At 45.8% G+C, this 72089-nt stretch overlaps 1 protein-coding gene and 1 long non-coding RNA gene across 2 annotated transcripts; one reads left to right on the top strand and one right to left on the bottom strand.

The window, feature by feature from the left end:
* Positions 1 to 18921: 18921 nt before the first annotated feature.
* On the top strand, positions 18922 to 22603 carry LOC140203959 (uncharacterized). Its single transcript, XR_011887465.1, has 3 exons — positions 18922 to 19081; positions 20893 to 20954; positions 21084 to 22603. It is a non-coding gene; the product is annotated as an uncharacterized lncRNA (long non-coding RNA).
* Positions 22604 to 23696: 1093 nt separating this feature from the next.
* LOC140203638 (uncharacterized) lies at positions 23697 to 46783 on the bottom strand. Its single transcript, XM_072269685.1, has 6 exons — positions 46618 to 46783; positions 39875 to 40042; positions 37336 to 37509; positions 30651 to 31127; positions 26308 to 26737; positions 23697 to 23950 (listed from the first exon to the last, which is right to left on the bottom strand). The coding sequence occupies exons 2-6, from the start codon at positions 39974 to 39976 to the stop codon at positions 23697 to 23699; spliced, it is 1437 nt and encodes a 478-aa protein (XP_072125786.1). The 5' UTR covers positions 39977 to 40042; positions 46618 to 46783.
* Positions 46784 to 72089: the final 25306 nt, after the last annotated feature.

Raw genomic sequence — 72089 nt, 5'->3', positions numbered from 1 at the left:
GGAAGGGGATTGCCGAGGTCAGTTCATTGAGCAATATAACAGATAAAGGCCCTTCAGCCCACCAATTCCATGCTGACCCAGATCGTCCCAATTTCAGCCCGTATCCTCAAGGCCCTGCCCTCTACGAATCTGTCCAAGTGCTGTTTAATTATATCTTTGTACCTGCCTCAACCACTTCTGGTAGACTGATCACCCTCTGCTTGTCCAAGTTCCATCGGGTCCTTTTTAAATCATTCTCCTGTCCATAAAGACCATAAGACATAGGAGCAGAATTTGGCCATTTGATGCCCTGATCGTTCAGGAAACGGATCAACTTCCGCTTTAAATACACGCCTGGACTTGGCCTCTACCACAGTCTGTGGCAGAGCATCCCACAGATTCGCTCCGCGCTGGCTAAAAAAAGTGCCCCTTACCTCTGTTCTGAAAGACAGACCCTCAATTTTGAGGCTGTTCCCTCGGGTTCTGGATACTCCTACCATAGGAAACAGACTCTCTATATCCACCCTATCCAGTCCTTTCATCATCCGGTACGTGTCAATGATATCCCCCCCCACCCCGCATTCTTCCAAACTCCAGTGAGTACGGGCCCAAAGCTGCCAAACGTCCCTCGTATGTTAACCCCTTCATTCCCGGAATCATCCTCGCGCACCTCCTCTGGACTCTCTCCACCTAAGTCTCTGCCCGCTAGCTTTGGACCCCCTGCCTGTTACTGGCCACCTTATCCGCGCCCCCTTAGAACTTCAAGCTTTTCTATAAGGTCGTCCCTCATTCTACGTTCCGAGGAATAACGACCGATCCGTCAGGCCCTCTCGTCCTGGCAACAGTCTCCTCAATGTTTTCTGTACTCTTTCTAGTTTAATCACATCTCTCCCAAACACGATGACCAAAACTGTACCAAATTTTCCAAGTGCAGCCTGACCAACAACTACAACTGTCCCAGTTCCTCTGTTCAGTGCCCTGATTTTTAAATTTGTTTTTGTACTACTTATTTAATTTAACCATTTATTGTAATTCACCATTCTGTTTCTACACTACCATTGTACCGCCGCTGCAAAGTTAACAGCTTTCACGACTCGTGCCGGTGGTATTAAACCTGATTCCGATGAAGGCTGGCGTGCTGAATGCCTTCACCACCCTGGTTACCTGTGACAAGCTCCAGATTTTTTTGCCATTCAAACGTGGATATGCATACTACCAAACGGAATGGCATTCCTCTGGGCCAAAGTGCACAATGCGGTGTATATAACTCACACACAACACATAAGGTAACATTACCAGAAATAAATTAACTAATAGCAAGGTGCATTTACGACACAAGTGAAAAAGTAAACCGTATAACGCTACTGGGGCTGCGTATGTGATGAGACCTGAATGGTGGCAGGGAGTTCAGTCAACCTGTGTAGCACCTTTGAGTGTCCTATGGACTCGGACCCCAAGATCCTTCTGATCCTCCACACTGCCAAGTGTCTTACCATTAATGCTATATTCTACCATCATATTTGACCTACCAAAATGAACCACCTCACACTTATCTGGGTTGAACGCTATCTGCCACTTCTCAGCCCAGTTTTGCATCCTATCAACTTTCTGGTGTAACCTCTGACAGCCCTCCACACCATCTACAACACCTCCAACCTTTGTGTCATCAGTAAATTTACTAACCCATCCCTCCACTTCCTCATCCAGATCATTTATAAAAATCACAAAGAGTTGGGGTCCCAGAACAGATCCCTGAGGCACATCACTGGTCACCGGCCTCCATGCAGAATAGGACCCATCTACAACCACTCTGCTTCTGCGGGCAAGCCAGTTCTGGATCCACAAAGCAATGTCCCCTTGGATCCCATACCTCCTTACTTTGCTGGTGACCCTGGTGTTCTGCAGGGGTTGGTGTTGGGAGCACTTCTTTTTAGTTTTATGTCAATGATTTGGATGATGGAATTGATGGCTTTGTGGACAAGTTTGTGAGTGATACAAAGATAGGTGGAGAGGCAGGTAGTGTTGAGGAAGCAGGGAGTCAACAGAAGAACTGAGACAGATTTGGAGTATGGGCAAAGAAGTGGCAGATGGGATATTGTGCAGGGAAGTGTTTGGTCATTCACTTTTGTAGAAAGAACAAAAGCATAGACTATTTTCTAAAAGGACAGAAAGTTCAAAATCTCAGGTGCAAATGCACTTGGCAGTCCTTAAGGTGGGTGGGGGGGTATATGGGAGGCGGGGTTTGAGGGTCGGCACAACATTGTGGGCAGAAGGGCCTGTACTGTGCTGTACTATTCTATGTTCTCAAGGCACTTGCCAGTCCTTCTACAGGATTCTCTAAGGTTAACTTGCAGGTTGATTTGATTGGTGAGGAAGGGAACTGCAATCTTGTCATTCATTTCGACAGCACTAGAATATAAAAACACGGATGTAATGTTAAGACTTTATTTGGTGCTGGTGAGGCCTCACTTGGAGTATTGCGAACAGTTTTGGTCCCTTATCTAAGAAAGGATGCGTTGACATTGGAGAGGGATTGGAAGAGGTTCACAAGAATGATTCCGGGAATGAAAGGGTTATTTTATGTGGTGGAAATGGTTAAAGCTGGTGTATGCTGGGATACTTGACCATTCTGGAGCAGCTGGACTTAAGGCTACTGATGCGAGTCGAGAACAACCTTGGATGATTAGCGTCGCGCCAGGAATTAAAATGAACAGCATATTAAACCCCTGGAACCAGGAGGGAGGATGCGTCCGGGGGTAAGTTATGAGTTCTGATGACAGGAAAACAAAGATTCGCTCTCAGAAGTAAATCATGAGCCCTGATAACAGGGAACAAAGAGGACTGTTAGACTCGCGCTGAGAGATAATTGACGTGTCTTTTAAACGATTGATCATGTACTGACCGTGGGATGCTTAACAAAGTTATGTGAAGTTGTTTGTCTTGCAGTATAAATATGATCTATGTATAACCTAAAAATCAGAGTTCTGGTGGCGGTGGAGACTCCCCACGGTATCATGATCATAAACTCTTAAAACGAATGAAAAAAAGGGACTGATTTAGCTGAAGGGGTGGGGTGGGGGAGTGGCGTCCGCATTAAATTAAGGGCCTGCCCGAGTTGAAGGGGGTGGGGAGATTTCCAGGTTCGTAGATGGAGATTCAGTGAGCGCTCATTGTGTTCATAGTGCGTATAAAGAGACTTTGTGCTGTTTTAACTGAAATTAAAATCCTAAACAGGAAAAATGGGAACTGCCGGCAGTCGATCACCCCCCCAGCGCGGATCCTGCCAGTAAACCGAAGAGGTCCGGAGGTAAAACGAGGGCTTTCAATACTCAACTGCAGGTAGGAAAAAAGACGCCAAAACTACTAAACAGGTAAAACGGCACCGCCAGCAGTTAGGAGACCCCCTGGTTCCGCCTGGACCCCGGCCGATACGGTAATTAGAGAGACCGGGTATGATGGTTATGCGGTAACGTTCAGTAGTGATTTGTATGAGCGGTCACATGGGGGATCGGCCGTATGGGGGAAGTTTTCATTTGAGTCTAATCCAACACTGGGAGGACACCACCCGAAATGGGGACGGCGACCCCAATTGGGATGTTGATTACATGTTAAAATGTTTTAAACGATGGAAGTAGGTGGCTAAAAGACGCCAACCTCCAAAGAAACAGGAGAGTAAGCAGCCTGAAACAGAGAAGGCTGGGGCTGAGAAGAAAACTGCCCCGGGACTTTATCCCGGACCCCTCGTACCGGCCAGTGCCGCATCGGCACCCTATAGTGAAACAGACGATTTAATGATGACGGCCGCATTGGGACGACCGGCTCCCCCTCCATACAACTCCCCAATGTCAGAGGTTCAGACACCGGCGCGAAGGACCTGCACCCTAGCCAGTCCACGGTCGATCGCCTGCTTCAGGGACCACGCAGACGTTGCTAAATATACTCGGCGGTGTCGACCACTAGGGGTTGCTTAAGTTAGCCCTACCTATTAGTGGTCGTCGCCTCCGGGAGCCCTATTCGACCCAAAAGAACGTATGGAGCCAGTCAGCTCGTCCAGGGTCAGAGGCTGATCCAGACTCTCCCGCTTGCCGTCGTCTAAGACCTGCGTGATAGACGACTGGAAGTTGCAGGAAGCTGTGGCCTTTTCGTAGTACAAACCGGCATAGAAGGACGTGCAGATCCTCAATATGTCTGTCTGCGAGGACGCGACTGAGCCGTCCTCTTCCTTAAGGCTGTGGATCACAGAGCTTCCCCTGTGCACCTTCTGGAAGAAGAAGCGTCAGCACGTCTCGTCCTGCTCCACGGTTTGGACCCTTGATCGGAAGATGATCTTGGAGGATTCGGCGGCGAAGTATCGGGCTTATCGGCCCTTCACCTCTCGCAAATCTTCCCTGACATCCACCACAGCCCCTTGGACTGCAGAAGGAGAAGTTGCCGCAACGGAGTTCCCTCTGCTCCCGCCTCGCTTTCTGGAAATCCTTGCGAATGAAGAATCTCTTCATGTTCTCCTTGGTGGCTTCCCACCAGAGAACCGAGGAATCAAAGAAGGCTTTCAAGGTTCTCCAACCTGTGTACTCCTTGTCGAGTTCCCTAATATTCTCTCTCGTCGGCAGCTTAACGTTCAGCTTCCTGCCTTCCTAAGTGACAGGTGGCTCGCAGAAGACAGTTGTCAGAGAGGAACAGCGGCTTGACGTCGGTGGACCTGACCGTGAGGGACTCTGAGGGGAAGCGGAAGTCGATCCAGGAGTGGGCTGAGCCGTCCGATCGTGTCCAGGTGGCTTTGTGGCTGTGTTCCACCTGTGGGGGTGCCAAAGGCGTCTCGCAGCTGGGCTGTCTTCACTGTTCCCATCAGGAGTCTGGGGGTACTGTCCAGCCGCATCAATGGCGCAGTTGATGTCTCCGGCTGGGACGTCAGCAGCAGCGAGGCGAGCCGTGAGCCCTCCCCACAGTCGCAGTTTCCGTTTCACCTTGGCAGTGCAGTCAGCTCTAGCCAGTTGTTCCCGCACGCCTCGGCCCCTCTGAACCAGATCCCCAACACCTTCAACCCCTCACGGTGACGGGGACAGTGGATCCGTCAGCGCTCTTATGCCTTGATCAGAGCTCCCGATCACGGTCCCGCCACTGGCAGGTTTGATTTGTTTCTCGCCTGGCCTGGGTGTCCGTTCTGACACGCGATGGCCGGGCCGAAGAAGAGAACCCGAACAGTGATCACGAAGAACGGAGGGAGCCAAGCCTCAGGAAATGAAGCGGTAGGAGACAATGAATGACCATCTGCCGGCAGTCCACCAGCGGAGCGCCTGTCCGAACGTGCGAGCGCTTCCGCTTCCATGGCGCTTTTTTCTCCAAAAATACTTCATTCAGAAATATTACAAAATAAAGTTGTTTACTTAAAAAAACATTCGTTGACTCTGAGTCCTTATTCAATAAATAGTTATTTACAATAAAATTATGCGTTGACTCTCAGTCCATATTCAAATGAAAGATGTTTACAATAAATCGTTCGTTTACTCTCAAACCTTAGTCAAGAATTATGATTATTTACAATAAAATTATTAACAATAAAAACCAGTTTCGGGCCGACCAGAGCGTCGTTCACTGAACTGATGATCTGCCAGCAGCACCGGATGTTTGTCTCAGTGTGTGTCCCCGGAACAGCCCGTAGATGACGGTGTCCTCGGTAACGCAGCTGCTGGGCATGAATGTTAACACCGCCCCTCCCTTCCATTCTCCTGCACACCTTCTTCGCGAACCCACAAGGTGAGCCACCGACTGCAGCCCATCACAGTCCTCCCGTGGGCAACGGGGTGCGGAGGCGCCGTTCCAGGCGTACAGGAGCGATCTGACTGGGAAGGCCCCTCTCACCGCCAGCCAGGCGACGTCAAGGTGCCTGTTGGTGAGGTGTGGCGATGAGGCAATTTGCCAGATATACTGGACAGTCTGCTGAGGGAACCACCTGCGCCAAGTACAGCAGCCCTAATGACCAGGTTCTTGCCCGTTATGGATAAGGAGCGCCCTCCCCACAGTCCCAGTTTCTGTTTCACCCTGGCAGTCCACTCCTGCCGGTTCTCGTTGCACGCCTCGCCCCCCCCCGCCCCCCGAACCAGATCCCCAACACCCTCATGTGGTCAGACCTGATACTGAAGGCGACACTGGATCGGTCGGGCCAGTTTTTTTTTATATTTCAAAATGTACTTTATTCAAAAATAAAATTATATACAATAAACCATTCAATAACTTTTCATCCTTTACATACGTTTCCATTATAGTCTGTACATATCCATACTTATGGCCACTCACGTGGCACTCCAGTTGTTCACCTCACCACATCATTGTTGAGCTCCGTGTGCGTCCCCGGGAACAGCCCGCAGATCAGAGAGTCCTCTGTTACGCAGCTGCTGGGCATGAAACGTGACACTAGCCCGTCCATTCTCCTCCACACCCTCTCTGCGAACTGGCAGTGTGCAAAGAGGTGGGTCACAGACTCCTCCTCACTGCAGTCCTCCCGGGGGCAGTTGGGTGCGGAGACGACGTTCCGGGCGTACAAGAGGTATCTGACTGGGAGGGCCCCTCTCACCGCCAGCCAGGCGAGGTCTTGGTGCCTATTGGTGAGATCTGGTGATGAGGCATTTTGCCAGATGAACTGGACGGTCTGCTCAGGGAACCACACCACTGTGTCCATCCCGTCCTTCTCCTGCAGTGCCTGCAGGACATTACGTGCCGACCATTGCCTGATGGCCCTGTGGTCAAAGGCGTTCTGCTGGAAAAACTTTTCTACGTAGGACAGGTATGCCAGCAACGACCAGCTGACTGGGGCGTTGCGCGGGTGTGGGGCCAACCCATCCTTCGTAGCCAGGGCGACAGGTAGAACCTGGACACATAGTGGTACTTGGTGCCCACATACCTGGGTTCTACACACAACCTGATGCAGCCACATACGAAGCTGGCCATCAGGGTGAGGGCGACATTGGAGACGTTCTTGCCCCCATTGTTCAGGGACTTGTGCATGACAGTCCGTCTCACCCGCTCCATCTTGGATCCCCAGACGAATCTGAAGACAGCTCAGGTGATTTCCGAGCTGCAGGAGCGGGGGACGGGCCACACCTGCGCCAAGTACAGCAGCGCTGAGAGCACCTCACACCTGATGACCAGGTTCTTGCCCGTTATCGACAGGGAGCGCCCTCCCCACAGTCCCAGTTTCCGTTTCACCTTGGCAGTCCGCTCCTGCCAGTTCTTGTTGCACGCCTCGGCCCCTCCGAGCCAGATCCCCAACACCCTCACGTGGTCAGACCTGATGGTGAATCGGTCGGGCCAGTTGCCGAAGAACATGGCTTCGCTCTTCGTGCGGTTGACCCTGGCCCTCGACGCTAGCTCGAACTGTTCGCAGATGCCAATCAACCTGCGAACTGACCTCGGATCAGAGCAGAAGACGGTGACGTCGTCCATGTACAGGGGGGTTTTTACTTGGGTCCCTCCACTGCCTGGCAGTGTCACCCCTCTTATGCCCTCATCCCTCCCGATGGCTTCCGCAAAGAGTTTTTTTTTCCAAAAATACTTTATTCAGAATTATTACAAAATAAAGTTATTTGCATATAAGAAAAAAAATTCGTTGACTCTGAGTCCGTATTCAATAAAATTATTTTCAATAAAATTATGCGTTGACTCTCTGTTCATATACCAATGAAAGATGTTTACAATAAACCGTTCATTTACTCTCAACCCTTGGTCGAGAGTTAAGACTTATTAACAATAAAATTATCAACAATAAAGGCAGGCGTTGGCTCTAATGCTTTTTCCAAATTAACAATTCCATCCACTCCTGGGGCACCATGTTGATTATCTGTCCGCCAGAGAAAGCAGGATCTCCCAATGGCCACACATTTTAATTCCACATCCCATTCCCATTCTGATATGTCTATCCACGGCCTCCTCTACTGTAAATATGAAGCCACACTCAGGTTAGAGGAACAACGCCTTATATTCCGTCTGGGTAGCCTCCAGCCTGATGGCATGAACATTGACTTCTCTAACTTCTGCTAATGCCCCACCTCCCCCTCGTATCCCATCCATTATTTATTTATATACACACATTCTTTCTCTCTCTCTCTCTCCTTTTGCTCCCTTTGTCCCTCTGATTATATCCCTTGCCCATCCTCTGGGTTTCTCCCCCTCCCCCCTTTCCTTCTCCCTGGGCCTCCTGTCCCATGATCCTCTCATATCCCTTTTGCCAATCAACTGTCCAGCTCTTGGCTGCATCCCTCCCCCTCCTGTCTTTTCCTATTATTTTGGATCTCCCCCTCTCCCTGTGAGGCAACTTTCTGGGATCTGTGGGCATGTACCCCCAGATCCCTCTGCTCCTCCACACTACCAAGTATCCTGCCATTTACTTTGTACTCTGTCTTCGAGTTTGTCCTTCCAAAGTGTACTACTCACACTTTTCCGGGTTGAACTCCATCTGCCACTTCTCAGCCCACTTCTGCATTCTATCAATGTCTCTCTGCAATCTTCGACAATCCTCTACACTATCTACAACACCACCAACCTTTGTGTCATCTGCAAACTTGCCAACCCACCCTTCTACCCCCACATCTAGGTCGTTAATAAAAATCACGAAAAGTAGAGGTCCCAGAACAGATCCTTGTGGGACACCACTAGTCACAATCCTCCAATCTGAATGTACTCCCTCCACCACGACCCTCTGCCTTCTGCAGGCAAGCCAATTCTGAATCCACCTGGCCAATCCTGGATCCCATACCTTCTGACTTTCTGAATAAGCCTACCATGTGGAACTTTGTCAAATACCTTACTAAGATTCATATAGATCACATCTGCTGCACTACCCTCATCTATATGCCTGGTCACCTCCTCAAATAACTCTATCAGTCTTGTTAGACACGATCTGCCCTTCACAAAGCCATGCTGACTGTCCCTGATCAGACCATGATTCTCTAAATGCCTATAGATCCTATCTCTAAGAATCTTTTCCAACAGCTTTCCCACCACAGACGTAAGGCTCACTGGCCTATAATTACCCAGACTATCCCTACTACCTTTTCTGAACAAGGGGACAACATTCGCCTCCCTCCAATCCTCCGGTACCATTCCCGTGGACAACAAGGACATAAAGATCCTAGCCAGAGGCTCAGCAATCTCTTCTCTCGCCTCGTGGAGCAGCCTGGGGAAAATTCTATCAGGCCCCGGGGACTTATCCATCCTAATGTATTTTAACAACTCCAACACCTCCTCTCCCTTAATATCAACATGCTCCAGAACATCAACCTCACTCATATTGTCTTCACCATCATCAAGTTCCCTCTCATTGGTGAATACCGAAGAGAAGTATTCATTGAGGACCTCACTCACTTCCACAGCCTCCAGGCACATCTTCCCACCTTTATCTCTAATTGATCCTACCTTCACTCCTGTCATCCTTTTTTTCTTCACATAATTGAAGAATGCCTTGGGGTTTTCCTTTACCCTACTCACCAAGGCCTTCTCATGCCCCCTTCTTGCTCTTCTCAGCCCCTTCTTAAGCTCCTTTCTTGCTTCCCTATATTCCTCAATAGACCCATCTGATCCTTGCTTCCTAAACCTCATGTATGCTACCTTCTTCCACCTGACTAGATTTTCCACCTCACTCGTCACCCATGGTTCCTTCACCCTACCATTCTTTATCTTCCTCACCGGGACAAATTTATCCCTAACATCCTGCAAGAGATCTCTAAACATCGACCAGATGTCCATAGTATATTTCCCCACAAAAACATCATCCCAAATCACACCCACAAGTTCTAGCCTTATAGCCTCATAATTTGCCCTTCCCCAATTAAAAATTTTCCTGTCCTCTCTGATTCTATCCTTTTCCATGATAATGCTAAAGGCCAGGGAGTTACTTGAAGGTGTGCGAGTGATTGAAGGAGCAGCAAGAACAAGTCTAAACCAATAAAAGAAGCAATTCCCAAATCAAAATCCAGGGAGGTAGAGGAGCATACAGAGCAGGCTGAACCGAAGAGAGGGTGGCTTACAACAAATACTGAGAGCTCCACAGGGGGAAGAACTGGTCCAACGAGAAACCGAAGACATTGCCATTGTGTAGACTGTTCTAAGTCAGGGGCTCCCAATCTTTCTTATGCTATGGAGGCTTCCCATTGAGAGGTCCGTGGACCCCAGGTTGGGAACTGCTGTTCTAAGTGAAGACTTGACATCTACCTTTGCAGAAGTTAATGCTAATACCAACACCACCCTATCTCTATCTCCCACAATTTTATATACCTTAGTCACCTTCCCTCTTAGGTCCTAAATCCCCCACCATCAGGTTCAAGAACAACTACTTTCCTTAAAATATTCAGTTATCGACCCAACTAGTTAAAACCCTAATCACTTTGGTTTAGCAACACTATGAGCACTTTGCTCTCAATCTGAGCTTTATTTTGTTCTAGTTGTGCTTCCTTGTAAAAAACTGTATGATTGATGTTTTTCTTGTGAATACAGCTCATCTGATGCCACGTGTCTGTGATGCTGCAGCAAGCGTTTCATTGCTCCTGTGTTCATACATGTACTTGTGTGTGTGAGACAGTGAGCTCGACTTTGACTTTGATGCTCTATCTGAATGTTCTGGGCATACGCAGGATGTTCTGCTATGGTGGAGTGCAGCCCTGTCCTCTCGTTCCAGGTGGAGAAAGTCCTGAGTAGGGGCCCCATTGAGCAGAGATCCATTAGGCAATGGTTGGCCAGAATGTGTTTGGAGTCCTGAGAAGAGGAAGGTAATGTTCCAGCTGGGATGTAGCCTGAATGGTGGTGAAGCAGCTGATCTTTGTGCCACTTCAACACTCTTACTCAAGAATTGATTTTTTTTTATTGACTCTCGTCTTATTTCTTCAGTAGTTAAATGCGAATATGACTCTATAACCATTTTGGACCATACTCCACTTAAGCTTTCTATTAAATTATTGGCCAAAGCTCATAACAATAGACAATGGCTTTTTAATTCGCTCTTGCTTCAGGACTTGGATTTTGTTAACTTCATGAATGAACAAATTGATCTTTTTTTCCACAATTAACAGTACAGAGGATATGTCCGTGAACACCCTTTGGGATTCCTTCAAAGCTTATATTCGTGGCCAGATTATTTCGTACTCTGCTGCTTTGAGGAAAAGGTTGAAGAAGGAAGAGCTTGCTCTTGTGGACAAGATTAAGGAAATAGATAAGAAATATGCTACAGCTCCTTCTGAGAAGCTGTATAAACAAAGAACTGAACTTCAAATGGAACACAGTTTATTACTTTCGTCCTCTATTGCAAACCAATTAATGAAGACAAGAAGTGAATTTTATATACATAGTGACAAAGTTGGTAAACTGTTGGCTAATCAGTTGAAGACTAACTCTATTAAACTTCAAATTAATCAGATTTATAATCAAAAAGATCAACTGACGTTTGATCAAGCTGAGATTAATCAATTCTTCTTTGATTTTTATTCCTCTTAATATCAATCAGAATCTCCATGAGATTCTAAACATATGTGTGACTTTTTAGATAACCTAGACTTCCCTAAGATATCACACGATATATGTTCTATGTTAGAAACTTCCTTCACTACTGATAAGATTAAGAATGCTATTTTTTCTATGAACTCGGGGATAGCTCCTGGCCCTGACGGGTTTACCCTAGAATTTTTTAAATCTTTTGCACCCTCATTAGTCCCCTGGTTATCCAGGGTTCTGGAGGCCTCATTAAAACTTGGTAAACTACCAGAATCCTTTTATAGAGCATTGATCTCTTTAATATTAAAGAAGGATAAAGACCCCGCTCAATGCGCATCTTATAGACCAATATCCTTGTTAAATGTTGACTCCAAGATTTTTTCTAAATTATTAGCAAATAGACTAGAAAAAAGCACTTCTTTATATTATTTCAGAAGATCAAACGGGTTTTATTAAGAATCGCTATTCTTTTTATAATATTCGTACACTTCTAAATATTGCCTATACCCCGTCACAAACCGATCCTGAATGTGTCACTTCCCTAGACGCTGAAAAAGCCTTTGACAGGGTTGAATGGCCCTACTTATTTAAGGTGCTTGAAATGTTTAACTTCAGCCCGAAATTTATAACCTGGATTAAATTGTTATACCATTCTCCATCTGCAGGCATTCTGACCTCTGCAAGGGACTGGCAGCTGTTGGTGGACCTCGAAGGGCAGCTGAAGTTCCCCAACCATATCGCAGCCACCATCCTGCGACCTGACATTGTCCTAGTGTCTGAGTTGACTAAACAAGTGGTGCTGCTGGAGCTGACCGTCCCATGGGAAGATAGCTTAGAAGAGGCCTTTGAAAGGAAGCTCTCCAAGTACGCAGGACTGGTCAGCAACTGTCAGCAGGCCGGATGGAGAGCGAGGTGTCTCCCAGTGGAGGTTGGTTGTAGGGGATTCGTAGCCCATTCTTTAGTTAGAGCCTTCAGCATTTTGGGCATGGAGGGAGAGAGGAAGAGGAGAGCCATCCGCAGTACCACGGATACGGCAGAGAGGGCCTCAAGATGGCTGTGGCTCAAAAGAGGGGAGCCATGGAGTCATAAGTAGCTAGCCATCTGGACACAAGCTGGGGTCTGATCAGCCCCGGCTGGGTCACCTGGAGGAGGTTGTATGATGTTGAAAGACCCGAAACACCGGATGATTTCAGGAACATCACTGAAGATGTGTCCAGAAGCATCAATAGATGTATGTACACAGCTATGGCGTCAGTTCGTACTAATACTCAAAACTCACCTTTTTTCCCTCTATTTCGAGGTACCAGACAAGGGTGTCCTCTTAGCCCTTTGTTAGCTGATACAGCATTAGAACCACTAGCAATTGCTATTCGAGAATCTCCTAACATTATTGATATAAGTCGTGGGTTAAAGTCTCATAAAGTATCACTTTACGCTGATGATATATTTCCAATCCTCAAAAATCTATCCCAGCAGCTCTAGATTTATTAGCCCAATTTAGTCTTTTTTCAGGATACAAATTAAATCTTAATAAGAGTGAATTTTTCCCTATTAATAAGCAAGTTCCCTTATATCAGAACCTGCCGTTTAGATTGGTTAATAATCATTTTTCATATCTTGGGATTAAAATTACCTGTAAACGTAAGGATTTATTTAAGGCTAATTATTTACCCTCAATTGACAATATCACACAACTTTCCTTTAAATGGTGTCCACTTTATTTAACTTTGACTGGTCGTATTAATGCTGTTAAGATGTTTATTCTGCCAAAATTTTTATATATATTTCAGACATTACCAATTTTTGTTCCAAAATCCTTTTTTGATAAAGTAGACTCTAAAATCTCTTCATTTATTCGGCAAAATAAAAACCCGAGGTTGGGTAGAATACATCTACAGAAAGCTAAGAGAGATGAAGGCTTGGCACTACCTAACCTTAGATTTTATTACTGGGCAATTAATATTCGACACATGAAATTTTGGTTACTTGACCAAGATACACCATCCATTCCTAAATGGGTAGTATTGGAATTACATTCTGTTCAAGGCTATGCACTTGGTTTCTCTTCCCTCCGATTTGAAACGATATAAGCAGGTTTGCAACCCAATAGTTAAACATACCTTACGTATCTGGTTCCAATTCCGAAAATTTTTTGATCTTAATCAATTTGTGCTAGCGATTCCTATTATTGGCAATATATTTTTCTCCCCTCCTCTACAGACCGTGCCTTTCAAATTTGGAAGACTAATGGTATATCATGGTTTTCTGACTTATAGAATAGTACAGCACAGTACAGGCCCTTCAGCCCACAATGTTGTGCCAACCCTCAAACCCTGCTTCCTATATAAGCCCCCACCTTAAATTCCTCCATATACCTGTCTGGTAGTCTCTTAAACTTCACTAGTGTATCTGCCTCCACCACTGACTCAGGCAGTGCATTCCACGCACCGACCACTCTCTGAGTAAAAAAACCTTCCTCTAATATCCCCCTTGAACTTCCCACACCTTAACTTAAAGCCATGTCCTCTTGTATTGAGCAGTGGTGCCCTGGGGAAGTGGCGCTGGCTATCCACTCTATCTATTCCTCTTATTATCTTGTACACCTCTATCATGTCTCCTCTCATCCTCCTTCTCTCCAAAGAGTAAAGCCCTAGCTCCCTTAATCTCTGATCATAATGCATACTTTCTAAACCAGGCAGCATCCTGGTAAAACTCCTCTGTACCCTTTCCAATGCTTCCACATCCTTGCTATAGTGAGGCGACCAGAACTGGACACAATACTCCAAGTGAGGCCTAACCAGAGTTTATAGAGCTGCATCATCACATCGCGACTCTTAAACTCTATCCCTCGACTTATGAAAGCTAACACCCCATAAGCTTTCTTAACTATCCTATCCACCTGTGAGGCAACTTTCAAGGATCTGTGGACATGTACTCCGAGATTCCTCTGCTCCTCCACACTACCAAGTATCCTGCCATTTACTTTGTACTCTGCCTTGGAGTTTGTCCTTCCAAAGTGTACCACCTCACACTTCTCCGGGTTGAACTCCATCTGCCACTTCTCAGCCCACTTCTGCATCCTATCAATGTCTCTCTGCAATCTTTGACAATCCTCTACACTATCTACAACACCACCAACCTTTGTGCCGTCTGCAAACTTGCCAACCCACCCTTCTACCCCCACATCCAGGTCGTTAATAAAAATCACGAAAAGTAGAGGTCCCAGAACAGATCCTTGTGGGACACCACTAGTCACAATCCTCCAATCTGAAAGTACTCCCTCCACCACCACCCTCCGCCTTCTGCAGGCAAGCCAATTCTGAATCCACCTGGCCAAACTTCCTTGGATCCCATGCCTTCTAACTTTCCGAATAAGCCTACCATGTGGAACCTTGTCAAATGCCTTACTAAAATCCATATAGATCACATCCACTGCACTACCCTCATCTATATGCCTGGTCACCTCCTCAAAGAACTCTATCAGGCTTGTTAGACACGATCTGCCCTTCACAAAGCCGTGCTGACTGTCCCTGATCAGACCATGATTCTCTAAATGCCTATAGATCCTATCTCTAAGAATCTTTTCCAACAGCTTTCCCACCACAGACGTAAGGCTCACTGGTCTATAATTACCCAGACTATCCCTACTACCTTTTCTGAACAAGGGGACAACATTCGCCTCCCTCCAATCCTCCGGTACCATTCCCATGGACAACGAGGACATAAAGATCCTAGCCAGAGGCTCAGCAATCTCTTCTCTTGCCTCGTGGAGCAGCCTGGGGAATATTCCATCAGGCCCCGGGGACTTACCTGTCCTAATGTATTTTAACAACTCCACACCTCCTGTCCCTTAATATCAGCATGCTCCAGAACATCAACCTCACTCATATTGTCTTCACCATCATCAAGTTCCCTCTCATTGGTGAATACCGAAGAGAAGTATTCATTGAGGACCTCGCTCACTTCCACAGCCTCCAGGCACATCTTCCCACCTTTATCTCTAATCAGTCCTAACTTCACTCCTGTCATCCTTTTTTTCTTCACATAATTGAAGAATGCCTTGGGGTTTTCCTTTACCCTACTCGCCAAGGCCTTCTCATGCCCCCTTCTTGCTCTTCTCAGCCCCTTCTTAAGCTCCTTTCTTGCTTCCCTATATTCCTCAATAGACCCATCTGATCCTTGCTTCCTAAACCTCATGTATGCTGCCTTCTTCCTCCTGACTAGATTTTCCACCTCACTTGTCACCCATAGTTCCTTCACCCTACCATTCTTTATCTTCCTCACCGGGACAAATTTATCCCCTACATCCCGCAAGAGATCTCTAAACATCGACCACATGTCCATAGTACATTTCCCTGCAAAAACGTCATCCCAATTCACACCCGCAAGTTCTAGCCTTGTAGCCTCATAATTTGCCTTTCCCCAATTAAAATTTTTCCTGTCCTCTTTGATTCTATCCTTTTCCATGATAATTATAAAGGCCAGGGAGCGGTGGTCACTGCCCCCCAGATGCTCACCCACTGAGAGATCTGTGATCTGACCCGGTTCATTACCTAGTACTAGATCTAGCATGGCATTCCCCCTGGTCGGCCTGTCCACATAGTGTGACAGGAATCCATCCTGGACACACTTAACAAACTCTGCCCCATCTAAACCCTTGGAACTAATCAGGTGCCAATCAATATTAGGGAAGTTAAAGTCACCCATGATAACAACCCTGTTATTTTTGCACCTTTCCAAAATCTGCCTACCAATCTGCTCCTCTGTATCTCTGCTGCTACCAGGGGGCCTATAGAATACCCCCAGTAGAGTAACTGCTCCCTTCCTGTTCCTGACTTCCACCCACATTGACTCAAAAGAGGATCCTGCTACATTACCCACCATTTCTGTAGCTGTAATAGTATCCCTGACCAGTAATGCCACCCCTCCTCCCCTTTTTCCGTCCTCTCTATTCCTTTTAAAGCACTGAAATTGAGGAATATTGAGAATCCATTCCTGCCCTGGTGCCAGCCAAGTCTCTGTAACGGCCACTACATCATAATTCCATGTATGTATCCAAGCTCTCAGTTCATCACCTTTGTTCCTGATGCTTCTTGCATTGAGGTATACACATTTCAGCCCTTCTACCTTACTGTCTTTACACTGTTTATTCTGCTTCTCTTTCCTCACCGGGACAAATTTATCCCTTACATCCCTTACATATTTTCAGATGGCTCCCTTATATCTTTTGAACAATTATCTAATAAATACAATTTACCAAGAACACATTTTTTTTAGATATTTGCAAGTTAGAAATTTCCTAAATACCATACTCTCTTCCTTTCCGGCCTTACCCCCACCCCCCAGAAATATTTTAGACGTTATCATCAACCTTAACCCGTTTCAGAAAGGTGTAACGGCTACTATTTATAATACTATCATGAAATTTAGGAAAGCTCCACTCGACAAGATTAGGACTGACTGGGAAAGGGAATTGGGTCTTACTATCCTGGCTGAGGACTGGAACTATATTTTACAACTTGTTAACACCTCCTCTATCTGTTCCAAACACTCTTTAATTCAATTTAAAGTTGTCCATAGAGCACATATCTCTAAAGATAAATTAGCTCGTTATTACCCTCATATTAACCCTCTTTGCGATAGATGTCATGGGGAGATAGCCTCCTTTACCCACATGTTTTGGTCTTGTCCTACTCTGGAAACTTTTTGGAAAGACATTTTTAATATTATCTCAAAGGTTCTGAATAGTGATATTTCTCCCCATCCTATTACTGCTATCTTTGGATTACCTAAACCTTCTAATAATTTACCCCCCTCAGCGCGTAGAATGACTGCATTTCTTACTTTAATGGCAAAAAGATGTATTCTACAACATTGGAAGGAGATTAATGCCCCAACTACGTTTTTTTGGTTCTCTCAAACGATACTGTGTCTAAATTTGGAAAGAATCAGAAGTAATCTTTATGATACTTCAGTTAAATTTGAACAGACCTGGAGATCATTTATTCAATATTTTCATTTAATGTAACTATTTTTTTTCTCTCTGACCACGTATACATTCCCTTCGTGGATTTTATCTGCCGGGTTTGAGGACGCGATTGTTTAATTGTTTAAAGTCCAGTATATACCCAGTTAGCCTATTGCTTTGCTTTGTTAGGTTAGTTGCACGGTAGGTTTTCTTTCTGTTTTTTTTCGTTTTGTTGGTATCTATGAAAAATTAGTATGCAATTATATTACCTTGTTATTCTATAATTAACATACGTTGTGTTGTTTTCTTTTGTATTAATATTACTTTTATATTTATATCCTAACAATGTATTGGTTGCTATATATTTTACTCTTTGTGTACTAATTCAATAAAAAGATTTAAAAAGAAAGAAAGATCTTTGTGCCTCTTCCTCATCCCGGGCCTTTCCGATGTTATCATCTCTCCCGGCCACCTGTGCGTAGGAGCCCGCCCGTTTCGGTCAGGCCCTGTACAGGTGGTCCGCCTGCCCGCAGAGGTGGCAGGACTTGGCCTCCGTGTCCCTCCACCTTGCAGTTTCTGCACAGCACAGCCTTACACTGGGCTGCGATGTGCTCCGCCTTACCGCAGTTCCGGCACACCTTGGGTTGCCCGGCATAAACCAGGAAGCCCCGGTTCCCTCCTGTTGCGAACACTGAGGATGGATGGATGACACAGCCGCTGGTGTCCACCCTCAGCTTCACCCTGACCTGCCCTTTACTTGTCCATACTCCCAGACTGTCGTTGACGTTCTCACACTTGCCCACGCTCTCCACATATCGCGCTGGGAATGTGAGGATGCCAACGACCGGTACATAGGGGTTGAACATTTGTACCAGAACCGTTCTCTCTTGCTGCGTTACGTCGGCGTAGAGGGGCTGCGCTTTTAGTAGCGACAGCGGCGCCTCGCTCCCCTTCTCACTGAAGCAGTCACGTAACTTCTGCCACCCTGGGGCATGCCCGAAGGTGACGTCGTAGTAACCGGCGAAATCCCGGACGCTGTAAAGATCGTCCACCTTGAAGCCACGGCAATCCGGTAGCACCCTGCAAATGAAGGTCTCCCTACTGAAACCGTTGCCTTCTTTCAAATCTCGAACGCTCAGTCTGACCGTCTTCTTGACCCCAGCCCCACGAATCGAAGCGCTGGTCTCTCCAGCCTTCCTCTTCTCCGATGCGTTCGTCTCTCCAGCCATCCTTCCCTCCATCGCCGCTGCACAGGGGGAAAGGGCCAGATTTCGGAGCCGATTCCCTCCACATTCCACCCCGTGTCAGCCCGAGGCCGCTCCCCTGCCAACGCTCTCTGTGTGCTGAAATGACCACCGGCGATCAGAGCGTTCCGGTAAAGAACGTTTGATCTTAGCTCTTCATCACCGTCTCTCCCCTGCCAGGTTAGCTCCTGGAAGTTTTCCTCTCGGCGCCGGACATCACGTGTCAGAACGGATATCCAGAAAAAAACTACCCAGAGCGATGTGACAGGGAACCAGTCTCCATCATCAGGGACAACAACCCCCGCCCCCCGCCTTAGATTACATCTACACATGTTGGGAGACCGCCGGACGTGGAGCGAGAGTCCGAAGGGCAGCGACGGTCGGAGGAAGTCGCAGTTGAACGATCGACTTATCAGTGAGTTCCAACTTTGCGCAACAGTCTGTTTGATAAGATTGGGCCCTTGTTTTTATTTCGTTTCTTTACTGACCATATAGTCTTGGCGGAAAAGGATCTTGGCGATTGTAGGGATGACTTGCAGTGGACTGAAAAGCTTGAGAATGTAGATATTAAGAAAGAGGATGTGCTGGAGCTTTAGGAAAGCATCAAGTTGAATAAGTCACCGGGACCAGACGGGATGTACCCCAGGCTACTGTGGGAAGCAAGTGAGGAGATTGCTGAACCTCTGGCAATTATCTTTGCATCATCAATGAGGCCAGGAGAGGCTCCGGAGGATTGGAGAGTAGCGGATGTTGTTCCCTTATTCAAGAAAGGGAGTAGAGATATCCCAGGAAATTATAGGCCAGTGAGTCTTACTTCAGTGGTTGGTAAGTTGATGGAGAAGACCCTGAGAGGCAGGATTTGTGAACATTTGGAGAGGCATAACATGGTTAGAAATAGTCAGCATGGCTTTGTCAAAGGCAGGTCGTGCCCTACATCCTGATTGAATTTTTTGAGGATGTGACTAAGCACATTGAAGAAGGTAGAGCCATAGTTGTAGTGTACATGGATCTTAGCAAGCCATTTGATAAGATACCCCATGCAAGGCTTATTGAGAAAGTAAGGAGGCATGGGATCCAAGGGGACGTTGCTTTGTGGATCTAGAACTGGCTTTCCCACAGAAGGCAAAGACTGGTTGTAGATGGGTCATACTCTGCATGAAGGCCGGTGACCAGCGGTGTCCCTCAGGGATCTGTTCTGGGACCCCTACTCTTTGTGATTTTTTTATAAATGACCTGGATGAGGAAGTGAGGAAGTGGAGGGGTGGGTTAGTAAATTTGCTGATGACATAAAGGTTGGGTGTGTTGTGGACAGTGCAGATGGCTGTCAGAGGTTAAAGTGGGACATTGATAGGATGCAAAACTGGGCTGAGAAACGGTAGATGGCGTTCAACCCAGATAAGTGTGAGGTGGTTCATTTTGGTAGGTCAAATATGTTGGCAGAAAATAGTATTAATGATGACTCTTGGCGGTGTGGAGGATCAGAGGGGTCTTGGGGTCTGAGTCCACAGGACACTCAAAGCTGCTACGCAGGTTGACTCTATGGTTACAAACGCATACAGTGCATTGGCCTTCATCAATTGTGGGATTGAGTTTAAGAGCCGAGATGTAATGTTGCAGCTCCTTAGGACCCTGGTCAGACCCCACTTGGAGTACTGCGCTCAATTCTGGTCGCCTCACTATAGGAAGGATGTGGAAACCATAGAAAGGGTGCAGAGGAGATTTACAAGGATGTTGCCTGGATTGGAGGGCATGCCTTGTGAGAATAGATTGAGTGAATTCAGCCCTTTCTCCTTGGAGCGACGGAGGATGAGAGGTGGCTGATAGAGGTGTACAAGATAATCAGAAGCATTGATTGTGTGGATAGTCAGAGGCTTTTTCCCAGGGCTGAACTGGCTAGCACGAGAGGACATAGTTTTAAGGTGCTTGGAAGTAGGTACAGAGGAGATGTCAGGGGTAAGTTTTTCTATGCAGAGAGTGGTGAGTGCATGGAATGGGCTGCCAGCGGTGGTGGTGGAGGCGGAAACAAAACGGTCTCTTAAGAGACTCCTGGGTAGGAACATGGAGCTTAGAAAAATAGAGGGCTATGGGTAACCCTAGGTAATTTCTAAGGTAGGGACATGTTCGGTACAGCTTTGTGGGCCAAAGGGCCTGTATTGTGCTGTAAATTTTCTTTGTTTCTATGTGTCAATGTTCCCACCGCTATCTCTCCCTCTCTCAACCATACAGGTAAAATATCATCAACACGTTATCTACTGGGGAGGCAAAAGAACTGATGCAACATTACAGTGGTTTGCAAGCTTTAAATATATTTAATACGTTTTGGAAACAGATACATTTACAAAAAGTAGGAAGTTAAAGACTAAAATTTCCACACAGTAGATTAGTAAGTTATAAAATGATTTCTTCTCAAATTTAAGCGGCGTCGTATCACGTCCAAGACGGAAGAGGCTGGAGCGTAAGTGGACAGGGGCATCAGTGCACTGTAGAGGCGTTGAATCTCCTAGAAACGGCTGAAGCGGTTTTTCTGCAGATCATTGCCAACGTGGACTGTTACCGCCTGCAAGATGAAAAGTGAAAGTTTACTTTGAACTTGGAACTTTGAAAAATTTTCTATCAAAGTATGTACAGTACTGTGCCAAATTCTTAGGGACAGACACACACACACACACAAACATATATATAAATAGCGTGCCAAAGACTTTTGCACAGTGCTGTAGTGATTTTATGGATTACACTGTACTGCTGCAAAAAAAAAAATACAAATTTCATTACGTATGTGAGTGATGATCAACCTGATTCTGATGTGGGTCTCTATTGTGGACTGGGAGAGGGGGGATCATGGTTGGGAATAGGGGAAGGGAGAGGCAGTGAGTGGGAAGCACCAGAGAGACATCTGTAATGACCAATAAACCAATTGTTTGGAATCAAATGGCCTTGCCTGGTGTCTCAGGGCTGGGTGTGTCTGCAACCATGCCATCCAAGTGCACTGGCACTCCTCCTCTGCCACTTGTCCCACACCCCTCCTGCGGTGCTCCATCCTCGCCATTCCCAACATTCTTTGCTCCTGCCAGATTTACAAGCTCGCTCTCCGCTCCATGTTGACAAATACAGCGGTGTGTGCAAAAGTCTCAGGCACCCCAGCTAGATAGATATGTAACGCTCGGCTCGATCAACTCACGTCCGTCTAGGGGAACTGCCGTAGGCCCTACCAAACTGTGTACTCACGTTTGCGTAGACGCTACGTAATGCACCCCGATACAAGCCCACACTGTAAAATATCAGACAATACACAATGTACAGTTAAGTTACACTTTATAACTCTTTTTGGTGGTGTGGTTAGTGGACACAAAAAAAAAAACAAAGGTGCCACTCAGTAAATTTGTCAGTTTTGTGCACCAAATTAAGTCGTTGGAGCTCACACCTCCCCGATCCGTCCACAAACGACCTCCGAACCTCCAACAACCTCCGAACCGTCGAATTCCGGTATCCGCCATCCCGGAACCGCCGACCGCTCCCGCACTCGTCCGTCCTCTTCACTCGCCTTGAGCAGGTACACAAATTGGGTGTGACATATATATGTGAATAGGGCTTCTTATAATGTCAGGCACTGAACCAAGATGAAAGAAATACATGAATTCCCAAGCTCCACAGAAATATAGTGATAGTTACGACATTAACAAGATTATAGCCTATCACTACACTTCAGTGTATAACTGGTACAATAAAACATATAATACTTAATTTAATAATATGACAAAGTATTACTAATTATCATAAAATATAATTATCAAGCAAGTAAGGTAACGTTGTTTGCTTAGAAGCCATAGGGTTGTTAGTGAGAAAAATTTACTTTTGTATTGGCGACCACCACAGATGTAGGCTTACTTCTACGGCTGATTCAGAGCAGACAGCAGGGCCCGCAGTGCTGAGCAGTGTTCCTAAGCAGGTATAAAAATAACAGAAACAAAGCAAATAAGTTTTTTACACTTTCAGCCACATAAACTGGAACCAAGTAATCAAGTATGAAACAAGAACGCCTGAAGAACGATTGGTAAAGCCACGAATATTGGTGAATATTAGTATCAAAAGCGGTAGGTTGGCAACTCTGCCTCGTACCGTTTCTCTCGCAGAAATGGTTGGACAGGAAGTGTACCTGTGTGTCTGGATATTCACAATATCCTCACACATCGGGTATTACATGGTTAGACCAATACAGATCCTGTTTAGTCTTTAAGTATGTAAAAAGTGAAAGAAGCTTGAATCTTTACAGAAATTATAATTGTATCTGTACGAATAGAAAATATCGTATTTTGTAAGTGAGAAATGTTAACAGGGGAGGAGAGCAGCCATTTGGGAGATTTGGAAATGTATTTCGTCTCGTTCATTGCTCACTACTCTTTTTCCTATCAACACAAAGAGAAAAAGAGCCTCTTTCCAATCAACTATAGCGGCCGCTGTTAAATTCCCCGCTTGTATATTTTGACATTTTTTTACAGAGGTGCCGGAGTGGCACTCCGGTGAGATCCAGCAGCACTGCACCCCTGGCTGAGGGGTAATAACTGTTCCTGACCCTGATGGTGTGGGTCCTGAGGCTCCTGTACGTCCTTCCCGATGGCTGAGGGGTAATAACTGTTCCTGAACCGGTGGTGTGGGTCCTGAGGTTCCTGTACCTTCACCCTGATGGTTGAGTGGTAATAACTGTTCCTGAACCTGGTGGCACTGAAGGCATTACGCTGACTGTGGTGCTTTACAGACACTTAGATAGGCTGACGGATGATGGAAAATGGCAGGCTATGCGGGAGGGGAGGGTTAGGTTGGTTGATTCATTGATTGAGAGAAGGCACAGAATTGACCCTTCCGGCCCTTCGAGCCTCACCGCCCAGCGATCTCCCGATTTAACACCAGCCTAATCATGGGGCAATTTACAATGACCAATTAAACTACTGACCGGTATGTCTTTGGACAGTGGGAGGAAACCGGAGCACCCAGAGGAAACCCTAGAGAAAACTTCTGGCGTTCACCTTTTTTTTTTACCTGCCATGACTGTTGAGGTCCCTTTGTCTAATCCTGGGTTTTGTGGAACAGGTAGAGCCACGGAGGTGCAAAGTTGGGGGCTCGGAGGACACGCACAGCTTCCCTCTGCTCCTGTCCTCGGTCACCCTCTCGGGATAGGCAGACGCGTTGGGAAACCTCTCGGCAACTTGATTCTGCTGGTGCTCGGGCGGGTTCCTGCAGTCGCGTTCCACGGCACTGTCCCGTAACCAGCTCCTGCAGCAGATCCTGTCTGGGGTATGAACTGAATACTTTAGCTAACGAAAAACATTCAAGATTGTTTAGTGTCATTTTCAGTACACAAGTGTCAAGGAGAACGAAATAATCGTAACTCTGGATGGGATGCAGGAGATAAATAAAGCACACCAAGCCAAACACAAGAAGATCTGCAGATGCTGGAAATCCAAGGCAACACACACAAAGTGCCAGAAAAACCCAGTAGGTCAGGCAGCATTTACGGAAACGTGTAAACAGTCGAGGCTTTAGGCTGAGGCCCTTCATCAGGACTGGAAAGGAAGGGAGAAGACGTTGAGGGTGGGGGAGGAGAGGAAGAAGTACGAGGTGGTAGGTGATAGGTGAGACCGGAAGAGGGGGTGGGGTGAAGTAAAGAGCTGGGAAGTCGATTGGTGGAGGTGATGAAGGGCTGGGGAAGGGGGAATCTGATCGGAGAGGACAGAAGGCCATGGAAGAAGGGGACGATGGTGGAGCACCAGAGGGAGGTGATGGGCAGGTAAGGAGATAAGGTGAGAGAGAGAAATGAGAATGGGGAATGGTGAAGAAGAAAACTAGAAGTTCGACAAATCGATGCTTAACTCACTACTAAGATAAACTCCATAAGATAAAGAACACAATAATAATAATAATAAAAACACAATAAATATAAATACATAAGATAGCTTATATACATGGATTGACTGTACGTGCATAAAGTGACTCTAGGCACAGGAGTGTCTCAAAATCACAATCAATCAGTATATACCATGAAATTTGTCGTTGTGCGGCAGCAGTACCTTGCAATTGAAAATAAAAGCTGTAAATTACAGTAAATATATAAAAAATTAAAAAATTAAACAATTAAACACGTCGTGCAAAAAGACAAAAAGAAAATAGTGAGTTAGTGTTCACAGGTTCGATGTCCATTCAGAAATCTGATGACGGGGGAGAGGCTGTTCCTGAATCACTCAGTGTCTGTACAGAAGGTGACTCTGACAGGAAATGATCAGGTGGTGGTGGTTGGGGTGTGGGTTAGTGTTGGGGAAAGTCACTGTTTCTGAGTCTGGTGGTCCAGGCGTGGATGCTATGCAGCCTCGTCCCCGATGGGAGAGGGACAAACAGTCCGTGAGCAGGGTGGGTGGGATCCTCCCTGACGTTACTGGCCCTTTCCCGGCCCTTGATGGTGGGTAAGCTCCTGGACCGGCTTCACTCACCCCCCGGTGGCTCGTGGGTGTGGACCCACTTCTGGGGATCCTGCGTTCTGATGTTTGATGTTCTGAGCGTTACTCGTTTGTTGTTTCTGTTGTTTGCGTGACTTTGCACGTCTGATGGTCTTGTTTCGTGGGGTGCTTTCTTTAAGTGGGTTCTCTGACATTTCTTTGTTTGTGGCTGCCTGCAAGAAGATGAACCTCGAGGCTGTGCACCGTAAGCATACTTTGATAATTACTGTACTTTGTACTTTGAACTTGGAATACATCCTTGATGGCTGGTAGTCTGGTGCTGGTGACACGTTGGGCACTTAATTGTTTCCTGAAACACTTAATTCAACAACTAATAATTCAGTTTTGCTCAGTCCACAAGGCTGTAATAAAATCTAGCACACATTCAGCAATCCCCCGATTTAATCCCAGCCCAATCACAGGACAGTTTTACAACCACCAATCAACCTACCAACTGGTAGGTCTTTGGGCTGTGGGAGGAAACCAGAGCACCTGGAGGAAACACTCGTGGTCATGGGGAGAACATACAAATTCTTTACGGGCAACGGCTGAAATTGAACTGGGGTCACCGGTACCGTAAAGTATTGCGCTAACCACTACGCTACGGTGTTGCCCCACGGAATCCTCATGCAAATCCAGCAGAGTTTGAGCAGTTTTGTAAAGAAGGAAGGGGAAGGGGAAAAATTGCAGTGTCCAGATGTGCAAAGCTGATGGAGACCAGTCCACACAGACTCAAGGCTATAATTGCTGCCAAAGGTGCATCTATTAAATAGTGACTTGAAGGGGAAAAATACTTATGTAGTCAATTGTTTTGTGTTTAATAATTGTAATTAATTTAGAGCACTTTGTAGAGATCTGTTTTCACTTGGTCACAAAAGAGGTTTTCTCTGTTGATCAGTGTCAAAACAGCCAAATTAAATCCACTATGATTCGGTGTTGTAAAACAACAAAACATGAAAACCTCCAAGGGGGACAAATGCTTTTTTGGAGGCACTGTACATACAATCGCTGACAAGCAACCAATGTGCAACAGAAGACAAACTGTGCAAATACAAAGACTAAACAAGTAATACTGAGAACACAAACTGTGGAGTCCCTGCAAGTGAGGAAACCCAGATTTCGAGTTTAGAAGGCTAAAAGGTTGTATTTCACTTACTGTAACCCCAGCAGTTGCAACAGGAATCACGCTGATCCCGAGGTGCATTTGAAATCTCCTCAGTGACATTAGCGTGCCCTGCAGCATCAGTCTGTCTGGAACAATTCACATTGCTTGCCAGGCCCACTTGGCTGCGATTGCGTTTCAGGACCTTAGACAACTTCTTGATGGCCTTCGAGGTGGCATGCGGGTTGCCCGTTGCGCTCAGCGTCTCTCTTGCGGCCTTTTGCCCCTCTTGGGGGAACGCCTGGGCCTCGAGGCCACCTTGGCTCCTGGGCTGACTCTGGACCTCAGGGAGGAATTGCCTCGAGCTCCCATTCTGCTCTGTGCTTTCGGCTGGCAGCGTGCTGCACGCATCCGCTGGTTCGGTTTCCTCCGCAACAATTGTACTCTTCTGGTCAAGCTCCTCAAAGATCTCCGACTGGGTATTCTGAAGAAAACAGAAATATAGATGAAAGGCTTAGAACACATAATTTTGCAGGCCATTCAGCCCACGATGTTGTGCTGACCTCATAACCTATTCGTAGACCGACCATAAATCTTAGCAACAGAATTAGGCCACTTGGCCCTCCGAGTCTGCTCCATCATTCCTTCATGGCTGATTTATTGTCCATCTCAACCCCAGCCTTCTGCCTTCTCCCCGTAACCTCTGACACCCTTACTAATCAAGAGCCTCTTAACCTTCATTTTAAGTACACCTCCACAGCCGTCTGTGGCGATGAATTCCACAGATTCACCACCCTTCGGCTAAAGAAATTCCTTCTCATCTCCGTTCTAAAGGGACGTCCTTCTATTCCATCATGGCTGATTTATAACTTCAACCACATTCTCCTGCCTTCTTGCCATAACCTTTGATGCCCTGACTAATCAAGAGCCTATCAAACTCTGGTTTTAAATATCCCCAATGACTTGGCCTCCACAGCCGCCTGTGACGATGAATTCCAGATTCACCACCCTCTGGCTGAAGAAATTCTTCCCCATCTCTATTCTAAAGTGACGAACCTCATTTCTGAGGCTGCACTGTCTGGTACTCCACTCTCCCACTTTCAGAAACATCCTCTCCACGTCCGCTCTGTCTAGACATTCCAGTCTAACCTGACTGAGATATTTTAAAGAAAAGGCACGGTGTTGGATCAGTTTAATGTTCTCGGGAAATAATTGCAAGGGACCCATTAGTATCTGTTCAAAACTCGGACAGTTTCTTTCAGGATGGGCAAAGCAGTAACTGCATTTGCCACCTGGAAACATGAGGGGAAACATTTTCACTCAGAGGGTGGGGACAGCTTGGAACAAGCTGCCAGCATAAGTGGTGCATGCGAGCTCGGTTTCCACGTTTAAGAGAAGTTTGGATAGGTACACGGATGGTAGGGATATGGATGGCAATGGTCCTGGTGCAGGTCGATGGGAATAGACGGTTTAAAATGGCTCGGCATGGACTAGATGGGCTGAAGGGCCTGCTTCTCTGCCGTATTTTTCTATGACTCTCCGACGCCGCAGGAATCTTCTACCTTGTGGGAATGGAGCTTTCCCAACTGCTTTCACTCCCACCAACCCTCCCACCTGGGCATGGGGTTAAAAACCCAGAGCTACAGAAACCCCAACAGAAGCTCCATCCCTGGGAGAGGAAGGATATGCCAAGAAGATGGGCCACACCTGGAAACAGGTTGAAAGACTCCCAGGATGGAGGACTCTGGTGAGCTGCTGTCAAAGGCCTGTGCCCCAGATGGCGTTGGTGATTCTGTAAATTGGTGTTCACTCCCCACACTGCATTCTCGATCCAGCCAAGCCACTACAATCAGGGGGCCGGTTCAGGCCGAGCAGTGATGGGACCACTGAACAGACTCTCTATACACTGACTGGCCTGATCTCAAATAATAACAAGGCAGCCCACAGAGAAGTGGTCATCACCCTGACACAGTGGTGTCAAGAAAACAACCTCTCCCTCAATGTTGCAAAAACAAAGGAGCTGGTTGTGGATTACAGGAGGAATGGAGACATCAATGGATCTGGGGTTGAGAGGGTGAACAGCTTCAAGTTCCTCGGTATACACGTCACCGAGGATCTCACGTGGTCTGTACATATCAGCTGTGTGGTGAAAAAAGCACAGCAGCGCCTCTTTCACCTCAGACGGTTGAAGAAATTCGGCATGATCCGAAGAACTTTCTACAGGGGCACAACTGAGAGCATCCTGACTGGCTGCATCAGTGCCTGGTATGGGAACTGTACCTCCCTCAATCGCAAGACTCTGCAGAGAGTGGTGTGGACAGCCCAGCACATCTGTAGTTGTGAACTTCCCATGATTCAGGACATTTTCAAGGACAGGTGTGTACAAAGGGGCTGCAGGATCATTGGGGACCCAAGTCACCCCAACCACAAACTGTTCCAGTTGCTACCATCCGGGAAATGGTACCGCAGCATTAAAGCCAGGACCAACAGGCTCCAGGAGAGCTTCTTCCACCAGGCCATCAGACTGATTAATTCACGCTGACACAACTGTATTTCTGAGCTATATTGACTGTACTGTTGTATAACTTACTGGACATACTATTTATTACAAATTACTACAATTTACACCTTGCACATTCAAACTGAGATGTAACATAAAGATTTTTACTCCTTGTGTATGTGAAGGATATAAGAAATAATATTCAATTCAATCAAATTCAATTCGGCCTCTCACTGGGTCAGTGAGACGGGCTGGCAGCTGCTCTTGCCACACCTGTTCGCTCCCCTGTCGTAGTTTTTCCCGTGACCCTGTCCCGTGCACTATTTCTGTTCGTTTCCATCTTACAGACCGTTCTCAGGAACTGAACCCTGTCTTAACCCTGAGAGAGCCTGTAAACGCATGGAATCCTATAAGGGTCATAGAATGCATCCAGTCATTGGGGGGTGAATCTGTGAAATTTGTTACCACAAGACGGCTGCGGAGGACAGGTCATTGGGTATATTTAAACCGAAGGTTGGCAGGTTCTTGATTAGTCGGTGTCAAATGATATGGGGAGAAGGCAGGAGAACAGGGTTGAGAGAGATAGTAAATCAGCCACGATGGAATGGCAGAGCAGACTCAATGGGCCAAATGGCCTAATTCTGCTCCTATGTCTTATGGTCTTACAGAGGCCAAAAAATTCATGGTCTGCTCCAGTTTCTAGTATTTTCTAAAATTTTGTCATTTTAAAATTAATTTTATAAGCTCAGTGGTAGAGTATTTGAGTACAGATTAGCAGCCAAAGAGTCATTTAGGTCATAACAGGCCTTTCAGCACATCCAGGCCGTGCCAATTTATTAAGCTGCCGAGTCCTGTCGTCCAGCACCTGGACTGTAGCCATCCCTACCCTCCCATCTATGGACCCATCCAAACTTCTCTTCAATATTGCAATCTAACCACAATTTACCACTTCCGCTGGCAGCTCATTCCACACTCGTACCACCCCCTGAGTGAAGAAGATTCCCCTCAGGTTCCCCTTGAACACTCACCTTTCACCCTTAACCTATGACCTCCAGTTCAGTGCCACCCAATCTCAGTGGGAAAAGCCTGCCTGCCTTTACACTATGGATACTTCTCATCATTTTGTATACCTCAATCAAGTCTCCCCTCCACCTCCTACGCCCCGGGGAATGAAGACCCAAACAATTCAGTCTTTTCCTATTACTCAGGTCCTCAAGTCCCTGTAATCGTGGTTGGCATTAGGGCAAAGGGACCGATAGCTCTGTGACTATGACTTGGGCTTCCTGTCGACACAGGCCTTGGTCAATTCAAATTCTCAACTTGCCTATGTGTGATTTAGAACAGAGATCATCGAACACCACAGCACAGTGCATTCCTTTTCACCCACGATGTTGTACCAACTTTTAACCTACTTTAAGATCAATCTAACCCTTCTCTCCTACTTAACCCTCTATTTTTCCATCATCATGTGCCCATCTAAGCATTTCCTGAATGCCCCTAATGTATCTGCCTTTAGCACCACCCATGACAGGGTGTTCCATGCACCCACTACTCTCTGCCTCTATCATCCCCTCTATATTTCCCTCCCATCGCCTTGAAATTATGCTTCCTGGCATTTGCCATTTCTGCCTGGGAAGAAAACTCTGGCTGTCCAATTGATCTGTCTTACACACTTCCATCAAGTCACCCCTCATCCTTCTTTGCTCCAAAGAGAAAAGCCTCAGCTGGCTAAACCTATCTTCACGAGACATGCCCTCCAGTTCAGGCAGCATCCTGGTAAATCTCCTCTGCACCTTACCTAAAGCTTCCACATCCTTCCTGTAATGAGGTGACTGGAACTGAACACAATACTCCCAAGCGTAGTCTAACTAGGGTTTTGTTAGAGTTGCAACATTACCAGTAGAGGTGGAGATTGTGACTCCTGCCCATTTTCATCTCCCGCCTCCTGCTGCGCCAGGTCTTTGGCCTCTTTCACAGCTTGGGGCTCCAGTGGGACCAGATCTTGTACCTGCTGCTGATCCCCGTCTTCGGCCTCTTGGTTATCCAGGACTTGGGCCTGCTGTTGTAACTTTTGCACATTGGCCTCCGGTTGGTTCACTGCCTCACTCACAGCATTTCCCTCTTGTGCTTCAGCAGGGATCTCCGATGGAACCTCTGTCTGCTCCTGCTTCTGGCCTGGTTCTTTCTGCTCTGCTTGGAATTGGTTCTGGAGCAGCGAGCAGTGTTCTGTGCCATCAGCCTTCTGTTCAGAAACCAGCTCTGGCTCAACATCTGCTCTTCCTGGAGACAACTCACAGCTGTGGCCCACATTCTTCTCCTCCCAGCCGCCTGCTCGCTGGCTTGGGCTGGAGACAATTCCTAGCACTTGGCTGGTCTGAAGGATACAGAAGAAAAAAAAACTTTGAAAACAGCTGGCATTTTAAAACACTCAGTAAAAAACAATCTTGGCAGTCAGTGTCAGATGAACTTCCTGAACTTGTGACGCTCAGAATACCATTCAGTTTCGCCTCAAAGACTCAGAGAGGCGTGCAGGAGAATCCTTGACAATGGCACCAGTGACAAGAACACGATGTAGTCAAAGATTTATTTCCATGATATTATAGAATAACATGACACTAATAATGCCATTCCTGATACCGGAACAGGTCAGTGAGCAGCTGGCCCAGGGAGAGGGGACCATTTAATGTGGTGAGATGTGAGAAGCCCCAGTGCTACTGCCCTTTGAGACAGGTGATAAAGGCAGATTTATTAGAGGCAATCAAATACTGGAGGGTGGGTCAAGAGAAACTGCTTTCAGTGGCAGGAGGGTCAATAACTGGAGGAAAGAGATTGAGGATAATTCTCAAGTTGCCATAAATCTCTTCACTTTGGCTACTGAGATTCCAGTTCCTGGATTTCCGCTCAGGCCTCTTGTTCGGTCTGGAATCAGCCTAGGCCTGGGTCAGAGGGGCAATGAAGTAATTTCTTCTTAACATAGACAGTTGTGATTTAGAATTCACTGTAGCCTGGCCTACTGAGTTCCTCCAGCATTTTGTGTGAGTTATTTTAGATATTTCCCTGAAGGGTAAACGCCACAGGGGAGCTGGACTATAATGTGTGGTTAAAGGTGTAGCTGGGTGGTGGGGTGGAGATACATCTCTACCAAAGGAGGTGTAAGGTGATCCTTCCCTCCACTAGTCTGCAGGTCACCCTTGGGCAAGGAATAGCACCTGCTTAGCCCTCCCGATCAGGGTCACATGAAGCCACGGAAGCAGGTGGTGGTTGGTTGTACGAACAGCCGGTGCATATCACAAGTCCTGGTTATACAACCACTGATGCCAGGCAGACAGTCTCTGAACAGTATTGATAATGGCTAGGGTCACCCGTCTTGTAAAGACACTGGCCCAGAAGAGGTTTGCCATTGCCCACAGTGCCAAAGACCATGATTGCCCACATCATACGGCATGATACATAATGATGATGGTGAAAGGAGTAAGAAAGTAAAATATCCTTTAAACAGAGAGAGAGAGAGAGAGAGAGAGAGAGAGAGCGACATCACAGAATGTTACTGTACAGGGAGAGCTGGGGGGGGTCACAGAAAGTTAGCTGTGAGTAATGTAGATAATGGCAAAGGCAAATGGAATTCAACACACAAAATACTGGAGGAACACAGCAAGTCAGTCAGCATCTACGGAAATGAATAAACAGTTGACGTTTCCGGGCCAAGACCCTACATCAGGACTGGAAAGGGAAGGGGGAAGAAGCCAGAATAAAAAAGGTGGGGAGAAGGGAAGGAGGACTCGCTGGAAGATTATGTGTGGAGCTAGGTGGGTGGGGGAGCGGGATGAAGTAAGAAGCTAGAAGGCGATAGATGGAAAAGGTAAAAGGGCTGGGGAAGGAGGAATCTGATAGGAGAGGACAGTGGACCACAGGAGAAAGGGAAGGGGGAGGGGTACCAGGGGAAGTGATAGGGAGATGTGGAAAAGAGGCCAGAATGGGGAATTGGAAGCAGGAGGGAAAAATTACCGGTAGTTGGAAAAATAGAAGTTCATGCCATCAATGAAAAGCTCTACACAATCGAAGCTTGTTTCCCACAGCCAGATTTCTTTGTCCTCAAAGAATTATAATTTACAAGGTTTTGGGGCAGATTTCACTACTACAGCAGACAGGTAAGAAAAGTCCCAGTGGTACAGGGGAGACAGTAGGCTTGGGACTCTTCAGTGTTATAGCCAGACACCAGGAAGCCAAGTTATCATGCCACCAGTACACCAGGTAATGACATCTCCAGCAAGAGGGCATCTAACTGCTTACCCCTGATATTCAATAACCCAACAGTTGTTTAAGACCCAACTATCAATGTCCTGGAGGGGCCAACATTGTTCAGAGTCTCAGCAGGACAGCCCACATGAGGTACCAGAGCAGATTGGATGTTGTGAACTCAATGAAGACCTTCCCATCTTCACCCTCTTCCCTTCCTAATTCTCCTTCTCCCATGCTCCACTCTCCTCTCCCATCAGATTCCTCCTCCTTCAGCCCTTTAACTCTTCCACCTCTACCAGGGGTTCCCAACCTTTTACTTGCCATGGACCAGTCCAATTAAGCAAGGGGTCTCAGAGTGAATGTGGAGAGGATGTTTCTTATGGTAGGGAGTCTAAGACCAGAGGACAGCCTCATAATAGCGAGGTGTCCTTTTAGAGATGAATAGGAAGATGAGAAGAAAGTTCTTTAGCCAGAGAGTGGTGAATCTGTGGCATTTATTGCCACAGTCAGCTGTGAAGGCCGAGTATTTTTGTATATTTAAGGCAGAGGTTGGTCAGGTCATGAAGGGATAAAGGGAGAAGGCAGGAGATTGGGGCTGAGAGGGAAAATGGATCAGCCATGATGAAATGCAGAGCAGACTAATGGCCTAATTCTGCTCCCATATCTTGTGGTTTTATGATATTGGGAACCCCTGACCTAAACCCTTCCAGCTTCCAACTTTATCCATCTTCCCCCATACCTGGTCTCACCTATCACCTGCCAGCTTGTACTCCTTCCCTCCACGCTCCCACCACTTCCCAGTCTTATTCTGGCTTCTTCCCAGTTCCTTTCCAGTCCTGATGAGGGGGTCTCGGTTTGAAACATCGACTCTTTATTCCTCATCAGAGTTGCTGCCTAACCTGCTGAATTCCTCCAGCACTTGGTGTGTGTGTTGTGGGTTGGAAGCAAAATATGCTTGACCCTGATGGACTGCCAAAGGCTGAGAGAGACACAATCTCCACCTACTGGCTGTTTATTAATACGTAAACCAGTACAAGAAAAAAAGAATTGTAGTCAGCATAGAGCAGACATGATCACATTGCATGGCAGGGCAGGCTTCTGACAACCAAGTCCAGCTCCTGGCCTTCACGTCTGGCTGAGCTACTAAGACTGGCGGAACAGTTTCTACTGCCAGGAGAAGGCACCCAGGTGGGTTACTGATGCCTTAAAACCAGTCGCTTTGGGCTGATGTCAAACTGTCAATCTCTGCCATTCCTTTGCATTCATCAGCTGCACGGAGAGAGCTCGTCTGCTGTGTGGGCAACAACTTGCTCTCCGTGTTGTACTTCCCTGGCTTGCACATCATGTAGACAGCTAGGTCACAACATCCATGGTCCATTCCAACCAATGGAGGACCTCCAGGTCTAGCTCATTAACAGACTCCTTCAGCCGACTGGAGGACAGTCTCCATATGAAAGACCGGAAGAACTTAAGACATTGGAGCAGAGTTAGGCCTTTCAGCCTATCGAGTCTGCTCCGCTGTTTCATCATGGCTGATCCATTTCCCTCTCAAACCCATTTTTCCTTTAACCTCTGACGCCCTATCTAATTATTTGGTGATGCGTTGCCTGAGTTGCCTATTCAAACATCCAATATCAGTCCATCCTTTCTGAGATAAGGGGCCCAAAAATGCACACAAGACTCCAGGTGAGGCCTCACTACTGCCTTATAAAGCCTCAGCATTACATCCTTACACGCAGAAAGACTGGAATCCTCTCTCTCTCTCGCTCACACTGACACCAAGCTGTCTGGCCAGGGCAAACATCTGCCACCAGGTTTGGTTGCTAACTTGAAAGCCAGCTCACGTTCCCAACCTCCAAACCAAAGCCCCGCTTGGGCTGAAGGCTAAAGCAGTGAAGAGACCCATTGGCGTGACCCTCAGACGTTCCTTCAACGATATCCCTGCAGCTGAGGTCAGGAGTCCTTTAATAGAACATACAACAGTATAGTACAGGAAAAGGCCCTTCAGCCCTCAATGTTGTGCCAGACCAATTAAATTAGTAATCAAATAGCTAACTAAGCTCATCTCTCCGGCCTACACAATGTCCATATCCTCCCATCTTCCTCACATTCATGTGCCTCTCTAAATGTCTCTTAAAAATCTCTAATGTATCTATCTCAGCCACCACCGCAGGCACCCACCACTCTCTGTGTAAAAGATCCGCTCTCACATCTCTGAAATTACCCTCACTCACCTCCTCCTCTCCTTGGGACTCCCCGCTCTGGTTCTCTGCCTGCTCTGGATCTTCTCATCTCGAATTCCCGACAGGACATCGACTTCATCACTCCTCCACTGAATGCACTGCCCTCGACTCTCCTCGCACCAATCCCAACCTGACCATCAATCTGCCTCCAAAGCCAGTATGTCCTTCCTCAAGTATGGAGACCAGAACTGCATGTAGTACTCCAGGTGCAGCCTCACCAGTACCCTGTACAGTTGCAGCATAACTTCCCTGCTCTTCAATTCAGTCCCTCTGGTAATGAAGGCCAATACTGTATTCCATTTGCTTTTGTGATAGCCTGCTGCACCTGCAAACCAACCTTTTGTGATTCATGCACAAGTACTCCCAAGTCCCTCAGCACAGCAGTATGCTGGAAATTTTTACCGTTTAAATAATAATCTGCTCTTCCATTTTTCCTTCCAAAGTGGATGACATCACATTTACCAACATTGTACTCCATCTGCCAGACCCTTGCCCACTCACTTAACCTATCAATATGTATCTCTCTGTATCTTCTGCACAATTTACCTTTCCACTCAATTTGGTATCATCAGCAAACTTAAGCGATACACTACACCCGGTTCCCTCTTCGAGATCGTTAATATATATTGTGAACAGTTGCGGGCCCAGCACCGACCCGTATGGCACCACCGCTCACCACCGATTGCCAACCAGAGTAACACCCATGTATCCCAACTCTGCTTTCTTTCAGTTAACCAATCCTGTATCCATGCTAATACATCACCCCAACTCTTTGCATCCTTATCTTATGGATAAGTGTTTTATGCAGCACCCTATCAAACACCTTCCAGAAATCCAAGTAAATAACGTCCATCTGTTCCCCTCTATCCACTGTGCTCGTTATATCCTCAAAGAACTCCAGTAACTTTGTCAAACAGGATCTGCCTTTGCTGAATCCATGCTGCATCTGCCTGATGGATCCATTTCTTGCCAGATGTCTTGCTATTTCTTCTTTAATGATAGCTTCAAGCATTTTCCGAACTACAGATGTTAAACTAACTGACCTGTAGTTACCTGCTTTTGCCGACATCAGTTTTTGAACTGTGGCGTGACATTCGCCGTCTTCTAATCCACCAGAACCTGCCCAGAATCCAGAGAATTTTAGTTTATTTTCTTTCCTTATTCCCTTTCTTTATTAATTGCTTGATGGGTCTTTGTTGCTGTTTGAAATTTTCCCAGTCTTCCAGTTTCCCACTACTCTTGGAGGCTTTCTATTCACACGCTTTTAGTTTGACGACTTCTTTAATTTCCTCAGTTATCCAAGACTGGCTCTCCCCACCCTTACTGTCCGTGCTTTTAACTGGAATATACTTTTGTTGAGCACCGGGAAAAATCTCTTTGAAAGACTTCCACTGCTCCACCATATAGCCTGTATTCCCAGACTACTTTTGCACCCTCCATTTGTATGGGAAACTGAGTCATACTGTGATCACTCTTTCAGAGAGGATCCCTAACTACAAGATCACTAATTTTACCTTTCTCATTGCACAGGACCAGATCTAAGATAACACATTCTCTTGTAGGTTAAGTAACACGCTGTTCAAGAAAGCCATCATTTATGCGTTCTATGAAGTCCTCCACAAGACTGTCTCGACCAACTTGATTCACCCAATCTATGTGCAAGTTAGTCTCCCATGATAACTGCCGTTCCATTCTCACGTGCCTGAGATATTTCTGTTTACTGCCTGTGCCACTGTAATGTGATTATTTGGTGGCTGATCGACAACTCCCACCAAGGATTTTTTTTCCCTTACTGTTCCTAATCTCTACCTAGATGGACTCAACGTTCTGCTCCTTAGATCTTATATCGTCTCTCACTGTCGCACTGATCTCATCCTTAGAGCGCTACTCCACCTCCCTTACCTTCCTGCCTATCATACCGTATAACCTGATATCCTTGGATATTTAATTCCCAATCTTGACCTAGCTGAGAGGTTGCTTTGAGCTGAGCTGTAAATCATCTACAAGATGTCAGCTCAGCTGAAATCATCTACATCTCGTAGATTAAATCATTAGTCCCACCTAAGGCGACTTAGCACGTCAACCAAGAGAAACTCTTACAGGAGTGGAGGATGATGACGTCTGCAGTCCTTCTGGTGACTTTGGCTTCACCAAGATCAACAGGGTTGGATTCTCCTGCAACTGGGACTCTTCTTGCAGGTTCTCTTCAGGGAACCCCCGTTCTTTGAGGAGCATTTCCTTCTGCTCCTGACTCTGCTGAATTTCCCTGCGCAGCTGCCTGGAGAGATAGCGAGATTTTCAATACCAAGCCATTGCACCAATATTAACAATGCCCTCTCCCACCCCTTCAATGTTCCAACCTCATGCGCAGTAGGGCCAGCACGCTCGGCTGTTCCAGAGGGAGCAGTACCGGGGGCAAGAATCACCGGCGAGTCTAACATTGAGGGGGGTGGGGTGCTCTTTGACATAGGAATGGGAAGTGTACCTGACCTTGCACTCAACGTCAGTAAGACCAAAGAACTGATTGCAGACCTCAAAGGGTAAGATGAGGGAACACACATCAGTCCTCACAGAGGGATCAGAAGTGGAGAGAGTGAGCAATTTCATGTTCCTGGGTGTCAACATCTCTGAGGATATCGATGCAGTTACAAAGAAGGCACAACATCGGCTATATATCATGAGGAAGCTGAGGTGATTTAGTATGTCTGCAAACACACTTGCAAATCTCTACAGATGTACCATGGAGAGCATTCTAATCGGCTGCATCACCATCTGGTATGGTGGGGGGGTGGGCACTGCACAGGACCGAAAGGAGCTACAGAAAGTTGTGAACTCAGTCAGCTCCATCATGAGCACTAACCTCCCCAGCATCCAGGGCATCTTTAAGGAGCGATGCCTCAAAAAGACGGCCTCCACCATCAAGGACCCCCATCGCCCAGGGCATGCCCTCTTCTCATTGCAACCATCAGGGAGAAGGTACAGGAGCCTGAAGGCACAAACTCAACAACTCAGGAACAGCTCCTTCCCCTCAGCCATCAGGTTTCTGAATGGACAATGAAACCATGAACACGAGCTGACTACTTTTCTCCCCCTCTTTTTGCACTACTTCATTAATTTAACTATTATATATATACACAGTTTTGATTATTATGTATCACATTGTACTGCTACCACGTAACAACAAGTTTCACGACGTACTCCAGTGATATGAACCAAATTCTGATTCTGTTCCGTATCACCAGTGATGAATCACCACACTTGATCAGAATCAGGTTTCACATCATTGACATATATTGGGAAAGTTGTTGCAAAACTTGCGACATAAAAACACTGTAAGTTGCAATAGGAAACATACTAAAAATTAAACTAAATGAGTAGTGCAAAAAGACTGCACGAAACAGTGAGGTGGTGTTCCTGGGCTCAATGTCCATTCTGAAATCCGGTGGCACAGGGGAAGAAGCTGTTCCTGAATCATTGACTGTGGGTCTTCAGGCTCCTGTACCTCCTCCCTGATGGTAGCAATGAGAAGAGGGCATGTCCTGGGTGGTGGGGGTCCTTAATGATGGTAAGAATATATAGCTGTGGAGGGACAGAACATAGAACCTGACAGCACAGTACAGGCCCTTCACCCACGATGTGGTGCTAATCTTTAACCTACTTTAAGGTCAATTTAACCTTTCCCTTCCACAGAGCCCTCCATTCTTCTATCATCCATGTGCCTATCTAACAGTCTCTTTAATGTCCCTAATGTATCTGCCCCTACCACCACCCCTGGCAGGGTGTTCCATGCACTCACTACTCTCTGTGTAAAGAATTTACCTCTGACATCCCCCCTATACTTTCCTCCAGTTACCTTAAAATGATGCCCCCCTTCCCCATTAGCCACTTCCAACCTGGGAAAAAGTCTCTGACTGCCCATTTGATCTATGCCCTTTTCATCACCTTCATCAAGTCACCTCTCACCCTCCTTTGCTCCAAAAAGAAAAGCCCTAACTCGTTCACCCATTCCCATAAAGACATGCTCTCTGATCTGGGGAGCATCCTGGTAAACCTCCTCTGCACCTTTCCAATCATGAGGCAACCAGAACGCGACACAATTGTGTTGTGGGTAGTGGGGAAGTGATGTGGGATTAGAAAGAGGGTAAAAGGATTGGGGAGAGATTATAGAGGGGTAGTAGAGAATGTGGTTAAGACCATAAGATGCAGATCAGAATTAGGCCATTTGGCCCATCAAGTCTGCTCTGCCATTTCATCATGGCTGATCCATTTTCCCTCTCAGCCACAATCTCCTACCTTCTCCCCTTATCGCTTCATGCCCTGACCAATCAAGAATCTATCAGCATCTGTTTTAAATATACCCAATGACTTGGCCTCCACAGCCACCTGTGGAGCAAATTCCACGGATTCACCACTTTCCGGCTAAAGAAATTCCTCCTCTCCTCCTTTCTAAGAGGACACTCCTCCGCCTCTGTTCTGAGGCTGTGTTCCCTGGTCCAAGACTCTCCCTCCATAGGAAGCATCTCCCACATCCACTCTTTCGAGGCCTTTCACCGTTTGACAGGTGATGGCACACTGGGTGGCTGTGGGTCACTGGAGAGGGAGGGAGGGAGGGGGCAGGACTGGGAGGGGCAGTATAAACCTGCCTGACATATTCTTCCCGAGCCTTGGAGTCAACTGTTCCCAAGAACTTCTCGTATTTCTCTGAAGTGGAGCTCGGGTAGATCCTTTTGAAGTTCCCCATTTTTCGTCTTCGTACTTCTCCACCTGTTCCACCCAGGTAGCCTGGTTGTTTCGTGTCTCGTCAGCTCTAATATGAAAGCAAAGAGGAGGTGTCAGTTATTCCTTTTGAAAATCGATCTCTTGCCATAAGACCAGAAAACACAGGAGCAAAATGAGGCCATTCAGCCCATCAAGCCTGCTCCAGAATTCCATCACGGCTGAGATATTTTCTTTCTCCAGCCTTCTCTCCATAACCTTTGACCCCCCCTTACTAAACAAGAACCTATCAACCTCCACTTACTCAATGACGTGGCCTCCACAGCCATATTTTGCAATTATTTCCACAGATTCGCCACCCCCGACTGTAGAAATCCTTCTTTGTCTCTGTTCGAAAGGGACATTCTTGTATTCTCAGGCTGTGTCCTCTGGTTTTAGATTCCCATACAGAAAGAAGCAGCCTTTCTACATCCACTCTGCCTAGGCATTTCAATATTTGATAGATTTCAATGTGATCCTCCCACATTTTTCTAAACTCCAGCAAGTACAGGCCCAGGGCTATCAAACGCTCCTCAAAACTTAACCCTTTCATTCCCAGGATCATTCTTTTGAACCTTCTCTGGACTTTCTCCAATGCCAGCCCATCTTTTTTTTGATGTTAAAGGGCTGAACTGGTTAGCACGAGAAGGCACAGTTTTAAGATGCTTGGAAGTAGATACAGAGGAGATGTTGGGGTAAGTTTTTTCACACAGAGAGTGGTGAATGCGTGGAATGGGCTGCCGGCAACGGTGGTGGAGGCGGATATGATAGGGTCTTTTAAAAGACTCCTGGATAGGTACATGGAGCTCAGAAAAATGGAGGGCTATGGGTAACCCGAGGTTCGGCACAGCTCTGTGAGCCAAAGGGCCTGTATTGAGCTGTACGTTTCTATGTTTCTATCATTATGTGCTGGGTCATATGACATCATCATTATGTGCCGTGCTGTATGACATGGGCGATCTTGGTCCCATGGCCATGATTGGGCCACGGCCCCATGGGAAGCAGGGATTTAGATTCTTAGACCACTGGGATCTGTTTTGGGGCAAGGATGAATTGTACAAAAGGGACGGGTTGCACCTTAACAGGCGGGGGACCAGCATTCTGGCAGGCAAGTTTACCACTGCTACACTGGTGTGTTTAAACTAAATAGTGGGGGGGGAAGAGAGGAAATATAAGGATGGAGTTAAAGGGAAAGAGAGAATAAGGAAAGTTAAGAAAGACAACAGAATTAACAGGGCAGAAAGCTCAGGAAGGGATCGGAGAATATGGCCAAGTGCAATAGGAATCGATGTGAAAGGTGAGGGGAGTACTCTAATGGATTAAAAGTATTATATATCAATGCACGGAGTATAAGAAATAAAGTGGATGAGCTTGAGGCTCAGTTGGAAATTGGCAAGTATAATGTTGTAGGAATAACAGAGACATGGCTGCAAAAGGACCAGGGCTGGGAAATAAATATTCAAGGGTATACGTCCTATCAAAAGAACAGACAGGTGGGCAGAGGGGGTGGGGTGGCTCTGTTGGTGAGGAATGAAATTCAGTCCCTTGCAAAGGGTGACACAGAATCAGGAGATGTAGAGTCAGTATGGATAGAACTGAGAAATTGTAAGGGCAAAAAGACCTTAATGGGAGTTAACTGCAGGGCCCCAAACAGTAGCCTGGATATAGGGTGCAAGTTGAATCAAAAGTTAAAATTGGCATGTCGCAAAGGTAATGCTACGGTTGTTATGGGGAATTTCAACACGCAGGTAGACTGGGAAAATCAGGTTGGTCCAGACCCCAAGAAAGGGAGTTTGTGGAGTGCCTCCAAGATGGATTCTGAGAGTAGCTTGTACTGGAACCTACCAGGGAGAAGGCAATTCCGGATTTAGTGTTGTGTAATGAACTGGATTTGATAAGGGAACTCGAGGTAAAGAAGCCATTAGGAGGTAGTGACTATAATATGATAAGTTTTCAAATACAATTTGAGAGAGAGAAGGGAAAATCGGAAGTGTCAGTATTGCAGTTGAACAAAGGGGACTATGGAGCCATGAAGGAGGAGCTGGCCAAAGTTGACTGGAAAGATACCCTAGCAGGGATGACAGTGGAACAACAATGGCAGGTACTTCTGGGAAGGTGCAGGATCAGTTCATTCCAAAGCGGAAGAAAGATTCTAAGGGGAGTAAGGGACGACCATGGATGACAAGGGAAGTCAAGCATAGTATAAAAATAAAAAAGTATAACATAGCAAAGATGAGCGGGAAGCCAGAGGATTGGGAGACTTTTAAAGAGCAACAGAGGATAACTTAAAAGGCAATATGGGGAAAAAAGATGAGATACGAAGGCAAGCTAGCCAAGAATAGAAAGGAGGATAATAAAAGCTTCTTTAGGTATGTGAAGAGGAAAAAATCAGTTAAGACCAAAGTTGGGCCCTTGAAGACAGAAACGGGTGAATTTATTATGGGGAACAAGGAAATGGCAGATGAGTTGAACAGGTACTTTGGATCTGTCTTCACTGGGGAAGACACAAACAATCTCCCAGGTGTAATAGTGGCCGGAGGACCTAGGGTAACGGAGGAACTGAAGGAGATTCATATTAGGCAGAAAATGGTATTGGATAGACTGATGGGACTGAAGGATGGTAAATCCCCAGGGCCTGATGGTCTGTACCCCAGGGTACTTGAGGTGGCTCTAGAAATCTTGGATGCATTGGTAATTATTTTCCAATGTTCTATAGATTCAGGATCAGTTCCTGAGGACTGGAGGGTAGCTAATGTTATTCCACTCTTTAAGAAAGGAGGGAGAGAGAAAACAGGGAATTATAGACCAGTTAGCCTGACATCAGTGGTGGGAAAGATGCTGGAGTCCATTATAAAGGATGAAATAGCGGCACATTTGGATAGCAGTAACAGGATTGGTCCGAGTCAGCATGGATTTACGAAGGGGAAATCATGCTTGACTAATCTTCTGGAATTTTTTCAGGATGCAACTATGAAAATGGACAAGGGAGAGCCAGTGTACCTGGACTTTCAGAAAGCCTTTGATAAGGTCCCACATAGGAGATTAGTGGGCAAAATTAGAGCACATGGTATTGGGGGTAGGGTACTGACAGGGATAGAAAATTGGTTGGCAGACAGGAAACAAAGAGTAGGGATTAATGGGTCCCTTTCAGAATGGCAGGCAGTGACTAGTGGGGTACTGCAAGGCTCGGTGCTGGGACCACAGCTATTTATAATACATTAATGATTTAGATGAAGGGATTAAAAGTAACATTAGCAAATTTGCAGATGACACAAAGCTGGGTGGCAGTATGAAATGTGCGGAGGATGTTGAGATAATGCAGGATGACTTGGACAGGTTGGGTGAGTGGGCAGATGCAGTTTAATGCGGATAAATGTGAGGTTATCCACTTTGGTGGCAAGAACAGGAAGGCAGATTACTATTTGAAAGGTGTCAGGTTAGGAAAGGGGAAGTACAATGAGATCTTGGTGTCCTTGTTCATCAGTCACTGAAAGTAAGCATGCAGGTACAGCAGGCAGTGAAGAAAGCTAATGGCGTAACAAGGGGAGTTGAGTTGAGTATAGGAGCAAAGAAGTCCTTCTGCAGTTGTACAGGGCCCTGGTGAGACCACACCTGGAGTATCATGTACAGTTTTGGTCTCCAAATTTGTGGAAGAACATTGTTGCTATTGAGGGAGTGTAGTCGAGGTTCACGCGGTTAATTCCCGGGATGGCGGGACTGTCATATGGTGAAAGATTGGAGCGAATGGGCTTGTATACACTGAAATTCAGAAGGATGAGAGGGGATCTGATTGAAACATACAAGATTATTAAGGGATTGGACACGCTAGAGGCAGGAAACATGTTCCCAATGTTGGGGGAGTCCAGAACCAGAGGCCACAATTTGAGAATAAGGGGCAGGCCACGTAGAACGGAGTTGAGGATAAACTTTTTCACCCAGAGAGTTGTGGATCTGTGGAATGCTCTGCCTCAGAAGGCAGTGGAGGCCAATTCTCTGGATGCTTTCAAGAAAGAGCTAGATAGAGCTCTTAATGATAGTGGAGTCAAGGGATATGGGGAGAAGGCAGGAACAGGGTACTGATTGTGAATGATCAGCCATGATCAAAGTGAATGGTGGTGCTGGCTCGAAGGGCTGAATGGCCTACTCCTGCACCTATTGTCTATTGATTGCTCTTGGCAAAGTTATCTACAGAAGTGGTCTGCCACTGCCTTCTTCTGGGCCAGTGTCTTTAAAAGACGGGTGACCCCAGTCATTATCAATACTCTGCAGAGATTGTCTGCCTGGCGTCAGTGGTCACATACCCAGGACTTGCGATCTGCACCGGCTGCTCATACGACTGTCCACCACCTACTCCCTGATCAGGGGGCTAACCAGGTGCTACATATTGTCCAAGGGTGACCTGCAGGCTAGAGGGGGGAAGGGGCACCTTACACCTCCTTTGGTAGAAACGTAACTCCGCCTGCCACCCAGAACTGCTCACAATACTCCAAGTGCGGTCTGACCAGTGCCTTATAAAGCCTCAGCATTACTTCCTTGGTGATATGTTCTAGTCCTCTTGAGCGCAGTCTAGCCCACAGTCCTCACTCCACCTCTGCATGCCTGCTGAATCCACCTCCTTTCCCCTTTGTTGCAGCTCTAAGCAGCAGGAGGAACTTCTGACACAAGAAAGTCTGCAGTTGCTGGAAATCCAAAATGCTGGAGGAACTCAGCAGGTCAGGCAGCATCTGTGGAAGGGAATAGACAGTCGACATTTCGGGCTGAGACCATTCATCGGGACTGGAAAGGAAGAGGAAGATGCCTGAATAAGAAGGTGAGGGGAGGAGAAGGAGGATAGCTGGGAGGTGATAGGTGAAGCCAGGTGGGTGGGAAAGGTCAAGGGCAGGAGAGGAAAGAATCTGATAGGAGCGCAGAGTGGACAACAGGAGAAAGGGAAGGAGCAGGGGCCACAGAAGGATGTAATAGGCACGTGAGAAGAAAGGAATGGAGGAAGGAATAGTGAAGAATGGGGGAGGGTCGAAATTTGTTTTCCAGAAGGAGGAATCGATATTCATACTGTCACGTTGGAGGCTACCCAGACACAATATAAGGTGTTACTCCTCCACCCTGAGGGTGGACTCACCTTGGCACGAGGAGGCCGTGGACTGACACCTGGGAATGGGAATCAGAATTAAAATCTTTGGCCACCAGAATGTCACGCTGGTGGCGGATGGCACAGAGGCGCTCGGCGGCTATGCCTGAGCAGTGGGAAAATGTGGAACTTTAAAATGTGCAGGGAATAGCAGCGATACATTGGAGGGGAGGTTTTTATAAAAGGATAGGAGAGGCTAACATTAAGATCGAGGATTAATTTTATGCACCAGATAAGTTTGCACGTATTTGGAATTCACTGCATGGTGTTGATCAGGGCATGACAGGCGACAAAATCCAACAATGTACAACAATTATACAGAATAAAGAAAAGAGATTCCGCAGGTGCTGGAAATCCAAAGTAACAGACACAAAATGCTGGAGGAACTCAGCAGGTCAGGCCGTATCTACGGAAAGGAATAAACAGTCAATGTTTCTGGCCAAGACACTCCATTAAAGAATCAGGAAGTAGACAAAGGTAAGCCAGAGGTTAAAGTTTGGATATGGAATATAATGTGCATAAATATATAAATACTAGTATGGATTTACAAAGTAGACAGCGTATCAAAATGTGGTTTATAGTGTTTACAGTTCAGTGCAGTGACAGGGTAATAGAGGGGGTTGGGGGTCGGTGGGGGAGTAACTAGGATGGTTGATCAGATGAACTGCCTGAGGGGAAAAAATCTTTTGAGATGGCATGAGGTCTCGTTTTCAGAAACCCAAGGTGATTTCCCGAAGGGAGCTTTTGGAAAAGTGAGTTTGCAGGGTGGGTACAGTCTTCAGTGATTTTCCTGCCCACTTCTTTATTCTGAACGCATACATCGGCTTCCCCTTCTGGGGAAATAGTCCTTCCCCCTTCCCTCTGCTTCTGTTTCCCACTCTGGCCTCTCACCTCTTCTCACCTGCCGGTCACCTTCCCCTGGGCACTCCTCCTCCTTCCCTTTCTCCCATGGTCCACTCTCCTCTCCTATCAGATTCCTTCCTCTCCAACCCTTCAACTTTCCCACCCACCTGGCTTTACCTATCACCTTCTAGCTATCCTCCTTCCCCTCCCTCCCCACACCTTTTTATTCCTTTCCAGTCCTGAAGAAGGGTCTCGGCCCAAAATGGCGACTGTTTGTTCATTTGCGTAAGAGGAGCAGAATTAGGCCATCTGGCCCATCGAAGCTGCTTTGCCATTTGATCACGACTGATCCCTTCCCATCTCAGCCTCAATATCCTGCCTTCTCCCCATAACCCCTCATGCCCTGACTAATCAAGGATCTATCAACCTCTGCCTTAAATATACCCGATGACTTGGCCTCCACTCCCATCTGTGGCGATGAATTCCACAGATTCACCACCCTCTGGCGAAAGAAATTTCTCGTCATCTCTGTTCTAAATGGGTGCTGCCTGGCCTGCTGAGTTCCCCCAGCACTTTGTGTGTGCAGCTGAATTTGACAGCAGGAATATTCATTAATTATCGTTGCCCAACGTGGCACTCTTCAGTCTTTCAGTCACCTGTACTCCCGCGACCACCAGATCTTAGGCAGCTGTTCCTTCTTTCGCGGCCTCTCTTCCTCCATGTCTTTCTGCCGGCCACAAGCTGCAAGGTTAATCATGCAGAGTGTATCATAAAGAAGATCCTCCTTCACCTCTTGATCAAGATTGGAGTCCATCACAGAGCTCAGGGAATGCTTAACCTGCAACATTAATAATTAAAAATTAATAGTGTTGGCCAAAAAGAACAACAGTCTACAAATCAGTGAATTCAAATGAATCAAGGGCAGTGGAAGTAGGCAAACAAACTGTCTTTGTTCTTACCACATGCTGAAAGGAGGTGGAGGTGGCCATTTTGTGAGACTGTCCTTGCACACCCTCCATTTTGTGAACTCTTCGATTCTAGCTCTGGGATTATCGAATCAGAGCAATTGAATGTGGACGCAAGGAGTTTCAGCTAACGACCGGCTAACCCGGGACCACTCTCAGACAAGCAGCTATTTATAATGTAAAGTGGCAGACTTGGAGAAGAAATCTACAACCTCATTAGGCTCAGTGCCTGGGTCAGCTACCTTAGCTGCTTTGAACCAGGCCGAGTTGAAAAAAACAAAGGCACGGGTCTGGGGGTAAAGACCATTGAACAATGCTGGCTGGAGCCCTGGACCAGAGCCATTAAGAAGGTGACCCAGGTAGGGTGCCACTTCTCAGCCCAGTTTTGCATCCTATCAATGTCCTGCTGTAACCTCTGACAGCCCTCCACACTATCCACAACATCTCCAACCTTTGTGTCATCAGCAGATTTACTAACCCATCCCTCCACTTCCTCATCCAGGTCAATTGGTGGCCACCGGGAGGTCCCGTTTTTCTCTGGTGGATGGACTGTAGGTGCTCGTTGAAGCGGTTTCCCAAACTGAGCCGGGTCTCTCCGATATACAGGAAGCCACACCAGGAGCACCGGATACAACAGATGACCCCAACAGACTCACAGGTGAAATGTCGCCTCACCTGGAAGGACCGTTTGGCCCCGAATGGTAGTGAGGGAGGAGATCCAAGTGCAGGTGTGGCACTTCTCCTGGTGGCCACCAATTTTAATTCTACTTCCTATTCCCATTCCAACATGTCAGTCCATGGCCACCTCTACTGCCGCAATGAGGCCACACTCAGGTTGGAGGAACAACTCCTTATTCCGTCTGGGTGTGTCTGTGTGTGTGTGTGTGTGTGTGTGTGTGTGTGTGTGTGTGTGTGTGTGTGTGTGTTTGTGTGTGTGTGTGTGTGTTGCTTTGGATTGCCAGCCTCTGCAGATTTTCTCTTGTTTTTAATCACCCTCTGGTGTCTTCCTCTCTGGAACCATTTTAATGTGGATTTAACTATGGACAAATGCCAGGTCTTTGTCTATGGGAACTATCATAAACGACCATGGTCTTCCACCCATCTACAGATGCATATCTTCCATTGTGTCATAGTCTAAGAGCACTAAAAGACAGAAGTAGGCCATTTGGCCCATCTAGTCCATGCCAAAATATTATTCTGCCAATTCCTATCAATCTGCACCTGTACCATAGACCTCGATACCCCTGCCATCCACATACTTATCTAAACTTTTCTTAAATGTCGCATCCGCCACTTCCGCTGGCACACCCTCACCACTCTCTGAGTGAAGAAGATCCCTTTCATGTTTCCCTTAAACATTTCACCTTTCTCAATTAACCCATGACCTCTAGTTCTAGTCTCACCCATCCTCAGCAGCAAAAGCATGCTTCCATTTACTCTATGTTCCTCATGGTTTCGTACACCTTTATCAAATCTTCCTTGATTCCCTGTGCTCCAGAGAATAACTTTCCCTGTAACTCAGGCCCTCGAGACTCAGCAACATCCTTGTGAATATTCTCTGCTATCTTTCAAATCATTGATATCTTTCCTGTAGTTAGGTGACCAGAATACTCCAAAGTAGGCCTCACCAATATCTTCAAGAGCTTCAATCTAACAACTCAGCTTCTGTACTCAACAATTTGATTAATGAAGACCAATGTGCCAAAATCTCTCTTTATGAACCCATCTATCTGTTTCCACAGGGAGCAGATTTTGGGATAACAGTCAGAAAGTTGGTTTAACTTTTTTTTACTTCAAGGCTGTCATTGTCAAACTGCTTCTGCACTGTGTTCACTCTTCTACTCAAAGTCAAGTTCAAAGTAAATTTATTATCAAAGTACATATGACCATAGGCATATGTTGATTCACTAAGATTCACTTACTTGAGGACATTCACAGTATTTAAAAGGAATCAAACAAAACATCCAGAATAAATAAATAAACAAACAATAAATATCAAGAATATGAGATGAAGAGTCCTTCAAAGTGAGTCCATAGGCTGTGGGAGCAGTTCAATGCTGTGGTGAGTAAAGTTAAGCGAAGATATCCCCTTTGGTTCACGACCCTGTACCTTCTTCCTGATGGTTGAGTGGGGTAATAACTGTTCCTGAACAGTTCCATTGAACTGTTGCTGCTAAGTTAACAAATTTCACGACACATACCGGTGATAATAAACCTAATTCTAATTCTGATCATATATGCCAATCTGCAACTGTGCCACTAGTTCATCGACCTTATTCTGTACACTGCACATGTCCAAATATAACACCTTTTCGATAACAATAATAATGGAAAAGTGGAAAAAAAACAATAATAATGGGAAAAAACACAGTAAATATAAATACATTAGATAGCTTATATGCATAGCTTGACTGTATGTCCATAAAGTGACGCTGGGCACAGGAGTTTCTGTACATAAGGTGACTCTGACAGGAAATGATAAAGTAGTGGTGGTTGCGGGTATGTGGAGGGGTGGGTTAGCGGGTGGGGGTGTTGATCAGCCTCAGTACTTGGGGAATTACTGACTGACCATTACAGCGCTGGTGTTTAGGACAACGGTGAAGGTCCTCCATCTGTGGTGGTGTTCAGAGATTCCTTGATCATGCCCGTAGCTTCCGCTCGGTTTTCACTACTGTTGGACATGTAAATCCCAGGTGGAGACTCAGGAACACCGCCAGACTCAGATGTAGGAGGATTCTTCATTGCTGTTTGCGTAGCGGTTTTGTTTTAGTGGTCAGTGCTGGTAGTGCTGAGTTGAGCCCTCGAACCTGGAGGTCCGGTACACCGCTCTCAGTCTGGCCTCTACCCTTTGACCTGTTTGTCATGGGTGACCCTATCCAGAGCCAAAGCCTAAAGCCCCGGCTCCAGCGTGCAGACCTCTCCGGGTCATTGAGGCGCACAAGCCTCCAAACCCTACAACACGGTTGTGGTCCTTTTGGAGGACTGCTAGGGGAAAGTAACAGTTTTTGAGTCTGCTGGTCCTGGTGTGGATGCTACAGAGCCTCCTCCCTGATGGGAGTGGGGACAAACAGTGAGCAGGGTTGGTGGGATCCTTCACGATATTACTGGCCATCCCATCATGATGTTACATTTGCATGTTTTATGCGGTCACCTAAATTATCTGCTTAATCTTTATGTATCCCAGAGGCGCGCGTACCTTCATCAGCCAGGGTTTCAAGGTGTGGTCCAGCAGGATGTCAAAGCCGAGGAGCTGAAAGCAAGCACTCCCAGACACGTGATTTGGGAAGCAGGTGAAGGAGGTGTTCCTCAGGGCCGGATACACAGACAGAATGGTTTTGATGATCACGTCTTCAATACTGCTCCACAGCACCTCCAGGTCATAGGCATTGCTCTCCATGTACTGGTTAAAGAAAGACAGCTTTCTGCAAGGAACAACATTTTACACAGCCGTCAGTTCTAATCTATCGCAGGCCACCGTTCATCCATCGGATGGCATTGCCGAGTGACTTCGCTGATCAAGTACTCTGCCCCACCATTTGTGTTATTGTGTGACAGGTCAATAGCACTGCAAGCCACAAGATAGACTGCGTATCCATTGAAGGAAATATCAGCTCTCTTGATTAATTTCCCCCCTTTTTGACAGGATTTATTGGAAGTGATTTCTTGCCGATTCATAGTTGCCTTTGAAAAGGTTGACCGCACCCTGAACCCACGATATTCCATCTTGTGAAGTTGTCTGGTGGTTTACATTCACAGTCAGAAAGCACTGCAGTAAACAAACAGGCCCTTTGGCCCATCTAGTCCATGCTGAATCATTAATCTGTCTGGTCCCATTGACCGGCACCCAGTCTGTAGCCCTGCCATCCATGTACAAATTTATCTTAAATGTTGATAAACACCTCCATCTATCTCTTCTGCTGGCAGCTTGCTCCATACTCTCACCACCCTCCGAGTGAAGAAGTTTCCCTTCATGTTCCCCTTAAACTTCTCACCTTTCACCCTTAACCCACGAGCTCTAGTTCTTGTCTCACCCTCCCAAGCTCCGTGTAACAAGCCTGACGTAACGAATCAGTGTTTCTAGAGTCATTGTCATAGAAAAGTACAGCACAGGAACAGGCCTTTTGGCCCATCTAGTCCATGCCAAAACCTGCTAAACTGCCCACACCCATTGACCTGCACCAGGATCATAGTCCTCCATCCTATCCAAACTTCGCTGAAACGTTGAAACCGAGCACGCATGCAGCACTTGTGTTGCCAGCTCATTCCACACTGGTCACCACCATCTGAGTGAAGACGTTTCTCCTCATGTTTCCCTTAAACTTTTCACCTTTCACCCTAACCCATGATCCCTGGTTGTGGTCACACTCAACCTCAGTGGAAAAAGCCTGCTTGCATTTACCCTATCTCTACCCCTCATAATCTTGAATATTTCTGTCAAATCTCCTCTCAACCTTCTACATTCTGAGGAAGAAAGTCCTAACCTATTCAATCTTTCCTTATAACTCAGGTCCTCCAGACCCAGCTACATTTTTGTAAATTTTTCCTCTACTCTTTCAACCTTATTTACTATACATCTTTCCTGTAGGTAGGTGACCAGAACTGCATACGATACTCCAAATTAGGCCTCACCAATGTCTTACACAACTTCAACATAACATCCCATCTCTTGTACTCGATATATTGATTTATGAAAGCCGATGTGACAACAGCTTTCTTTCTACCTGTGACACTACTTTCAACGAATTTTGGACCTCTATTCCCAGATCCCTTTGTTCTACCGCACTCCTCAGTGCCCTACCATTCACTGTGTAAGACCTTCCCCGGCTGGTCCTACCTAAATGTAACACCTCGCACTTGTCTGCATTGATTTTCAGCTGCCATTTTTTCAACCCATTTTTCCAGCTGATCCAGATCCTTCTGCAAGCCATGACCGCCTTCCTCACTGTCCACTATATCCTCAAACGTGGTGTCATCTGCAAATTTACTGATCAGGTAACTACATTATCATCCAGAACACTGATAGAGATGACAAACAACAATGGGCCCAGCACTGGTCCCTGCAGCACACCACTGGTCACAGGCCTCCAGTCAGAGAGGCAAACCTCTACTACCCCTCTCTGGCTTCTCCCACAAAGCCAATGTCTAATCCAATTTACAACCTATGCTGAATGCCAAGCAACTGAGCCCTCTTGACCAACCTCACATACGGGACCTTGTCAAATGCCTTGCTAAAGTCCATGTAGACAACATCCACTGCTTTGCCTTCATCCGCTTTCCTGGTAACTTGCTCAAAAAACTCTCCAGGATTGGTTAGACATGACTTACCATGCACAAAGCCATGCTGACTATCCTGAATCAGTCCCATGTCTATCCAAATCCTCATATATCCAGTCCCTTAGAATACTTTCCAATAACTATCCCACTACTGATGACAGACTGAGCAGTCTGTAATTTCCTGGTCTATGTTTAGAACCTTTCTTGTCACTAAGAATTATTTAAATATCTCTGCTAGGGCCCCTGCAGTTTCTGCACTAGCCTCCCCCCAGGGTCTGAGGGAACACTTTGTCAGGCCCTGGGGATTTACCCACTCTGATTTTCCTCAGGACAGCAAGCATCTCCTTCTCTGTAATCTGCATAGGGTCCATGAATTTACGGCCCATTGCAAGCAATGGTAAGGCCACAGCAGTGTTGTAGGCCTCAAATATGAAGAGGAAATGGGAGATTTCCCTCACTAAAGAGCTTTTAAACAACAGCTCAATAGTTGCCATGTCTTACAGACCTTTATTCCAGATTTATCCGATCACTTATGTAAATTTGTCTGCCTTCATGGGATTTAGCTCACATTTCTTTTTTCTAGGTCCATGGTTCTTGCTGGACACGAAATACCAGATTGGGACGATCCCAATTAGCAGGACATCCTAAGAGATATTCCAGTCCAGGGACATTCCCTGTGGCAAGGGACGTAGAATTGACTCCTGCTCATTACTGTCATTATTTATTCATCATTAATAATGACTCCTGTCTGCAGATTTGAATGAGAGAGTGTTTAGCATTGTCTTTCCACTCACTTTTATCTGTCATTTCAGTCACGGTCCAGTCAGTTGACTCCTCATTTCTGTTCATTTCCTTTTCCCCGTGTTTTACCTCCTTGACTAAGGCACCTGATTCCCATCCGAACTGGAAACATAATAACTCCGGCTTATATCTACTTGGGACTGGACCGTCACCTCAGCCAGTGCGGCAAAGCACGTTCCGGGCCACTAAGAATAGTCGACTCTAAGTTGCTTCGGTGCCTGGGGTTGCTTTGGGAATTCTGTTGTCTCGTGTCCAGTTGAGTATTGCCGGCCGTTTGCTGCTATTTCAAGTCAAGATACGAACGGACCGTCATTGTTTGGTTTTGTAGTTTCGTGTCCTGCTGAGTATTGCTGGCCGTTTGCTGCTACTCCGAATCAAGATATAAATTGTCTGTTGTTGTTTGGTTTTGTTGTTCTGTGTCCAAGTCTGGGCTCCGTATCCGAGTCCGAGTCCAAGTCCGGGCTCCGTGTCCCAGTCCCAGTCCAAGTCCAAGTCTGGGCTCCGTATCCGAGTCCGAGTCCGAGTCCGGGCTCCGTGTCCGAGTCCGGGCTCCGTGTCCGAGTCCAAGTCCGGGCTCCATGTCCGACTCCGGGCTCCGTGTCCGAGTCCGAGCCCGAGTCGGAGTCCGGGCTCCGTGTCCGAGTCCGAGTCTGAGTCCGGGCTCCGTGTCCAAGCTGCATAACCAAGCTCTGGGTCCAGGCTACTCCGGTTTGTTGTCCATGTAAGCATCTAATCCTCACTCTCCGGCCTTCCTCGCAACTATTAATAAACACACTTCTGTTAATTCTACCTCCGTGTCGATGTTCTGCACTTGGGTCCACTTCCAGTCGTCCATTGCAACAATTTCAGCTTCACTCCGTTCCTTAAGGTTGTTATAGCCATGGGGTGGTAATGGGGACGAGCTCCCGCTGCCTATTAAATGCTCCCAATGGCGAGTGCCTCAATATTGCCTCTGACAACCAAGTCACAGCTCCTGGCCTTCACGTGTGGCTTAGCTACTAAGCCCGGATATGGAGAGCAAGCTGTTGCCCATGTAGCAAGCTCCCCATCTCCACGCAGTTGATGAACCCAAAGGAACGGCAGAGAGCAACACAGCCTGGTACCAGCAGCATCGCAGGAGTTGCCAGTCAGTGTTGAACTCAACGTGGGACTGCCGCAGATGTTCTCCCTCAGGGTTTACTCCTGAAGCCTTCCCTATGAGTGGGTGTAGTCGCAGGGCAATGGGAGGTTTGAGATCAGAGTTTTCCTTCTCCTAGATGAGGGGCCAGCCATGGTTGATGAGTCCCATCTGCCTGAAGCGACTGGATTTAAGATGCCATTAACTCACCTTTGCCCCTTCTCCTGTCAGTAGAAATGATTCTGCCCAGCTTAATGGCTAAGCCACATGTGAAGGCCAGGAGCTAGACTTGGTTGTCAGAAGTTACTGGAGGGCATGGTACAGGATTCTAGGACAAGAGGGCGTGACTTCAGGATTGAAGGACGTCCATTTAGAACTGAGATGCAGAGAAATTACTTTAGTCAGAGGGTGGTAAATCTGTGGAATTTGTTGCCATGAGCGGCTGTGGGGGCCAAGTCATTGAGTTCATTTAAGGCAGAGATAGATAGATTCTTGATTAGCCAGAGTATGGGGTGAAAGCAGGGGAGTAGGGATGACTGAAAGAATTGGATCAGCCCATGATTAAATGGCAGAGCAGACTCAATGGGCCAAATGGCCCACTTCTGCCCCTATATCTGACGGTCTTATAGCATGCCATTGGGAGCATTCCGCCAGTTATGACAACCTAAAGTAGTGGCAACAGAGTTAAGGGCTTCACTAAGCTGCTGCTGTGTGCCCCTTCCTTCTACAATGTGCCTGCTCGCTAAGGTTGTTGCGTGAATGAAGCCAGCGAAGAAAATTACTGGTAGATACAAAGCAGCTTCTTTATTCGACAAAGCAAGGTAGAGAAGGCATTTTATGGAGACACTTCTGGTCGAAAGGTCTGGCCGGCCTGACGTGGGGCTCGATATTTTATGTGCCAAACGGCAAAGGGCAACTCCATACATACAACACATGGACAATGTTTTCTTTGAAACTACATTCGACCTTCACGCCTCCTGATTCACAGCCACACCACACACATCCAAATGAATTTTAATCACCATTGTCGGCTGGGATTCATGGGTTTTAGGAACCCATTGTTCAGAGCTGGCCACATGTTCGGACTTGGTCACGTGTTGGCATGTGGTTAAAGTGTCCCTCTAGTGATCTGAAGGTCGCTAGTTCGAGCCTTGGCCGAGGCAGCGTGTTGTGTCCTTGAGCAAGGTACTTAACCACACATTGCTCTGCATTAACACCACTGCCAAGCTGTATGGGTCCTAATGCCCTTCCCTTGGACAACATCGGTGAGACAGAAGGGAGACATGCAGCATGGGCAACTGCTGGTCTTCCATACAACCTTGCCCAGGCCTGAGCCCTGGAAAGCTTCCAAGGTGTAAACTTCCAAGGGGAACCTTCCATGGTCTCACAAGACAGACGCCTACATATAAAGTTCAGATCTGCACTCCAAATAAAATCCACAACACATATTCAGATATGAAGACTGGTAGCCAAATTCAATTGCTAAATGTCTATGTCCTAACCCCAAAAATCACTCCAACGCTGACCTTCTATAATGTGCCTGCTTGTGGTGAAGGGTGCACCCTGCTGCATATGGTCTCACCTTTTACTGCCTTTCTTTTCATCCGGGACAAAGTTCATGATACGCTTGTTGATGGCGTAATTGGTGAGGTGCATGCAGACGTCATCCTGTGAGAGAGGCAGAAGATAAAGATGTTGGTTTCTCAGTCAGGGACATTGCCCTCAGTTATTGCGTCACACTAACGCCACCCCAGCCAGATGCTGCTCAAATGCTATTTTCCTCATTCCTCTCGGCTTCACTTTTCCTGCGGTGATGAAGAGCAGTCGGCAGGTGGCAAGAAGGTGAAACTGAAGGAAGCCTTGCATCTTAAAGCAGTTTTTGCAGCCCCAAAACATCGCCAAGTCAAAGGATCGCTCACCTGAAGCGCAGTGCAGAAGGATGGGTGCTGTCAGTCAGAGCAAGGATGTGAGGCTGAGGCTTTATAACTCAGACCGAACTTTGGAGTATTGTGAGCAGTTCTGAGCCCCTTATCTAAGAATTGGTGAGCTGGTATTGGAGAGGGTCTGGGGGAGGTTCACGAGAATGAAAGGGTTGTCATTTGAGGAGCATTGCTCCCTCTAGGCCTGTACTCGCTGAAGTTTAAAAGGATGATGGGGGATCTCAACGAAACCATCAAATATTGAAAATCAATGTGGAGAGGATGTTTCCTGTAGTGGGAGGGGGGACGGCTGTCTCTAAGAGCAGAGGGCAAAGCCTCAGAATAGAAGAACTTCCCTTTAGGGCAGAGGTGAGGAATTTCTTTAGCCAGAGGGTGGTGAATCTGTGGAATTTGCTGCCACGGACCGCTGTGGAGGACAAGTCATTGAGTGTATTTAAAGCAGAGGTTGATAGGTTCTTGTTTAGTCAGGGCATCAAAGGTTAACAGGAGAAGGCAGGAGAAAACAGTCGAGAGGGATAATAAATCAGCCATCCTGAGCACAATCCTCCCCACTTTCGAGGACATCTTCAAAAGGCAACATCCATCTTGAGGGAGCCTCGCCACCCAGGTAAAGCCTCTTTTCATTTCTACCGTCAGGGAGGAGACACACACTCAACAATTCAGGAACAGATTGCTCCCCTCCGCCATTAGATTTCAGAATGAACAATGAACCCATGTACAGTACCTCAATAACATTTGTCTCTTGGTCTTGTTTTGCACAACTTATTTAATTTTTAAAATATATTTCTTTTTGTAATTTATAACTTTCATTATTACGTACTGCAATGTACTGCTGCCGCATAACCTCAAATTTCATGGCAAATGACAATGATAGTAAACTTGATTCTGATTCCAATTCTGGTTATGAAATATGGGCTGAGTTTTTCTTTTCGGAGTAGTCCACGTCACAAGATTGTAAGATGTAGGAGCAGGATTGGGCCATTTGACCCATCCAGTCTTGTCTGACATTTCGTCATGGCTGATCTATTTTCCTCTCAGCCCCAATCTCTGTATCCATTTATGCCCTGACTAATCAAGAACCTAACAAGCTCTGCCTTAAGTATACCCGACGACTTGGCCTTCACAGCATGTAGTAACGAATTCTACAAATTAAAGAAATTCCTCCTCATCTCTGTTCTAAATCAACGTCCCTCTACTCTGAGGCTGTGTCCTCTGGTCTTGGCCTCCCCCACTATAGGAAACATCCTCTCCACATCCACTCTGTCAATGCTTTTCAACATTCGATAGGTTTTGATAAGATTTCACACCCTCCCCCAACACCTCATTCTTTTAAATTCCAGTCAGTTAAGGCCCAGAGCCATTAAATGTTCCTCATATAATAAGCCTTTCAATCCCAGAATCATTTTTGTCAACCTCCTTTCAACCCTCTCCAGTGTCACCATATCCTTTCTGGGGCCCAGAACAGCTCACAATACCCCAAGGGAGGGAGGCCTCGCCAGTGCCTTCTAAAGCCTCAAGGAGGAGAAACCCTGCAGATGCTGGAAATCTGAGCAACACACACACAATACTGGAGGAACTCAGCAGGCCAGGCAGCATCTATGGGAAACAGCAAGAGGTTGATGTTTCAGACCAAGACCCTTCATCAGGACAGATGAGCAGTTACAGCAAGAAGGTGGGGGGGGAGGAGAGGAAGGAGTACAAGGTGGCAGGTTATGGGTGAAACCTGGAGGGGGAGGGGGTGAAGTAAAGAATTGGGAAGTCAATTGGTGAAAGAGATAAAGGGCTGGAGAAGGGGGAATCTGATAGGAGAGGACAGAAGACTTTGGAAGAAAGGGAAGGGGAGGGAGCATCAGTAGGAGGTGATTGGCAGGTAAGGAGATGAGGTGAAAGAGGGAAACGGGAATGGGAATGATAAAGTTGGAGGCAATTACCAGAGGTTAGAGAAATCGACATTCATGCCATCAGGTTGGAGGCTACCCAGACGGAATACAAGGTGCTGCTCCTCCAACCTGAGTGTGGCCTCATCGTGGCAGTCGAGGACTAACATGTCAGAATGGGAATGGGAAGTAGACTTGAAATGGGTTTTTCTGACAGACGGAGTGTAGGTGCTCTGCAAGGCGGTCTCCCAATCTGCGTCGGGTCTCACTGACATACAGGAGGTCACACCAAGAGCATCAGATACAGTAGATGAACCCCAACACACTCACAGATGAAGTTTTGCCTCCTGAATGGCAGTGAGGACGAGGTGTAGTGTTAGGTGCAATGCTTGTTCCACCCGCTTGCCCTACACCTCCTCTCTCACTTCCATTCAGGGCCCCAAATACTCCATAGATGCTCCTGGGCCTGCTGAGTTCTTCCAGCATTCTGCGAGTGTTCCATATAAAACATTATATCCTTGTTTTTATGTTCTATTCCTCTCAAAATGAATGCTAACACCTTCCTTATCACTGAGTTAACCAACAAAAACCTCTGATTTTTGAGTTTTCTCTCCAGTCATACAATTGTCTATGCTTTTAAGTTTTCTACCGAAGTGCATGACCATACACTTCCCAACACTGTTTTCCGTCTGCCACCTCTTTGCATATTCTCCTACACTGTCTAAATCCTTCTGCACCTCTCTGCTTCCTCCATACTACCTGCACCCCCCACCCCCACCGATCTTCGGATCGTTCGCTAACTTAGCCTCGAAGCCATCAACTCCATCATCGAAATCCTTGATATATAATGTAAAAAGAAGTGGTTCCAACATAACATCCCAACTTCTGTACTCAATACCTTGACTTATGAAAGCCAGTGTGCCAAAAGCTCTCTTTACGACCCTACCTACCTGTGATTTCTTTTTCAAGAAGTTACGGATCTCTCTGTTTCAATGCATTTCTCAGTCCTAACGTTCACAGTGTTAAATTCTCTGTACTACCATAAAATCATAAGTCACAGGAGCAGAATTAGGCCATTTGGCTCATCGTCAGCTCCGCCATTCAATCATGGCTGATCCTTTTCCTCCCCTCCTCAACCCCACCACACAGCCTTCTCCCCGTAACCTTTGGTGCCACGGCCATTGAAGAACTGATCAATTCCTGCCTTAAATACACCCAACGACCTGTCCTCTACAGCTGCCTGTGGTAACAAATTCCACAAATTCACCACCCTTTGACTGAAGAACTTTCTCCGCATCTCTGATTTAAGCGGATGCCCTTCTACCTTGAGGTTCTGCCCTCTTGTCCTAGACTCCCCCACCATGGGAAACATTCTTTCCACATCTACTCTGCCTAGGACTTTCAATATTCGAAAGATTTCAATCAGATCCCCTCTCATCCTTCTAAATTCCAGCGAGCACAGGCCCAGATACATCAGATGTTCCTCATATGTGAACCCTTTCATTCCCAGATTCATCCTTGTGCACCTCCTCTCAACCCTCTCCAATGCCAGCACATCTTTTCTTAGATAAGGAGCCCAAAACAGTTCACAGTGCTTAAGGTGAGGCCGCAGCAGTGCCTTATAAAGCCTCAGCATCCTGTCCCTGCTCTTGTATTCTAGACCTCTTGAAATGAATGCTAACATTGCATTTGCCTTCCTCACCACTGACTCAACCTGCAAGTTACCCTTTAGGGTGTTCTGTACAAGGACTCCCAAGTCCCTTTGCATCACAAATTTTTGAATTTTTCTTCCCATTTAGAAAATAATCTGAACATTTATCTCTTACTACCAAAATGCACAACTATGCATTTTCCAACATTGTATTTCATTTGCCACTTTCTTGCCCATTCTCCTAATCTATCTGTCCTTCTGCATCCTACCTGCTTCTTCCACACTACCTGCCCCTCCACCAATCTCCGTATCATCTGCAAACTTGCCATCTATTTCACCATCTAAGACATTTATATACAGCATAAAAAGAAGTGGTCCAATACCGACCCCTACGGAACACCACTACTCACTGGCAGCCATCCAGAAAGGGATCCTTTTATTCCCACTCGCTGCCTCCGACTAATTAGCCAATGCTCTAACCATGTTAATAACTTCCCAGTAATACCATGGGCTCTTAACTTGGTAAGCAGCCTCATGTGTGGCACCTTCTGAAAGCCCAGATATACAACGTCCACTGCGTCCCCTTTATCTATCCTACTTGTAATCTCCTCAAAGAATTCCAACAGGTTTGTCAGACAGTATTTTCCCTTAAGAAAACCATGTTGACTTTGTCCTATCTTGTCCTGTGTCACCAAGTACTCTATAGCCTCATCCTTAACAATCATCTCCCACATCTTCCCAACCACTGAGGTCAGGCTGACTGGTCTATAATCTCCTTTCTGCTGCCTCCCTCCTTTCTTAAAGAGTGAAGTGACATTTGGAATTTTCATACCAGAGTCCAATGATTTTTGAAAGATCATTACAAATGCCTCAACACTCGCTACCACTACCTCTTTCAAACCCCCAGTTTGCAGTTCATCTGGTCCAGGTAAAAAAAGTACCTTTTGGTCTTTCAGCTTTTTGAGCACCTTCAACCTTGTAATAGAAACTGCACTCACTTCTCTTCCCTCACACTCTTCAAATCTGGCACACTGCTAGTGTCTTCCACAGTGAGAACTGGTGCAAAATACTTACCTAGTTCATTTGCCACCTCTTGTCCCCCGTTATTATTTCTCTGGGCTCAGTTTCCAGCGGTCCTATATCAAATCTCATTTCTTCTTTATCTTTTATATACTTGAAAATGCTTTTTCTATCAACTTTGATATTATCTGCTAGCTTGCTTTCATATTACATCTTTTCCCTCCTAATGATTCTCTTAGTTGCTCTCTCTAGGGTTTTAAAAGCTTCCCAGCCTTCTTTCTTCCCACTAATTTTTCCTCTGTTGTATACCCTCTCTTTTGCTTTTACATTAGTTTTGACTTCCCTTGTCAGCTACGGTTGTAGCATTTTGCCATTCGAGTATTTCTTTGTTTTTGGAATACATTCATCCTGCACCTTCCCCATTTTGTCCCAGAAACTTGTGCCATTGCTGCTCTGCTGTCTTCCCTGCCAGCATCTCCTCCCAATTTACTCTGGCCAATTCCTCTCTCATACCTTTACTTTACTTTCCTTTCCAATTTCCTTTTCTCCACTGAAATATCGCTACATCAGACTCTACTTTCTCCCTATCTGAATCATATTGTGTTCACTGACTCCTAAGGGTTCCTTTACCTCAAGCTTCCTAATCGCCTCCAGTTCATTACATAACACCCAATCCAGTGTAGGTGATCCCTTAGCAGGCTCAATGACAAACTGCTCTAAAAATCCATCTCTTAGGCATTCAACAAACTCACTCTCTTGAAATCCATTACCGACCTAATTTTCCCAATCGAGCTGCATGATAAAATCTCCCATGACTACCATAACGTTACCCTTTTGAAACACCTTTTTCCATTTCCTGTTGTAATCTGTGCTCCATGTCTCAGCTACTGTTGGGAGGCCTGTATATAACTGCCATTACCCTTGCAGTTTCTTATCTGAACTCACAAGGATTCAATATCTTCTGATTCTATGCCACACCCTTCTGCTGATTTGATGCTGTTCTTTACCAGCAGAGCAACACCACCCCCTCTGCCTACCTTCCTATCCCTCCGATACAATGCGTAACCTCATGTGAATATGATTTTGATATCAACATTTAAGAGAAGTTTGGATGGGAGGGGTATGGAGAGCTATGGTCCGGGTGCAGGTTGATGGGATTTGGCAGATTAAATGGTTTGGCACCAACTAGACGGGCCAAAAAGCCGGTTTCTGTGTTGTACTTTTCTATGACTCTATTGCTTTTTCTTGAAATCAAGGCAGATTAACTCCGGGCAAGATGCAGGGCCAATAACCCTGGCTAGATATATCCTTGAGTGTTATATCGGACAACTTCCCATTTTCAATCTGACTTACGATGGAATCATCAATTTTCTTCAATATTTAGGAGGATTACCAGGATACTGCCTGGATTGGATTATGAGGATAGAAACACAGAAAACCTACAGCACAACACAGGTCTTCGGCCCACAAAGCTGTGCCAAACATGTCCTTACCTTAGAATTACCTAGGCTTATCCATAGCCCTCTATTTTTCCAAGCTCCATGTATCCATCCAGGAGTTTCTTAAAACAGTGGTCCCCAACCACCGGGCCGCGGAAAGGTACCAGGCCACAAAGCATGTGCTACCGGGCCGCGAGGAAATGATATGATTTGGCAATATGAAACTATATGAGTCAGCTGCACCTTTCCTCATTCCCTGTCACACACTGTCGAATTTGAACAACCCCCACCCCCCACACCGTTGGCCGGTCCGCAAGAATATTGTCAATCTTAAACCGGTCCGCGGTGCAAAAAAGGTGGGGACCCCTGTCATTTCCGCCTCCACCACCACAGCCGGCAGCCCATTCCACTCACTCACCACTCTCTGAGTAAATAAATTACCCCTGACATCTCCTCTGTACCTACTTCCAAGCACATTAAAGCTATGCCCTCTCGTGCTAGCCATTTCAGCCCTGGGAAAAAGCCTCTGACAATCAATGCCACTCATCATCTTAAACACCTCTATAAGGTCACCTCTCATACTCCATCGCTCCAAGGAGAAAAGGCCGAGTTCACCTATTCTCATAAGGCATGCTCCCCAACATCCTTGTAGATCTCCTCTGCACCCTTTCTATGGTTTCGACGTCCTTCCTGAATTGAGCACAGTACTCCAAGTGGGGTCTGACCAGGGTCCAATATAGCTGTAACATTACCTCTCGGCTCTTAAACTCAATCCCACGATTGGTGAAGGCCAATGCACCGTATGCCTTCTTAGCCACAGAGTTGAGATAGGTTGAGAAAGCTATGGCTTTTCTCCCTGGAGTGAAGGAGGATGAGAGGTGACTCCATAGAGGTGTAGAAACTGATCAGAGGCATAGATGGAGTGGATAGCCAGGGAAATGCTAAAGCAAGAGGGTATCGGAGGAAAGTATGGGGAAGGGGGAGGTCAGAGGTAATCTTTTTACACAAAGAGCAATGGGTGTGTGGAATGCACTGCCAGTGGCACTGGTAGAGGCAGATACATGAGAGGCATTTAAGAAACACTTAGATTGCCACATGGATAGAAACATAGGAAACCTACAGCACAACACAGGCTCCTCAGCCCACAAAGTTGTGCTGAACATGTCCCTACCTTAGAAGTTACTAGACTTCCCCATAGCCCTCTATTTTTCTAAGCTCCATCTACCTACCCAAAAGTCTCTTAAGAGACCCTATCGTATCCGCCTCCACCACTCTTTCTGGCAGCCCATTCCACGGACTCACCACTTTCACTAAAAAAACCTACCCCTGACATCTCCTCTGTACCTACTCCCAAGCACTTTAAACCTGTGTCCTCTTGTGGCAACCATTTCAGCACTGGGAAAAAGCCTCTGACTATCCACACGATCAATGCCTCTCATCATCTTGTACACCTCTATCAGGTCACCTCTCATCTTCCGTTGCTCCAAAGAGAAAAGGACGAGTTCACTCAACCTGTTTTCATCAGGCATGCTCCTCAATCCAGGCAACATCCTTATAAATCTCCTCTGCACCCTTTCCATGGCTTCCACATCTTTCCTGCAGTGAGGCGATCAGAACTGAGCACAGTACTCCAAGTGGGGTCTGACCAGGGTCTTATATAGCTGCAACATTACCCCTCGGCTCCTAAATTCAATTTCACGATTGATGAAGGCCAATACACCGTATGCCTTCTTAACCACAGAGTCAACCTGCACAGCTGCTTTGAGCGTCCTATAACAGTGTCGGGAAGTTTATGGTCATACACTTTGGCAGAAGGAACAAAAGGGTAGACTATTTTCTAAGCAGGCGGAAAACCCAAAAACCTGAGGTGCAAGGGATGAGAGAGCCTTCATGCAGGGTTCCCTAAAGGTTAGTTTGCAGGTTGAGTCTGTGGTGATGATGGTAAATGCAATGTTAGCATTCATCTCGAGAGGACTAGAATATAAAAACAAGGAGTTAATGTTGAGGCTTTATAAAGCACTGGTGAGGCCTCACGGAGTATCGTGAGCCCTTATCCAAGAAAGGATAAGCAGACATTGGAGAGGGTTCAGAGGCGGTTCACCAGAATGACTACAGGAGGAGCGCTTGATGGTTCTGGGCCCGTACGCATGAGAATTTAGAAGACTGAGAGGCCATCTCATTGAAACCTATTGAATGTAGACGGGCCTAGCTCCCCCACAGCAAGCCAGGACGGAGATAATGAGGGGGAATCGGTGACTCTGTCCTTGATTCTGAGAGAGATTCGCGAGTTCCAACAAGATAACGGCAAACAGCTGGAAGATATTAAAGGAGAAATAGTAAAAACTAACTCACAGATAGATGAAGCCGAAGCGAGGATTGTTGGAATTGAAGAGAAGCTACAAAACGCAGAGGAAGTGATAGCAGAAATGCTGAAGCTGCAAGACCAGCTCCAGTGGAAACTAATAGATCAAGAAGGCCGCTCGAGAAGGGAAAATGTGAGGATTTACGGAGTTCCCGAAGGAACTGAAGGTAAACCCGGATTGATGATTCCCTTCGTGGAGAAGCTACTTAGAGAGAACCTTGATATACCGGCCGCAAAAGACCTACAGATAGAAAGAGCTCACCGCGCGTTGGCACCACAGCCTCCAGCAGGCGCCCAGCCCAGATCGATTCTGGTCAGATTTCTCAGTTACAGAACGAAGGAAGAGGTGCTTAGAAGGGCATGGCAAAAGAAAGGTTTCATGTGGAACAACTGTAAAATCAGTTTAGACCACGACTACGCACCGGGGATTCTTGCCAGACGGAAGGAATATACGGAAACATGGAGAGTCCTGAAGGAAAACAACATCAGATTCCAGACCCTGTATCCAGCTGGCTGAGAGTCTTTTACGACGAAGGGACAAAAACTTACGCTACAGTGGAGGAGGCAACATTGGACCTGGCGGACCGGGGACTACCGATTAAAGTTATCACCTAACTGGAGTCGCTACTGGAGAGGATTCGGCAGAAGTCGTGGCAGTTAGTGCGGCGAGGACGCTCCACACGAACCAGAGTGTCAAACTACAAGGAAAAGCTGCAAGTATTCAGACGCAAATGTACAGAGAACACAGAAAAATGACTGAAAAGAGTAAATCGGACTTAAAGGTAAAATGAAAACTGGTAACTGAAAATAAACTAGACGGAATAACTTGAATGATAGCAATATGGTCGAGACATAAATAGGAGAGAATTCTCTATGATTATTCAAACTGCTGAGGGCCCTCTAAGGTTATCCCTCTGAACTGAGGTGGGTCGGTGCTCAGGCCTCACTGTGGGAAGTCGGGAAAAATTTTCAAATGTTGCACGTTCAAAAATGTCTAGGGTGTGGTTATATGTCTTGGTTTACTGTTGAGAAGGGATTGCTTACTGTTTGGTTAGAAAAGGAGAGTGTTTTCTTTTCTACTAGAGAAAAATGCAAACTGAATTGGTAAAAATAATTTCCTATAATGTTAATGGGATTTTGAATCCAATTAAAAGAAATAAGATTATGTCTAAGTTGAAAAAAGAGAGGGCACAATTAGCTTTCCTCCAGGAAACACATATTAGCCAATCTGAACATGGAAAATTAAAAAGAATGGGCTTTAAGCATGTATTTTATTTATCATATAAATTGAATCACAAAAGAGGGGTAGCTACTTTAATATCAAGTACTCTTAATTATGAACATATTTCAGAGACTAGAGACAAAGAAGGACGGTTCGTAAAAATCACAGGAAGAATAGAAGGTACAGAAATAACATTGCTGAATGTTTATGCTCCTCCAGGTTGTGAATGGTCATTTTATAGACACACTTTTGACCTAATGGTCAGTTCTCAAGGGGTAGTAATTTGTGGAGGGGATTTTAATATTAGATTAAATCCTATATTAGATCCTTCAAGAACAGTTACTCAGAATAAACCTCTGACTCGGAAAGTGAATTCATTGATGGAGGAGTTGGGAATTATAGATGTCTGGAGGGAATTACACCCTACTAGTAAAGATTATACATATTACTCTTTCCCTCATTCAGCCTATTCAAGGATAGACTATTTCTTTATCTTTAATACAGATAGACTCAGGATAAAAAACTGTAATATTGCAACAATTGATCTGTCGGATCATAGCCCAGTCTCTATGTCTCTAATCCTGGAAAGGAAAATGAGGAAAACACTATGGAGGCTAAACTCACATATACTCAATAACCCGAAAGTAATGGAGAGATTAAGGGGAGAAATCAAAGAATATCTAGACCTTAATGACACGGGAGAAACATCACCAGTGATCTTATGGGATACATTGAAAGCTGTACTGAGGGGGAAAATTATTTCCATTACCACTCACATGAAAAAAATCAATGCACAAAAATTAGCAGACCATCAAGGAAAATTAAAACAACTTCAAGTTGTAGATAGCAACAAAAGTAATTCAAATCGAAAACAGGAAATTAGGAAATTGCAAAGTGAAATTGACGATATTTATACGTTGGAAACTCAAAGAAACTTTCTTTACCTGAGACAAAAGAATTATGAAGTAGGAGGTAAATCAGCTAGATTATTAGCATATAAATTACGAAAACAACAAGCAGACAATACAATTCATAAAATAAAGAATCCAAAGACAAAGCTTGTGGAGAGTACAATAGGGAAAATTCAAGAGAGTTTTGAAACATACTATCGAGAGCTGTACTCCCAACCCCGGGCCCCCAATGAGCCCTATATAGACAGTGTATTGAATTTTTTAGATCTACCTAAACTTACAGATTTACAAAATGAAAGTTTATTAGAACCAGTAACTGTCAAAGGACTGAACGTGGCCATCTCTAGGTTAAAGGCTGGAAAGTCCCCGGGTTCTGATGGGCTTACCTCAGAGTGGTACAAGTCCCTGAAGACACAGTTAGCCCCATTACTACTTAACACCTTTAATTGGATCTTGCAGAGAGGAGAAACTCCACCTTCCTGGAGAGAAGTGATTATTTCAGTTATTCCTCAAGAGGGTAAAGATAAACTAGAATGTGGCAATTATCGGCCAATTAGTGTTCTTAACTTAGATTACAAACTATTTACATCTATATTAGCACGCAGATTGGAAAAGCTTTTACCTGGCCTAATCCACTTAGACCAGACTGAATTTATTCAACAAAGACAAACACAGGACAACATAAGGAGAACTCTGCACATATTAGAACAGGTTAATAAGAACGAGACAGAGACAATGGTAGTAGGATTGGACGCTGAGAAAGCTTTTGATTCGGTTAGTTGGGCATTCCTACACAGAGTGTTAGGAAGATTCGGCTTTCAAGAAAAGTTTATTAAAGTAATTCAGACTCTATATGACAGCTCTACAGCCCGAATTAAGATAAATGGGGACCTCTCTGACTCCTTCATCTTAGAGAGAAGCACTAGACAGGGATGCCCAATTTCTCCTCTCCTTTTTGCGCTATATATTGAACCGCTTGCCCAACTAATAAGACAGAGCGAAATCGTAAAAGGTATCAAGGTGGCAGGGATTGAACAGAAAGTGGCGTTATTCGCAGATGATGTTTTGGTCTATCTGAGTGAACCAGAAAAATCATTTATAGGATTGTTTACACTGTTGGATAACTTTGGGAAAATATCAGGTTATAAAATAAATGTAAAGAAAATGCAGGTTATGTCCCTAAATTATACACCATCCAAAAAATTGCAGGATACATATGATCTTAAGTGGGAAGCTAAATCATTAAAATATTTAGGAATAACCCTGCCGAAGGATCTTTCAACACAGTCACAGGGAAATTATGGGCCATTAATCTCAGAGATAAAAGCAGATATGCATAGATGGAATCTTATCCCCTTTTTAAGTTTAAATTCAAGGATAAATACTATAAAAATGAATATTCTTCCTCGGTTATTGTATCTTTTCCGTACTTTACCGGTGGAGGTGGATAATAATCAATTCAGGGAATGGGACAAATGGATTTCCCGCTTCATTTGGCAAGGAAAGAAACCTAGAGTTCGATATAACACCTTACAGTTAGGGAAGGAAGGAGGAGGTATGGTTCTTCCTTGCCTGAGAAATTATTTTTATGATAACCCCTCTGTTATATTGGTGTAATAGGGAATATAAGGCTAGATGGAAGGAAATAGAATTTGGATTAGTTGACAGTTTTCCTCTTCAGGCCTCAATAGCTGACAAAGGATTGATGGCCCAGTTGGAAAAATTTAAAAACGCTTGGATAGATCTTACATTAAAAGTATGGCAGAAGGTGGTTAACTCACGTGGAATTAATAACATGTTAAAACTCTTTAGATGGTGTGCATATGATACCGAATTCCTTCCCAACAGAGGAGATAAAAGATTTGAGCTATGGATAAAGAAAGGTCTTACAACCTACCTCTCGTTTATAGATAAAAGAGTATTACAAAGTTTCCAAATCCTGCAGGACAAACATGGCCTAGAACATAATGACTTTTTTAGGTACCTTCAAGTACGAAACTATGTTAACCAGAGTTGTAGATATACAGACCTATCAACAGTAGAATTAGAATTTTTCAAGATTCTGAATTCGGCTTGCAGTTCAATACCTAGTAAATCAGTTTCTCGATTATATAATGCACTCTCCCACGCTAAAAATGTAAATACACTGTATATTAAAGAGAAGTGGGAGAAAGAAGCGGGGTTGGTACTTTCAGAGGAGGTTTGGGAGAAAATCTGCAGCTTTCAATGGTCCTCGACTAATTCTTTGACTTGGAGGGAACATTGTTGGAAAAACATTATAAGATACTTCAAGACCCCATATCAGGAAAAATATAAAGATACAAATGTGATGTGTTGGAGAAGGTGCGGCTCCAAGGAGGCAAATCATTTTCATATTTTTTGGGATTGCCCTAAATTAAGTCTATTTTGGGAAGGTATTCATAGAACATTAGTTAAGGTGCTTAGGTCCCAGATACCTCTGAACTTTGAGACGCTCTATTTGGGGCATGTATTGTTTCTTGAACAGAAGGAAGATATAAAGTTGCTGCAGGCCCTCTTAGCGGCAAGTAAGAAATCAATCACTAGAGAATGGCTAAATCCAATACCACCTACATTAGAAGATTGGTACGAAATTATCTTGGAAATATTTAAAATGGAAAAGTTGACTTACTCCCTGAGAACTCAAAAAGAAAAATTTTATCAAATCTGGAATAAGTGGATTGAATATATAACCCCAATGCGAGCAGACTTTAGATGACTCTCCTAATGATTTATACTGCTCTTCTCATCAACACAGTAATATTGCTAACGTAAGCACCCCTAGTCTAAAGGTTTGTTTTTTTTTTTGTTTTCTTTTGGAAAATAGAGAATTAACACAAGTAAAGGGAAAGATTTGGGAAAGGGATAAAAAAATGAAAAAATTAAGTAAATAAGTACATAGGGATTGGATAATTATGTCTGCGGGCAGGAGCAAGCATGAACAAATTAGGATATAAACACCTACAATGGTTGATATATAGGCTTATATACAACATTTTGGACCAGTGGAAATGGTCCAGAGGGGTTATATGGAAACTATTATTACCATTTTTCTTAACAACTAATTCCATTACTTAGCCTAATAGGTTAGATTTACCACAGTACATAATTATCTATTTAAATGTTTATTTTCCTTTTATATCATCTCAATGTGTACTTAAGAATGTATAAATAATTGTAGTTTTATACATATAAAAAATGGAAAAGGTTATATGTGTGAAAAAAGTACATGATATTTGTGAATTCCTTATCCAAATAAAAATAAAATTTAAAAAAAAAGAAACCTATTGAATGTTGAAAGGCATAGGCAGATTAGATGTGAAGAGGATGTTTCCTATGGTGGGGGATTCCAGCACCAGAGGGCACAGCCTTAGAATAGAAGGACGTTCATTTAGAATGGAGATGAAGAGAATTTCTTTATCCAGAGGGTTGTGAATCTGTGGAATTAACTGTGCAGATGGAGGGCTGTGGAGGCCAGGTCATTGGGTATACTGAAGGCAGAGGTGACAGATTGTTCATTACTCAGGGTGTGAAAGGTTACCGGGAGAAGGCAGGAGATTGGGGTTGAGAGGGAAAGTGGATCAGCCATGATGAAATGGTGACAGACTCGATGAGCTGAACGGCCCATTCTGCTCCTATCTCATATGGTCTTATACAATAGAACTGACGAAAAACAACACACAGACACGGCCAAATAACCCGTACAAAAGAAGACAAACTGCACAAATACATAAAGACAGACAGAAGCATTGAGGACATGAGTTGTAGAGCCCTTGAAAGTTAGTCCATAGGTTGTGGAACCAGTTCAGTGTTGAACTGAGTGAAGTTATCCACACTGGTTCAGGAGCCTGATGGTTGTAGGGTGATAACTGTTCCAGAAACTTACGGTGACAGATCTATGGCTCTTGTGCCTTCTTCCTGATGAGAAGAGAGCATGGTCTGGATGGTGGGTATCCCTGATGATAGTTGCTGCTTTCTTATGGCAGCGCTCATTGTAGACATGCTCAATGGTGGGAAGGGCTTTTCCTGACCTTGTCTTGTAAACTTTGCGAACTAGACTCGTTAGGAGATGCTTCTGTAACCACACCAACCTCCCACTCCCCGCCCCCACAGACAGAGTAGTCAGCTTTTGGCTGGGGTTGGGAACGTAACAGCAAGATCCCACCCGAGTCGATTACTTCCATACAACAGTGAATTAGGCAAGAATTAACCTCTTATAAAAGTAGGATCGTACTTTCAGAGAATTAACTGTATGTCTTCAAGATAAGTCAATGTGTCACTTACTAAATTCTTTTCGGTCGGTTCGGAATACTTTTTAGTGGCAAAGCAGACCAGACCCTCATTGTAGAGGTATATCCGCAGAGGGTCACAGGAAGTAACCAAGACGTAGAGCCTGAGGTTGAACTTGAAACCATCCAAAGTGAAGGGCTGCACAAGTAGAGGAAGAGTTAACACACTGTGAGGTTCAAAGGTTTCACTTATTATCAAAGTATGTATGCAGTGTACAACTCTGAGATTCATCTTCTCCAGATAGCCACGAAACAAAGGAAAAAACATGGAGGTCATTGAAAGAGAAACATCAAACACATGCACCCACCCCCCCATAGAAAAAAGAACAGCAACACAATCATCAACCCCCACAAATCCCCCACCCCCTGCACAAAACACAGAACATCAACCCCCAAATCCCCCCACCCTCTGCCCACTCAAATAAAAAACAGGAAAGAATGGGGAAAAACCCAGAATATAAAATCCATTGTCAAAAGAGAAAGAGACACTGTAGAGGCCTACCCTCTGGCCACCTGAGCCACCACACAGCGATAGGCTGCCACAGGCTCCTTCCCTGGAGGCAGAGGGATCCCATCAGTGATCAGAACGCAGGCATCCGGTTGCCATCCGCATTGGTAACTAATTTTTGAAATGTGTGTCTGCATTCCAGATGAAGGGTCTTGGGCTGAAATGTCGACTCTTTTTTCCTTTGCATAGATGCTGCCTGACCTGCTAACTTCCCCCAGCATTTTGGACCTGCAGAAACTCTTGTGTCTACCTGCATCTGGTTCTTTCCTTCAGACTTACCCCTACTCCAGCCCTCGACGCAGAAACCCTCAAAATTCCCTCTGATCAATCCCACTCAGACCACCAAATAGTCAACGAGACTTGGAAGAGCAAATCTGCAGAGAGATAGCAGGCAACTGCAGGAAACATAAAGTTGTGGTGGTAGAGGATTTTAATTTTCCATATATTGATTGGGACTCCCATACTGTTAGGGGTCTAGATGGTTTAGAGTTTGTAAAATGTGTTCAGGAAAGTTTTCTAAATCAATATATAGAGGGGCCAACTAGAGGGGATGCAATATTGGATCTCCTGTTAGGAAATGAGTTAGGACAAGTGACAGAAGTCTGTGTAGGGGAGCACTTTGGTTCCAGTGATCATAACACCATTAGTTTCAATTTGATCATGGACAAGGATAGATCTGGTCCTAGGGTTGAGGTTCTGAACTGGAAGAAGGCCAAATTTGAAGAAATGAGAAA

The sequence above is a fragment of the Mobula birostris genome, chromosome 10 (genome assembly GCF_030028105.1).
Source record: "Mobula birostris isolate sMobBir1 chromosome 10, sMobBir1.hap1, whole genome shotgun sequence".
Classification (NCBI taxonomy): Eukaryota; Metazoa; Chordata; class Chondrichthyes; order Myliobatiformes; family Myliobatidae; genus Mobula; species Mobula birostris.
This window is presented reverse-complemented; position numbering and strand designations above follow the sequence as displayed.

Coding starts and splice junctions, on each gene's coding strand:
- LOC140203638 (XM_072269685.1), bottom strand. CDS start 39,976: ATGGGGAACTTCAAAAGGATCTACCCGAGCTCCACTTCAGAGAAATAC. Junction 26,738..30,650: donor CACAATCTCCACCTCTACTG/GTAATGTTGCAA, acceptor TGTTTTCTTCAG/AATACCCAGTCGGAGATCTT. Junction 23,951..26,307: donor TTGCAACTGCTGGGGTTACA/GTAAGTGAAATA, acceptor TTCATACCCCAG/ACAGGATCTGCTGCAGGAGC.